Raw genomic sequence first — 72,089 nt, forward strand, 5'->3', positions numbered from 1 at the left:
AAAGCGCTCGCCTAAGTTGCCCTGGAGAAAAGGGGATGCCTGCTATGGGCAAGGGGTATATCAGAACACAGTAGTAGTCAGAGTGTAAGAAAACCTCCAGCTAGAAACTGGAGACCTATGAAATGACATCACAAAGCGCTCGCATACATTGCCACAGAGAGAAGGGGATGCCTTCTATGGGCTAGGGGTATATCAGAACACACTAGAAGTCAGAGTGTAAGAAAATCTCCAGCTAGAAATTGGAAAACTATGAAATGACATCACAAAAGACTCATCTATGTTGCCCCGGAGAGAGGGGCTTGACTGATATTGGCTTGGGGTAAATCAGAACACACTAGTAGTCAGAGCGTAAGAAAATCCCCAGCTATAAACTGGATACCTATGAAATGACATCACAAAGGGCTTGCCTAAGTTGCCCCGGAGAGGAGGGGTATGGGCTAGGGGTATATCAGAACACACTAGTAGTCAGAGTGTAAGAAAATCTCCAGCTAGAAACTGGAAACCTATGAAATGACATCACAAAGCACTCACCTATGTTGCCCCGGAGAGAAGGGGATGCCTGCTATGGGCTAGGGGTATATCAGAAAACACTAGAATTCAGAGTGTAAGAAAACCTCCAGCTAGAAACTGGAAACCTATGAAATGATGTCACAAAGCACGCACCTCATTTGCCCCGAAGAGAAGTGCATGCCTGCTATGGGGTTGGGGTATTGAGAACACACTAGAAGTCAGAGTGTAAGAAAAACTGCAGCTAGAAACTGGAGACCTATGAAATGACATCACAAAGTGCTCGCCTACGTTGCCCCGGAGAGAAGGGGATGCCTGCTATGGGCTTGGGGTATATCAGAACTCACTAGAAGTCAGAGTGTAAGAAAACCTCCAGCTAGAAACTGGAGACCTATGAAATGACATCACAAAGTGCTCGCCTACGTTGCCCCGGAGAGAAGGGGATGCCTGCTATGGGCTTGCGGTATAACAGAACACACTAGTAGTCAGAGTGTAAGAAAACCTCCAGCTAGAAACTGGAAAACTATGAAATGACATCACAAAGCACTCACCTATGTTGCCCCGGAGAGAAGGGGATGCCTGCAATGGGCTTGGGATATTCAGAACACACTAGAAGTCAGAGTGTAAGAAAACCTGCAGCTAGAATCTGGAGACCTATGAAATGACATCACAAAGGACTCATCTATGTTGCCCTGGAGAGAAGGGCTTGACTGATATTGGCTTGGGGTACATCAGAACACACTAGTAGTCATAGTGTAAGAAAATCTCCAGCTAGAAACTGGAAACCTTTGAAATGACATCACAAAAGACTCATCTATGTTGCCCTGGAGAGAAGGGCTTGACTGATATTGGCTTGGGGTATATCAGAACACACTAGAAGTCAGAGTGTAAGAAAACCTCCAGCTAGAAACTGGAGACCTATGAAATGACATCACAAAGCGCTTGCCTACATTGCCCCGGAGAGAAGGGGATGCCTGCTATTGGCTAGGGGTATATCAGAACACAAAGCGCTCGCCTAAGTTGCCCCGGAGAGAAGGGGATGCCTACTATGGGCAAGGGGTATATCAGAACACAATAGAATTCAGAGTGTAAGAAAACCTCCAGCTAGAAACTGGAAACCTATGAAATGACACCACAAAGCACTCACCTATGTTGCCCCGGAGAGAAGGGGATGCCTGCTATGGGCTTGGGGTATATCAGAACTCACTAGAAGTCAGAGTGTAAGAAACCCTCCAGCTAGAAACTGGAGACCTATGAAATTACATCACAAAGCACTCACCTATGTTGCCCCGGAGAGAAGGGGATGCCTGCTATGGGCTTGGGGTATATCAGAACTCACTAGAAGTCAGAGTGTAAGAAAACCTCCAGCTAGAAACTGGAGACCTATGAAATGACATCACAAAGTGCTCGCCTACGTTGCCCCGGAGAGAAGGGGATGCCTGCTATGGGCTTGCGGTATAACAGAACACACTAGTAGTCAGAGTGTAAGAAAACCTCCAGCTAGAAACTGGAAAACTATGAAATGACATCACAAAAGACTCATCTATGTTGCCCCGGAGAGAAGGGGATGACTGCTGTGGGCTTGGGGTACATCAGAACACAGTAGTAGTCAGAGTGTAAGAAATTCTCCAGTTAGAAACTGGAAACCTATGAAATGACATCACAAAGCACTCACCTATGTTGCCCCGGAGAGAAGGGGATGCCTGCTATGGGCTTGGGATATTCAGAACACACTAGAAGTCAAAGTGTAAGAAAACCTGCAGCTAGAATCTGGAGACCTATGAAATGACATCACAAAGGACTCATCTATGTTGCCCTGGAGAGAAGGGCTTGACTGATATTGGCTTGGGGTACATCAGAACACACTAGTAGTCATAGTGTAAGAAAATCTCCAGCTAGAAACTGGAAACCTTTGAAATGACATCACAAAAGACTCATCTATGTTGCCCTGGAGAGAAGGGGATGCCTGCTATGGGCTAGGGGTATATCAGAACACAAAGCGCTCGCCTAAGTTGCCCCGGAGAGAAGGGGATGCCTACTATGGGCAAGGGGTATATCAGAACACAATAGAATTCAGAGTGTAAGAAAACCTCCAGCTAGAAACTGGAAACCTATGAAATGACATCACAAAGCACTCACCTATGTTGCCCCGGAGAGAAGGGGATGCCTGCTATGGGCTTGGGGTATATCAGAACTCACTAGAAGTCAGAGTGTAAGAAACCCTCCAGCTAGAAACTGGAGACCTATGAAATTACATCACAAAGTGCTCGCCTACGTTGCCCCGGAGAGAAGGGGATGCCTGCTATGGGCTTGCGGTATAACAGAACACACTAGTAGTCAGAGTGTAAGAAAACCTCCAGCTAGAAACTGGAAAACTATGAAATGACATCACAAAATACTCTTCTATGTTGCCCCGGAGAGAAGGGGATGACTGCTGTGGGCTTGGGGTACATCAGAACACAGTAGTAGTCAGAGTGTAAGAAATTCTCCAGCTAAAACTGGAAACCTATGAAATGACATCACAAAGCACTCACCTATGTTGCCCCGGAGAGAAGGGGAAGCCTGCTATGGGCTAGTGGTATATCAGAACAGACTAGTAGTCAGAGTGTAAGAAAACCTCCAGCTACAAACTGGAGACCTATGAAATGACATCATAAAGCACTCGCCTACGTTGCCACAGAGAGAAGGGGATGCCTTCTATGGGATTGGGATATTCAGAACACACTAGTAGTCAGAGTGTAAGAAAACCTCCAGCTAGAAACTGGAGACCTATGAAATGACATCACAAAGCGGCCGCCTACGTTGCCACAGAGAGAAGGGGATGCCTTCTATGGGCTAGGAGTATATCAGAACACACTAGTAGTCAGAGTGTAAGAAAACCTGCAGCTAGAATCTGGAGACCTATGAAATGACATCACAAAGGACTCATCTATGTTGCCCTGGAGAGAAGGGCTTGACTGATATTGGCTTGGGGTACATCAGAACACACTAGTAGTCATAGTGTAAGAAAATCTCCAGCTAGAAACTGGAAACCTTTGAAATGACATCAAAAATACTGATCTATATTGCCCCGGAGAGAAGGGGATGCGTGCTATTGGCTAGGGGTATATCAAAAGACACTAGAAGTCAGAGTGTAAGAAAACCTCCAGCTAGAAACTGGAGACCTATGAAATGACATCACAAAGCGCTTGCCTACATTGCCCCGGAGAGAAGGGGATGCCTGCTATGGGCTAGGGGTATATCAGAACACAAAGCGCTCGCCTAAGTTGCCCTGGAGAAAAGGGAATGCCTGCTATGGGCAAGGGGTATATCAGAACACAGTAGTAGTCAGAGTGTAAGAAAACCTCCAGCTAGAAACTGGAGACCTATGAAATGACATCACAAAGCGCTCGCATACATTGCCACAGAGAGAAGGGGATGCCTTCTATGGGCTAGGGGTATATCAGAACACACTAGAAGTCAGAGTGTAAGAAAATCTCCAGCTAGAAACTGGAAAACTATGAAATGACATCACAAAAGACTCATCTATGTTGCCCCGGAGAGAGGGGCTTGACTGATATTGGCTTGGGGTAAATCAGAACACACTAGTAGTCAGAGCGTAAGAAAATCCCCAGCTATAAACTGGATACCTATGAAATGACATCACAAAGGGCTTGCCTAAGTTGCCCCGGAGAGGAGGGGTATGGGCTAGGGGTATATCAGAACACACTAGTAGTCAGAGTGTAAGAAAATCTCCAGCTAGAAACTGGAAACCTATGAAATGACATCACAAAGCACTCACCTATGTAGCCCCGGAGAGAAGGGGATGCCTGCTATGGGCTAGGGGTATATCAGAAAACACTAGAATTCAGAGTGTAAGAAAACCTCCAGCTAGAAACTGGAAACCTATGAAATGATGTCACAAAGCACGCACCTCATTTGCCCCGAAGAGAAGTGCATGCCTGCTATGGGGTTGGGGTATTGAGAACACACTAGAAGTCAGAGTGTAAGAAAAACTGCAGCTTGAAACTGGAGACCTATGAAATGACATCACAAAGTGCTCGCCTACGTTGCCCCGGAGAGAAGGGGATGCCTGCTATGGGCTTGGGGTATATCAGAACTCACTAGAAGTCAGAGTGTAAGAAAACCTCCAGCTAGAAACTGGAGACCTATGAAATGACATCACAAAGTGCTCGCCTACGTTGCCCCGGAGAGAAGGGGATGCCTGCTATGGGCTTGCGGTATAACAGAACACACTAGTAGTCAGAGTGTAAGAAAACCTCCAGCTAGAAACTGGAAAACTATGAAATGACATCACAAAGCACTCACCTATGTTGCCCCGGAGAGAAGGGGATGCCTGCTATGGGCTTGGGGTATATCAGAACTCACTAGAAGTCAGAGTGTAAGAAACCCTCCAGCTAGAAACTGGAGACCTATGAAATTACATCACAAAGTGCTCGCCTACGTTGCCCCGGAGAGAAGGGGATGCCTGCTATGGGCTTGCGGTATAACAGAACACACTAGTAGTCAGAGTGTAAGAAAACCTCCAGCTAGAAACTGAAAAACTATGAAATGACATCACAAAATACTCTTCTATGTTGCCCCGGAGAGAAGGGGATGACTGCTGTGGGCTTGGGGTACATCAGAACACAGTAGTAGTCAGAGTGTAAGAAATTCTCCAGCTAAAACTGGAAACCTATGAAATGACATCACAAAGCACTCACCTATGTTGCCCCGGAGAGAAGGGGAAGCCTGCTATGGGCTAGTGGTATATCAGAACAGACTAGTAGTCAGAGTGTAAGAAAACCTCCAGCTACAAACTGGAGACCTATGAAATGACATCATAAAGCACTCGCCTACGTTGCCACAGAGAGAAGGGGATGCCTTCTATGGGATTGGGATATTCAGAACACACTAGTAGTCAGAGTGTAAGAAAACCTCCAGCTAGAAACTGGAGACCTATGAAATGACATCACAAAGCGGCCGCCTACGTTGCCACAGAGAGAAGGGGATGCCTTCTATGGGCTAGGAGTATATCAGAACACACTAGTAGTCAGAGTGTAAGAAAACCTGCAGCTAGAATCTGGAGACCTATGAAATGACATCACAAAGGACTCATCTATGTTGCCCTGGAGAGAAGGGCTTGACTGATATTGGCTTGGGGTACATCAGAACACACTAGTAGTCATAGTGTAAGAAAATCTCCAGCTAGAAACTGGAAACCTTTGAAATGACATCAAAAATACTGATCTATATTGCCCCGGAGAGAAGGGGATGCGTGCTATTGGCTAGGGGTATATCAAAAGACACTAGAAGTCAGAGTGTAAGAAAACCTCCAGCTAGAAACTGGAGACCTATGAAATGACATCACAAAGCGCTTGCCTACATTGCCCCGGAGAGAAGGGGATGCCTGCTATGGGCTAGGGGTATATCAGAACACAAAGCGCTCGCCTAAGTTGCCCTGGAGAAAAGGGGATGCCTGCTATGGGCAAGGGGTATATCAGAACATAGTAGTAGTCAGAGTGTAAGAAAACCTCCAGCTAGAAACTGGAGACCTATGAAATGACATCACAAAGCGCTCGCATACATTGCCACAGAGAGAAGGGGATGCCTTCTATGGGCTAGGGGTATATCAGAACACACTAGAAGTCAGAGTGTAAGAAAATCTCCAGCTAGAAACTGGAAAACTATGAAATGACATCACAAAAGACTCATCTATGTTGCCCCGGAGAGAGGGGCTTGACTGATATTGGCTTGGGGTAAATCAGAACACACTAGTAGTCAGAGCGTAAGAAAATCCCCAGCTATAAACTGGATACCTATGAAATGACATCACAAAGGGCTTGCCTAAGTTGCCCCGGAGAGGAGGGGTATGGGCTAGGGGTATATCAGAACACACTAGTAGTCAGAGTGTAAGAAAATCTCCAGCTAGAAACTGGAAACCTATGAAATGACATCACAAAGCACTCACCTATGTAGCCCCGGAGAGAAGGGGATGCCTGCTATGGGCTAGGGGTATATCAGAAAACACTAGAATTCAGAGTGTAAGAAAACCTCCAGCTAGAAACTGGAAACCTATGAAATGATGTCACAAAGCACGCACCTCATTTGCCCCGAAGAGAAGTGCATGCCTGCTATGGGGTTGGGGTATTGAGAACACACTAGAAGTCAGAGTGTAAGAAAAACTGCAGCTAGAAACTGGAGACCTATGAAATGACATCACAAAGTGCTCGCCTACGTTGCCCCGGAGAGAAGGGGATGCCTGCTATGGGCTTGGGGTATATCAGAACTCACTAGAAGTCAGAGTGTAAGAAAACCTCCAGCTAGAAACTGGAGACCTATGAAATGACATCACAAAGTGCTCGCCTACGTTGCCCCGGAGAGAAGGGGATGCCTGCTATGGGCTTGCGGTATAACAGAACACACTAGTAGTCAGAGTGTAAGAAAACCTCCAGCTAGAAACTGGAAAACTATGAAATGACATCACAAAAGACTCATCTATGATGCCCCGGAGAGAAGGGGATGACTGCTGTGGGCTTGGGGTACATCAGAACACAGTAGTAGTCAGAGTGTAAGAAAATGTCCAGCTGGAAACTGGAAACCTATGAAATGACATCACAAAGCACTCACCTATGTTGCCCGGAAGAGATGGGGAAGCCTGCTATGGGCTAGTGGTATATCAGAACAGACTAGTAGTCAGAGTGTAAGAAAACCTCCATCTACAAACTGGAGACCTATGAAATGACATCATAAAGCACTCGCCTACGTTGCCACAGAGAGAAGGGGATGCCTTCTATGGGATTGGGATATTCAGAACACACTAGTAGTCAGAGTGTAAGAAAACCTCCAGCTAGAAACTGGAGACCTATGAAATGACATCACAAAGCGGCCGCCTACGTTGCCACAGAGAGAAGGGGATGCCTTCTATGGGCTAGGAGTATATCAGAACACACTAGTAGTCAGAGTGTAAGAAAACCTCCAGCTAGAAACTGGAGACCTATGAAATGACATCACAAAGCGCTTGCCTACATTGCCCCGGAGAGAAGGGGATGCCTGCTATGGGCTAGGGGTATATCAGAACACAAAGCGCTCGCCTAAGTTGCCCCGGAGAGAAGGGGATGCCTGCTATGGGCAAGGGGTATATCAGAACACACTAGAAGTCAGAGTGTAAGAAAATCTCCAGCTAGAAACTGGAAAACTATGAAATGACATCACAAAAGACTCATCTATGTTGCCCCGGAGAGAGGGGCTTGACTGATATTGGCTTGGGGTAAACCAGAACACACTAGTAGTCAGAGCGTAAGAAAATCCCCAGCTAGAAACTGGAGACCTATGAAATGACATCACAAAGGGCTTGCCTAAGTTGCCCCGGAGAGGAGGGGTATGGGCTAGGGGTACATCAGAACACACTAGTAGTCATAGTGTAAGAAAATCTCCAGCTAGAAACTGGAAACCTTTGAAATGACATCACAAAAGACTGATCTATATTGCCCCGGAGAGAAGGGGATGCGTGCTATTGGCTAGGGGTATATCAAAACACACTAGAAGTCAGAGTGTAAGAAAACTTCCAGCTAGAAACTGGAGACCTATGAAATGACATCACAAAGCTCTTGCCTACATTGCCCCGGAGAGAAGGGGATGCCTGCTATGGGCTAGGGGTATATCAGAACACAAAGCGCTCGCCTAAGTTGCCCCGGAGAGAAGGGGATGCCTGCTATGGGCAAGGGGTATATCAGAACACACTAGAAGTCAGAGTGTAAGAAAATCTCCAGCTAGAAACTGGAAAACTATGAAATGACATCACAAAAGACTCATCTATGTTGCCCCGGAGAGAGGGGCTTGACTGATATTGGCTTGGGGTAAATCAGAACACACTAGTAGTCAGAGAGTAAGAAAATCCCCAGCTAGAAACTGGAGACCTATGAAATGACATCACAAAGGGCTTGCCTAAGTTGCCCCGGAGAGGAGGGGTATGGGCTAGGGGTACATCAGAACACACTAGTAGTCATAGTGTAAGAAAATCTCCAGCTAGAAACTGGAAACCTTTGAAATGACATCACAAAAGACTGATCTATATTGCCCCGGAGAGAAGGGGATGCGTGCTATTGGCTAGGGGTATATCAAAACACACTAGAAGTCAGAGTGTAAGAAAACTTCCAGCTAGAAACTGGAGACCTATGAAATGACATCACAAAGCGCTTGCCTACATTGCCCCGGAGAGAAGGGGATGCCTGCTATGGGCTAGGGGTATATCAGAACACAAAGCGCTCGCCTAAGTTGCCCCGGAGAGAAGGGGATGCCTGCTATGGGCAAGGGGTATATCAGAACACACTAGTAGTCAGAGCGTAAGAAAATCCCCAGCTAGAAACTGGAGACCTATGAAATGACATCACAAAGGGCTTGCCTAAGTCGCCCCGGAGAGGAGGGGTATGGGCTAGGGGTATATCAGAACACACTAGTAGTCAGAGTGTAAGAAAATCAGAGTGTAAGAAAATCTCCAGCTAGAAACTGGAAACCTATGAAATGACATCACAAAGTGCTCACCTAAGTTGCCCCGGAGAGAAGGGGATGCCTGCTATGGGCTTGGGGTATATCAGAACACACTAGAAGTCAGAGTGTAAGAAAACCTCCAGCTAGAAACTGGAAACCTATGAAATGACATCACAAAGTGCTCACCTAAGTTGCCCCGGATAGAAGGGGATGCCTGCTATGGGCTTGGGGTATATCAGAACACACTAGAAGTCAGAGTGTAAGAAAACCTCCAGCTAGAAACTGGAAACCAATGAAATGACATCACAAAGCACTCGCCTATGTTGCCCCGGAGTGAAGGGGATGCCTGCTATGGGCTTGGGGTATATCAGAACACACTAGAAGTCAGAGTGTAAGAAAACCTCCAGCTAGAAACTGGAGACCTATGAAACGACATCACAAAGCACTCACCTATGTTGCCCCGGAGAGAAGGGGATGCCTGCTATGGGCTTGGGGTATATCAGAACACACTAGAAGTCAGAGTGTAAGAAAACCTGCAGCTAGAATCTGGAGACCTATGAAATGACATCACAAAGTGCTTGCCTATGTTGCCCCGGAGAGAAGGGGATGCCTGCTATGGGCTTGGGGTATATCAGAACACACTAGAAGTCAGAGTGTAAGAAAACCTCCAGCTAGAATCTGGAGACCTATGAAATGATGTCACAAAGCACGCACCTCATTTGCCCCGAAGAGAAGTGCATGCCTGCTATGGGATTGGGATATTCAGAACACACTAGAAGTCAGAGTGTAAGAAAACCTGCAGCTAGAATCTGGAGACCTATGAAATGACATCACAAAGCACTCACCTATGTTGCCCCAGAGAGAAGTGGATGCCTGCTATGGGCTAGGGGTATATCAGAACACACTAGTAGTCAGAGTGTAAGAAATCCTCCAGCTAGAAACTGGAGACCTATGAAATGACATCACAAAGCACACATCTATGTTGCCCCTGAGAGAAGGGGATGCCTGCTATTGGCTTGGGGTATATCAGAACACACTAGAAATCAGAGTGTAAGAAAATCTCCAGCTAGAAACTGGAAACCTATGAAATGACATCACAAAGTGCTCACCTAAGTTGCCCCGGAGAGAAGGGGATGCCTGCTATGGGCTAGGGGTATATCAGAACACACTAGAAGTCAGAGTGTAAGAAAACCTCCAGCTAGAAACTGGAAACCTATGAAATGACATCACAAAGCACTCACCTATGTTGCCCCGGAGAGAAGGGGATGCCTGTTATGGGCTTGGGGTATATCAGAACACACTAGAAGTCAGAGTGTAAGAAAACCTCCAGCTAGAATCTGGAGACCTATGAAATGATGTCACAAAGCACTCACCTCATTTGCCCCGAAGAGAAGTCCATGCCTGCTATGGGCTTGGGGTATTGAGAACACACTAGAAGTCAGAGTGTAAGAAAACCTGCAGCTAGAATCTGGAGACCTATGAAATGACATCACAAAGTGCATGCCTATGTTGCCCCGGAGAGAAGGGGATGCCTGCTATGGGCTTGGGGTATATCAGAACACACTAGTAGTCAGAGTGTAAGAAAACCTCCAGCTAGAATCTGGAGACCTATGAAATGATGTCACAAAGCACTCACATCATTTGCCCCGAAGAGAAGTGGATGCCTGCTATGGGCTTGGGGTATATCAGAACACACTAGAAGTCAGAGTGTAAGAAAACCTGCAGCTAGAATCTGAAGACCTATGAAATGACATCACAAAGCACTCACCTATGTTGCATCGGAGAAAAGGGGATGCCTGCTATGGGCTTGGGGTATATCAGAACACACTAGAAATCAGAGTGTAAGAAAATCAGAGTGTAAGAAATCAGAGTGTAAGAAAATCTCCAGCTAGAAACTGGAAACCTATGAAATGACATCACAAAGTGCTCACCTAAGTTGCCCCGGAGAGAAGGGGATGCCTGCTATGGGCTAGGGGTATATCAGAACACACTAGAAGTCAGAGTGTAAGAAAACCTCCAGCTAGAAACTGGAAACCTATGAAATGACATCACAAAGCACTCGCCTATGTTGCCCCGGAGAGAAGGGGATGCCTGCTATGGGCTTGGGGTATATCAGAACACACTAGAAGTCAGAGTGTAAGAAAACCTCCAGCTAGAAACTGGAGACCTATGAAATGACATCACAAAGCACTCAACTATGTTGCCCCGGAGAGAAGGGGATGCCTGCTATGGGCTTGGGGTATATCAGAACACACTAGAAGTCAGAGTGTAAGAAAACCTCCAGCTAGAAACTGGAGACCTATGAAATGACATCACAAAGCACTCACCTATGTTGCCCCAGAGAGAAGTGGATGCCTGCTATGGGCTTGGGGTATTGAGAACACACTAGAAGTCAGAGTGTAAGAAAAACTGCAGCTAGAATCTGGAGACCTATGAAATGATGTCACAAAGCACTCACCTCATTTGCCCCGAAGAAAAGTGGATGCCTGCTATGGGCTTGGGGTATTGAGAACACACTAGAAGTCAGAGTGTAAGAAAACCTGCAGCTAGAATCTGGAGACCTATGAAATGACATCACAAAGCATTCACCTATGTTGCCCCAGAGAGAAGTGGATGCCTGCTATGGGCTTGGGGTATATCAGAACACACTAGAAGTCAGAGTGTAAGAAAACCTCCAGCTAGAAACTGGAGACCTATGAAATGACATCACAAAGCACTCACCTATGTTGCCCCGGAGAGAAGGGGATGCCTGCTATGGGCTTGGGGTATATCAAAACACACTAGAGGTCAGAGTGTAAGAAAACCTCCAGCTAGAAACTGGAGACCTATGAAATGACATCACAAAGCACTCACCTATGTTGCCCCAGAGAGAAGTGGATGCCTGCTATGGGCTTGGGGTATTGAGAACACACTAGAAGTCAGAGTGTAAGAAAAACTGCAGCTAGAATCTGGAGACCTATGAAATGATGTCACAAAGCACTCACCTCATTTGCCCCGAAGAAAAGTGGATGCCTGCTATGGGCTTGGGGTATATCAGAACACACTAGAAGTCAGAGTGTAAGAAAACCTCCAGCTAGAAACTGGAAACCTATGAAATGACATCACAAAGCACTCACCTATGTTGCCCCGGAGAGAAGGGGATGCCTGTTATGGGCTTGGGGTATATCAGAACACACTAGAAGTCAGAGTGTAAGAAAACCTCCAGCTAGAATCTGGAGACCTATGAAATGATGTCACAAAGCACTCACCTCATTTGCCCCGAAGAGAAGTCCATGCCTGCTATGGGCTTGGGGTATTGAGAACACACTAGAAGTCAGAGTGTAAGAAAACCTGCAGCTAGAATCTGGAGACCTATGAAATGACATCACAAAGTGCATGCCTATGTTGCCCCGGAGAGAAGGGGATGCCTGCTATGGGCTTGGGGTATATCAGAACACACTAGTAGTCAGAGTGTAAGAAAACCTCCAGCTAGAATCTGGAGACCTATGAAATGATGTCACAAAGCACTCACATCATTTGCCCCGAAGAGAAGTGGATGCCTGCTATGGGCTTGGGGTATATCAGAACACACTAGAAGTCAGAGTGTAAGAAAACCTGCAGCTAGAATCTGAAGACCTATGAAATGACATCACAAAGCACTCACCTATGTTGCATCGGAGAAAAGGGGATGCCTGCTATGGGCTTGGGGTATATCAGAACACACTAGAAATCAGAGTGTAAGAAAATCAGAGTGTAAGAAATCAGAGTGTAAGAAAATCTCCAGCTAGAAACTGGAAACCTATGAAATGACATCACAAAGTGCTCACCTAAGTTGCCCCGGAGAGAAGGGGATGCCTGCTATGGGCTAGGGGTATATCAGAACACACTAGAAGTCAGAGTGTAAGAAAACCTCCAGCTAGAAACTGGAAACCTATGAAATGACATCACAAAGCACTCGCCTATGTTGCCCCGGAGAGAAGGGGATGCCTGCTATGGGCTTGGGGTATATCAGAACACACTAGAAGTCAGAGTGTAAGAAAACCTCCAGCTAGAAACTGGAGACCTATGAAATGACATCACAAAGCACTCACCTATGTTGCCCCGGAGAGAAGGGGATGCCTGCTATGGGCTTGGGGTATATCAGAACACACTAGAAGTCAGAGTGTAAGAAAACCTCCAGCTAGAAACTGGAGACCTATGAAATGACATCACAAAGCACTCACCTATGTTGCCCCAGAGAGAAGTGGATGCCTGCTATGGGCTTGGGGTATTGAGAACACACTAGAAGTCAGAGTGTAAGAAAAACTGCAGCTAGAATCTGGAGACCTATGAAATGATGTCACAAAGCACTCACCTCATTTGCCCCGAAGAAAAGTGGATGCCTGCTATGGGCTTGGGGTATTGAGAACACACTAGAAGTCAGAGTGTAAGAAAACCTGCAGCTAGAATCTGGAGACCTATGAAATGACATCACAAAGCATTCACCTATGTTGCCCCAGAGAGAAGTGGATGCCTGCTATGGGCTTGGGGTATATCAGAACACACTAGAAGTCAGAGTGTAAGAAAACCTCCAGCTAGAAACTGGAGACCTATGAAATGACATCACAAAGCACTCACCTATGTTGCCCCGGAGAGAAGGGGATGCCTGCTATGGGCTTGGGGTATATCAAAACACACTAGAGGTCAGAGTGTAAGAAAACCTCCAGCTAGAAACTGGAGACCTATGAAATGACATCACAAAGCACTCACCTATGTTGCCCCAGAGAGAAGTGGATGCCTGCTATGGGCTTGGGGTATTGAGAACACACTAGAAGTCAGAGTGTAAGAAAAACTGCAGCTAGAATCTGGAGACCTATGAAATGATGTCACAAAGCACTCACCTCATTTGCCCCGAAGAAAAGTGGATGCCTGCTATGGGCTTGGGGTATTGAGAACACACTAGAAGTCAGAGTGTAAGAAAACCTGCAGCTAGATTCTGGAGACCTATGAAATGACATCACAAAGCATTCACCTATGTTGCCCCAGAGAGAAGTGGATGCCTGCTATGGGCTAGGGGTATATCAGAACACACTAGTAGACAGAGTGTAAGAAACCCTCCAGCTAGAAACTGGAAACCTATTAAATGACATCACAAAGCACACATCTATGTTGCCCCGGAGAGAAGGGGATGCCTGCTATGGGCTTGGGGTATTCAGAACACACTAGGGGCCATTTCGCACGGCTTCAAAATAGCACAATTTTTGCTAATTGAAAACGCTACTAATTTGGAATAACCCACGACGTCGTAGACAATCTGCAACACTCCTGAAACTGACCCGCAAAAAGCGCTTCGTTGTAGCGCTTTCAGGGGAATCCCAAAAAGTGGATTCACCCTCCGGAAAGTGATACACTCCTGCAACCAATCTGCAACCATAGCGATAAAGACCTGTGCGTTAACATTGTTGCGGTTTCTTCAAAGTCCCTCCTCCTGAGCCTGTCCTCCAAACTTCCGGCGAATCGATCGCCATTTTTTTTCCCCGAGCGAGTTGAGATCAACGCACCGGCGAGCCTCCGTTTAGCCAGTGAGGCTTCCCAGGCTGCAGTCCCTCCTCAGAGCTGTTTACAGTCACTAAGCACAAGAATCCCGCAGAAGCCCGTTTGCTGATGTATTTTCCCTTTATTTTTCACACTGTTTCGGCTGAAAATCGCGCCCGTGAGGGGGGGGGGAGGGGGGATTTTTTTTTCCACTCGGAGGCAGCGTGGCCACGATCAAATGACAGCTCAAACAGAGGCTTCCCGGCTTCAGTCCCTCCCCTTCAGTCACTAAGCACACACATTTCACACATTCCATTCAGCCGAAAATCGGGCCTGTGAGAGGGGGGGGGATTTTTTTTTTTCACTCTGAGGCAGCGTGTTAACGATCAAACGATCCAACGACAGCTCAAACACCCCAGGCAGCTGGATGGGTCTCTCCGTTGCAACGAATCTACCCAGATTCGTTACAATGGTTCTGTTTTTTTTTTTTAAACCTTCCTTAAAGGGAAAGGGGCTGTTTGGGAGCATGCTAACGGCTGCCCATTGGCTGCTTGACGGCCAGGGGCGGGACGAGCTTGGCAATAGCGCTTCCTTTCTAGCGATTTCTGCCGAGACCGGAAGCCTGTGGGAAACGCTAAAAAACGCAAATGATTCCACTACAAAGGCAGGTATGCATAACGACGAATTCCACTATTTTAAATGGCGATTTTTCATTCAGTGACCAATTTGCAACAAAGATCCCCATGCAAAAAGTCCCTAGAAGTCAGAGTGAAAGAAAACCTGCAGCTAGAATCTGGAAACCTATGAAATGACATCACAAAGTGCTTGCCTATGTTGCCCCGGAGAGAAGGGGATGCCTGCTATGGGCTTGGGGTATATCAGAACACACTAGAAGTCAGAGTGTAAGAAAACCTCCAGCTAGTATCTGGAGACCTATGAAATGATGTCACAAAGCACTCACCTCTTTTGCCCCGAAGAGAAGTGGATGCCTGCTATGGGCTTGGGATATTCAGAACACAATAGAAGTCAGAGTGTAAGAAAACCTGCAGCTAGAATCTGGAGACCTATGAAATGACATCACAAAGTGCTTGCCTATGTTGCCCCGGAGAGAAGGTAATTCCTGCTATGGGCTTGGGGTTTATCAGAAAACACTAGAAGTCAGAGTGTAAGAAAACCTCCTGCTCGAAACTGGAGACCTATGAAATGACATTACAACGCCCTCGCCTACGTTGCCCCGGACAGAAGGGGATGCCTGCTATGGGCTTGGGGTATATCAGAAAACACTAGAAGTCACAGTGTAAGAAAACCTGCAGCTAGAATCTGAAGACCTATGAAATGACATCACAAAGCACTCACCTATGTTGCCCCGGGGAGAAGGGGATGCCTGCTATGGGCTTTGGGTATATCAGAACACACTAGAAGTCAGAGTGTAAGAAAACCTCCAGCTAGAAACTGGAGACCTATGAAATGACATCACAAAGCGCTCACCTATGTTGCCCCAGAGAGAAGTGGATACCTGCTATGGGCTAGGGGTATATCAGAACACACTAGTAGTCAGAGTGTAAGAAAACCTCCAGCTAGAAACTGGAAACCTATGAAATGACATCACAAAGCACACATCTATGTTGCCCCGGAGAGAAGGGAATGCCTGCTATCGGCTTGGGGTATATCAGAACACACTAGAAATCAGAGTGTAAGAAAATCTCCAGCTAGAAACTGGAAACCTATGAAATGACATCACAAAGGGCTCGCCTCAGTTGCCCCGGAGAGAACGGGATGCTTCGTTTTCCAAACCGTTTTTTCCCATAAATCTTGGCCTGACTTTTTCCATACCAGTGTTTTTACAATACATTCTTTTTCCAAACAGTTTTTTCCCATGAATTTTGGCCAGTTATTTTCCTTGGCAGTCTTTTTCCAAATAGTTTTTTCCATGAAATTTCCCTTGTCTTTTTCCTTTTCTCTTTTTTCTTGACATTTGGCCAGTCTTTTTCTTCATACAGTTATCTTGACACTTGACCTCTCTCTTTCCATACCAGACTTTTTCCAAACAGTTTTTTCCATGAAATTTTCCTTGTCAGTTTCCTTTTTTTTTCTTGACACTTGGCCAGTCTTTTTCTTCAGACATTTATCTTGACACTTGACCTCTCTCTTTCCATACAAGACTTTTTCCAGTTTTTTCCCCTGAAACTTGGCCTGAGTTTTCCCTTACCAGTCTTTTTCCATACAGCTTTTCCCATGAAAGTTTCCTTGTATTTTTCATATTTCTTGACAATTGGCCTGTCTTTTTCCTTACCAGTATTTTTCCAAACCGTTTTATCCCATAAATCTTGGCCTGACTTTTTCAATACCAGTCTTATTCCAATATATTCTTTTTCCAAACCGTTTTTTCCCATGAAATTTTTTCCTTTATCTTGACACTTGACCTCTCTTTTTCCATACCAGACTTTTTCCAAATAGTTTTCCCCATGAAATTTTTCATTGTATTTTTCCTTTTCTTTTTTTCTTGACAATTGGGCTGTCTTTTTCCTTACCAGTCTTTTTCCAAACTGTTTTAACCCACAAAATTTTCCTTGTGATTTTCCTTTTGTCTTGACACTTGGCCTGTCTTTTTCCATACCAATATTTTTCCAATCATTTCTTTCCCATGAAATTTGGCCTGTCTTTTTCCTTTTCTCTTTTTTCTTGACACTTGGCCAGTCTTTTTCTTCAGTCATTTATCTTGACACTTGACCTCTCTCTTTCCATACCAGACTTTTTCCAGTTTTTTCCCCTGAATCTGGGCCTGTTTTCCCTTACCAGTCTTTTTCTAAACAGTTTTTCCCATGAAAATTTCCTTGTTTTTTTTCATTTTTTCTTGACAATTGGCCTGTCTTTTTCTTTACCAGTCTTTTTCCAAACCGTTTTTTCCCATAAATCTTGGCCTGACTTTTTCCATACCAGTTTTTTTCCAATATATTCTTTTTCCAAACAGTTTTTCCCCATGAAATTTTTTCCTTGCCATTCTTTTTCCAAACAGTTTTTTTCCCATGAATTTTGGCCTGTCATTTTCCTTGGCAGTCTTTTTCCAAACAGTATTTTCCATGAAATTTTCCTTGTCTTTTTCCTTTTCTCTTTTTTCTTGACATTTGGCCATTCTTTTTCTTCAGACATTTATCTTGGCACTTGACCTCTCTTTTTTCCGTTCCAGACTTTTTCCAAACAGTTTTTTCCCATGAATCTTGGCCTTAATTTTTCCATACAAATCTTTTTCCAAACAGTTTTTTCCATGAAATTTTCCTTGTCAGTTTCCATTTTTATTCTTGACACTTGGCCAGTCTTTTTCTTCAGACATTTATCTTGACACTTGACCTCTCTCTTTCCATACCAGACTTTTTCCAAACAGTTTTTACCCATGAATATTGGCCTGACTTTTTACATACCAATCTTTTTCCAATACATTCTTTTTTCAAACAGTTTTTTCCCATGAATTTTTTTCCTTGGCAGTCTTTTTCCTAACATTTTTTCCATGAAATTTATTTGTCTTTTTCCTTTTCACTTTTTTCTTAACACTTGACCTCTCTTTTTCCATACCAGACTTTTTCCAAACAGTTTTTTCCCAGGAAACCTGGCCTGACCTTTCCCTTACCAGTATTTTTCCAAACAGTTTTCCCCATGAAATTTTCCTTGTATTTTTCCTTTTCAATTTTTCTTGACAATTGGTCTTTCTCTTTCCATACCAGCATTTTCCAAACAATTTCCCATGAAATTTGGCCTGTCTTTTTCCTTTTCTCTTTTTTCTTGACACTTGACCTCTCTCTTTCCATATCAGACTTTTCCCAGTTTTTTCCCCTGAAACTTGGCCTGAGTTTTTCCTTGCCATTCTTTTTCCAAACAGTTTTTTCCCATAAATCTTGGCATGACTTTTTCCATACCAGTCTTTTTCCAATATATTGTTTTTCCAAACAGTTTTTTCCCATGAAATTTTTTCCTTGCCATTCCTTTTCCAAACCGTTTTTTCCCATAAATCTTGGCCTGACTTTTTCCATACCAGTCTTTTTCCAAACAGTTTTTTCCCATGAAATTTTTTCCTTGGCAGTCTTTTTCCAAACAGTTTTTTCCATGAAATTTGGCCTGTCTTTTTCCTTTTCTCTTTTTTCTTGACACTTGGCCAGTCTTTTTCTTCAGACATTTATCTTGACACTTGCTCTCTCTCTTTCCATACCAGACTTTTTCCAGTTTTCCCCCCTGAAACTTGGCCTGAGTTTTCCCTTGCCATTCTTTTTCCAAACTGTTTTTCCCCATAAATCTTGGCCTGACTTTTTCCATACCAGTGTTTTACAATACATTCTTTTTCCAAACAGTTTTTTCCCATGAATTTTGGCCAGTTATTTTCCTTGGCTGTCTTTTTCCAAACAGTTTTTTCCCATGAATTTTGGCCAGTTATTTTCCTTGGCTGTCTTTTACCAAACAGTTTTTTCCCATGAATTTTGGCCAGTTATTTTCCTTGGCAGTCTTTTTCCAAACAGTTTTTTCCATGAAATTTTCCTTGTCTTTTTCCTTTTCTCTTTTTTCTTGACATTTGGCCAGTCTTTTTCTTCAGACATTAATCTTGACACTTGACCTGTTTTTCCGTTCCAGACTTTTTCCAAACAGTTTTTTCCATGAAATTTTCCTTGACTTTTTCCTTTTCTGTTTGTCTTGACATTTGGCCAGTCTTTTTCTTCAGACATTTATCTTGACAATTGACCTCCCTTTTTCCGTTCCAGACTTTTTCCAAACAATTTTTTCCCATGAAATTTGGCCTGTCTGTTTTCCTTTTCTCTTTTTTCTTGACACTTGGCCAGTCTTTTTCTTCAGACATTTATCTTGACACTTGACCTCTCTCTTTCCATACCAGACTTTTTCCAGATTTGCCCCTGAAACTTGGCCTGAGTTTTCCCTTACCAGTCTTTTTCCAAACCGTTTTTTCCCATAAATCTTGGCCTGAGTTTTTCCATATCAGTCTTTTTACAATACATTCTTTTTCCAAACAATTTTTCCCATGAATTTTGGCCCGTCATTTTCCTTGGCAGTCTTTTTCCAAACAGTTTTTTCCATGAAATTTTCCTTGTCTTTTTCCTTTTCTCTTTTTTCTTGACATTTGCCAAGTCTTTTTCTTCAGACATTTATCTTGACACTTGACCACTCTTTTTCCGTTCCAGACTTTTTGAAAACAGTTTTCTCCATGAAACTTTCCTTGTCAGTTTCCTTTTTTTCTTGACACTTGGCCAGTCTTTTTCTTCAGACATTTATCTTGATACTTGACCTCTCTTTTTCCATACCAGACTTTTTCCAAATAGTTTTCTCCATGAAATTTTCCTTTATTTTTCTTTTTCTATTTTTCTTGGCTATTGGGATGTCTTTTTCCTTACCAGTCTTTTTCCAAACTGTTTTTCCCCACAAAATTTTCCTTGTGATTTTCCTTTTGTCTTGACAATTGGCCTGTATATTTCCATACCAATATTTTTCCAATCATTTCTTTCCCATGAAATTTCGCCTGTCTTTTTTCCTTTTCTCCTTTTTCTTGACACTTGGTCTGTCTTTTTCTTCAAACATTTATCTTGACACTTGACCTCTCTCTTTCCATACCAGACTTTTTCCAGTTTTTCCCCATGAATTTTGGCCCATCATTTTCCTTGGCAGTCTTTTTCCAAACAGTTTTTTCCATGAAATTTTCCTTGTCTTTTTCCTTTTCTCTTTTTTCTTGACATTTGGCCAGTATTTTTTTTCAGACATTTATCTTGACACTTGACCACTCTTTTTCCATACCAGACCTTTTCCAAATAGTTTTCCCCATGAAATTTTCCTTGTATTTTTCCTTTTGTCTTTTTCTTGACAATTATCCTGTCTTTTTCCATACCAATATTTTTCCAATTATTTCTTTCCCATTAAATTTGGCCTGTCTTTTTCCTTTTCTCTTTTTTCTTGACACTTGGCCAGTCTTTTTCTTCAGACATTTATCTTGACACTTGACCTCTCTCTTTCCATACCAGACTTTTCCCAGTTTTTTCCCCTAAATCTTGGCCTGAGTTTTCCCTTACCAGTGTTTTTCCATACAGCTTTTCCCATGAAAATTTCCTTGTATTTTTCATTTTTTCTTGACAATCGGCCTGTCTTTTTCCTTACCAGTATTTTTCCAAACCGTTTTTTCCATAAATCTTGGCCTGACTTTTTGCATACCAGTCTTTTTCCAATACATTCTTTTTCCAAATAGTTTTTCCCATGAATTTTGGCCTGTCATTTTCCTTGGCAGTCTTTTTCCAAACAGTTTTTTCCATGAAATTTTCCTTGTCTTTTTCCTTTTCTGTTTTTTCTTGACACTTGGCCAGTCGTTTTCTTCAGACATTTATCTTGACACTTGACCTCTCTTTTTCCATACCAGACTTTTTCCAAACAGTTTTTACCCATGAATATTGGCCTGACTTTTTCCATACCTATCTTTTTACAATACATTCTTTTTTCAAACAGTTTTTTTCCCATGACTTTTTTTTCCTTGGCAGTCTTTTTCCAAACAGTTTTTACCATGAAATTTATTTGTCTTTTTCATTTTCTCTTTTTTCTTGACACTTGGCCAGTCTTTTTCTTCAGACATTTATCTTGACACTTGACCTCTCTTTTTCTATACCAGATTTTTTCCAAATAGTTTTCTCCATGAAATTTGGCCTGTCTTTTTCCTTTTCTCTTTTTCTTGACAATTGGGCTGTCTTTTTCCTTACCAGTCTTTTTCCAAACTGTTTTTCCCCACAAAATTTTCCTTGTGATTCTCCTTTTGTCTTCAGAATTGACCTGTGTTTTTCCATACCAATATTTTTCCAATCATTTATTTCCCATGAAATTTGGCCTGTCTTTTTCCTTTTCTCTTTTTTCTTGACACTTGGCCAGTCTTTTTCTTAAGACATTTATCTTGACACTTGACCTCTCTCTTTCCATACCAGACTTTTTCCAGTTTTTTCCCCTGAAACTTGGCCTGAGTTTTCCCTTACCAGTCTTTTTCCATACAGTTTTTCCCATGAAAACTTCCCTGTATTTTTCATTTTTTCGTGACAATTGTCCTGTCTTTTTCCTTACTAGTATTTTTCCAAACTGTTTTTTCCCATAAATCTTGGCCTGAATTTTCCATACCATTCTTTTTCCAATATATTCTTTTTCCAAACAATTTTTTCCCATGAATTTTGGCCCATTATTTTCCTTGGCAGTCTTTTCCAAACAGTTTTTCCATGAAATTTTCCTTGTCTTTTTCCTTTTCTCTTTTTTCTTGACATTTGGCCAGTCTTTTTGTTCAGACATTTATCTTGACACATGACCTCTCTTTTTCCGTTGCAGACATTTACCAAACATTTTTTTCCATGAAACCTGGCCTGACTTTTCCCTTACCAGACTTTTTCCAAACAGTTTTTTCCCATGAAATTTTTTCCTTGCCATTCTTTTTCCAAACCATTTTTTCCCATAAATCTTGGCCTGAGTTTTCCCTTACCAGTCTTTTTCCATACAGATTTTCCCATGAAAATTTCCTTCTATTTTTCATTTTTTCTTGACAATCGGCTTGTCTTTTTCCTTACCAGTATTTTTCCAAACCGTTTTTTCCATAAATCTTGGCCTGACTTTTTGCATACCAGTCTTTTTCCAATATATTCTTTTTCCAAACTGTTTTTTCCCATGAAATCTTTTCCTTGCCATTCTTTTTCCAAACCGTTTTTTCCCATAAATCTTGCCCTGACTTTTTCCATACCAGTCTTTTTACAATACATTCTTTTTCCAAATAGTTTTTTCCCATGAATTTTGGCCTGTCATTTTCCTTGGCAGTCTTTTTCCAAACAGTTTTTTCCATGAAATTTTCCTTGTCAGTTTCCTTTTTTTTTTCTTGACACTTGGCCAGTCTTTTTTTTCAGACATTTATCATCTACAAAATTTCTGCCTTAGGAAGGGAAGGAGTCAGGTACAAAATGTGTGCCAATTGTAGGGGAGGAGTCAGCTACAAAATGGCTGCCTAGGGAAGGGGAATAGTCAGCTACAAAATGGCTGCTGTAGAAAGGGGAGGAGGCTGCTACAAAATGGCTGCCATGAGAAGGGGAGGAATCAGCTACAAAATGGCTACCTAGGGAAGGGGAGGCGTCTCATATAAAATGGCTGCTATACAAACGGGAGTTGTATATATATGGCTGCCATATAAAGGAGAGGAGTCAGCTACAAAATGGCTGCTATAAGAAGGGGAATTGTCAGCTACAAAATGGCTGCCATACAAAGGAGAGGAGTCAGCTACAAAGTGGCTGCCATACAAAGGAGAGGAGTCAGCTACAAAATGGCTGCTATAAGAAGGGGTGTAGTTAGCTACAAAATGGCTTCCATTTGAAGGAGTGATGTACAAAACGTCTGCCATAGTAAGGGTAGGAGTCAGCTACAAAAGGGCTGCGTTGGGAAGGGGAGGAGTCAGCTACAAAATGGCTGCCATGCAAAGGGGAGGAGTCAGCTACAAAATGGCTGCCTAGGGAAGGGGAGTAGTCAGCTACAAAAAGGCTGCTATAAAAAGGGGAGGAGTCTGCTAAAATGGCTGCCTAGGGACGGGGAGGAGTCAGCTACAAAATGGCTGCTATTCAAAGGGGAGGAGTCTGCTACAAAACGGCTGCCATGAGAAGGGGAGGAGTCAGCTACATAATGGCTGCATAGGGAAGGGGAGGATTCTCATATAAAATGGCTGGCATAGGAAGTGGAGGAGTCAGCTACAAAATGGCTGCCATAGAAAGGGGAGGAGTCAGCTACAAAATGGCTGCCTAGGGATGAGGAGGAGTAAGCTACAAAATGGCTGCCTACGGAAGGGGAGGAGTCAGCTACAAAATGGCTGCTATCAGAAGGGGTGGAGTTAGCTACAAAATGGCATCCATTTGAAGGGGTGGAGTCATGTACAAAATGTCTGCCATAGTAAGGGTAGGAGTCAGCTACAAAAGGGCTGCCTAGGGAAGGGGAGGAGTCAGCTACAAACTGCTAGCCTAGGGCAGGGGAGGAGTCAGCTACAAAATGGCTGCTATCAGAAGGAAAGGAGTTAGCTACAGAAAGGAGTGGAGTCATCTGAAGGAGTGGAGTCATCTACAAAATTTCGGCCATAGGAAAGGGAGGAGACAGGTACAAAAGGTATGCTAATTGTAGGGGAGGAGTCAGCTACAAAATGGCTGCCTAGGGAGGGGGAGCAGTCAGCTACAAAATGGCTGCTATACAAAGGGGAGGAGGCTGCTACAAAACGGCTGCCATGAGAAGGGGAGGAATCAGCTAAAAAATGGCCGCCTAGGGAAGGGAGGAGTGTCATACAAAATGTCTGGAATAGGAAGGGGAGGAGTCCGCTACAAAATGCCTACCTAGGGAAGGGGAGGATTCAGGTACAAAATGCCTGCCATAAAAAGGGGAGTTGTCTGCTTAAAATGGCTGCCTAGTGAAGGGGAGGAGTCAGCTTCAAAATGGCTGCCTAGCGAAGGGGAGGAGTCAGCTACAAAATGGCTGCTATACAAAGGGGAGGAGTCAGCTACAAAAAGGCTGCCTAGGGATGAGGAGGAATAAGCTACAAAATGGCTGTCTATGGAAGGGGAGGAGTCAGCTACAAAATGGCTGCCATACAAAGGGGAGGAGTCAGCTACAATATGGCTGCTATCAGAAGGTTAGGATTCCATTTGAAGGGTTGGAGTCATCTATAAAATGACTGCAATAGGAAGGGGAGGAATCAGGTACAAAATGTATGCCAATTGGAGGGGAGGAGTCTGCTACAAAATGGCTGCCATGAGAAGGAGAGAAGTCAGCTACAAAATGGCTTCCTAAGGAAGGGGAGGTGTCTCATATAGAATGGCTGCCATAGGAAGGGGAGGAGTCAGCTACAAAATGGCTTCCATTTGAAGTGGTTTAGTCATCTACAAAATGTCTGCCATAGGAAGGGGTACAGGAAGGGGTATAGTAAGGTACAAAATGTACAGTACAGTAAGGGGTTTAGTAATGTAAAAGATGTATGCCAATTGTAGGGGAGGAGTCAGCTACAAAATGACTGACTAGGGAAGGGGAGCATTTAGCTACAAAATGGCTCGTATATGAAGGGTAGGAGTCTGCTACAAAATGGCTGCCATGAGAAGGGGAGGAGTCAGCTACAAAATGGCTGCCTAGGGAAGTGTAGGAGTCTCATTTATAATGGCTAGCATAGGAAGTGGAGGAGTCAGGTACAAAATGGCTGCCATACAAAGGGGAGTTGGCAGCTACAAAATTGCTGCCAAACAAAGGGGAGGAGTCAGCTACAAAATGGATACCTAGGGAAAAGGAGGAGTCAGCTACAAAATGGCTGCCATACAAAGGGGAGGAGTCAGCTACAAAAAGGCTGCCTATGGAAGAGGATGATTCAGCTACAAAATTGCTGCCGTACAAACGCAAGGAGTCAGCAACAAAATGCTAGCCATACAAAGGGGAGTTGTTAGCTACAAAATTGCTGCCATAAAAAGGGGAGGAGTCAGCTACAAAATGGCTACCTAGGGAAGGGGAGGAGTCTCATATAAAATGATTGGCATAGGAAGAGGAGTAGTCAGCTACAAAATGGCTGCCATACAAAGGGGAGGAGTCAGCTACAAAATGGCTATCTAGGAATGAGGAGGAGTAAGCTACAAAATGGCTGCCATACAAACGGGAGGAGTCAGCTACAAAATGGCTGCCATACAAAAAGGAGGATGCTGCTACAAAATGGCTGCCATGAGAAGGGGAACAGTCAGCTACAAAATGTCTGACATAGAAAGGGGAGGAGTCAGCTACAAAATGGCTGACTAGGGAAGGGGAGGAGTTAGCTACAAAATGTCTACCATGAGAAGGGGAGGAGTCAGCTACAAAATGGCTGCCATAAAAAGGGGAGGAGTCTGCTAAAAATGGCTGCCATGAGAAGGGGAAGAGTCAGCTACAAAATGTCTCACATAGAAAGGGGAGGAGTCAGCTACAAAATGGCTGCCTAGGGAAGGGGAGGAGTTAGCTACAAAATGTCTACCATGAGAAGGGGAGGAGTCAGTTACAAAATGGCTGCCTAGGCAAAAGGAGGATTCAGCTACAAAATGGCTGCCTAAATAAGGGGAGCAGGCAGCTACAAAATGGCTGCTATACAAAGGGGAGGAGGCTGCTTCAAAACGGTTGCCATGAGAAGGGGAGGAGTCAGCTACAAAATGGCTGCCTAGGGAAGAGGAGGAGTCTCATATACAATGGCTGGCATAGGTAGGGGAGGAGTCAGCTACAAAATGTCTGCCATAGAAAGGGGAGAAGTCAGCTACAAAATGGCTGCCTAGGGAAGGGGAGCAGTCAGCTACAAAATGGCTGCTATACAAAGGGGAGGAGTCTGCTACAAAATGGCAGCTATGTGAAGTGGAGGAGTCAGCTACAAAATGGCTGCCTAGGGATGAGGAGGAGTAAGCTACAAAATGGCTCTCTAGGGAAGGGGAGGAGTCAAGTACAAAATGGCTGCCTAGAGAAGGGGAGGAATCCACTAAAAATGGCTACCATACAAAGTGGAGGATCAGCTACAAAATGGCTGCTATCAGAAGGTCAGGACCTAGCTACATAATGGCTTCTATTTGAAGGGGTGGAGTCATCTACAAAATGTCTGCCATAGGAAGGGGAGGAGTCAGGTACAAAATGTATGCAAATGTAGTGGAGGAGTCTGCTACAAAATGGCTGCCATGAGAAGTGGAGGAGTCAGTTACAAAATGGCTACGTAGGGAAGGGGAGGAGTAAGCTACAAAATGGCTGCCATACAAACGGGAGGAGTCAGCTACAAAATGGCTGCCATACAAAAAGGAGGAGTCTGCTACAAAATGGCTGCCATGAGAAGGGGAAGAGTCAGCTACAAAATGTCTGACGTAGAAAGGGGAGGAGTCAGCTACAAAATGGCTGCCTAGGGAAGGGGAGGAGTTAACTACAAAATGTCTACCATGAGAAGGGGAGGAGTCAGCTACAAGATGGCTGCCTAAATAAGTGGAGCAGGCAGCTACAAAATGGCTGCTATACAAAGGGGAGGAGTCTGCTTCAAAACGGCTGCCATGAAAAGGTGAGGAGTCAGCTACAAAATGGCATCCTAGGGAAGAGGAGGAGTCTCATATACAATGGCTGGGATAGGTAGGGGAGGAGTCAGCTACAAAATTACTGCCATAGAAAAGGGAGGAGTCAGCTACAAAATGGCTGCCTAGGGAAAGGTAGGAGTCAGCTACAAAATGGCTGCCTAGGGAAGGGGAGGAGTCAGCTACGAAATGGCTGCTATAAAAAGGGGAGGAGTCTGCTACAAAACGGCTGCCATGAGAAGGGGAGGAGTCAGCTACATAATGGCTGCCTAGGGAAGGGGAGGAGTCTCATATAAAATGGCTGGCATAGGAAGGGGAGGAGTCAGCTACAAAATGGCCGCCATAGAATGTGGAGGAGTCAGCTACAAAATTGCTGCCATACAAAGGGGAGGAGTGAGCTACAAAATGGCTACCTAGGGAAGGGGAGGAGTCTCATATAAAATGACTGGCATAGGAAAGGGAGGAGTCAGCTACAAAATGGCTGCCATACAAAGGGGAGGAGTCAGCTACAAAATGGCTACCTAGGAATGAGAAGGAGTAAGCTACAAAATGGCTGCCATACAAACGGGAGGAGTCAGCTACAAAATGGCTGCCATACAAAAAGGAGGAGTCTGCTACAAAATAGCTGCCATGAGAAGGGGAAGAGTCAGCTACAAAATGTCTGACATAGAAATGGGAGGAGTCAGCTACAAAATGGCTGCCTAGGGAAGGGGAGGAGTTAACTACAAAATGTCTACCATGAGAAGGGGAGGAGTCAGCTACAAGATGGCTGCCTAAATAAGTGGAGCAGGCAGCTACAAAATGGCTGCTATACAAAGGGGAGGAGTCTGCTTCAAAACGGCTGCCATGAGAAGGGGAGGAGTCAGCTACAAAATGGCATCCTAGGGAAGAGGAGGAGTCTCATATACAATGGCTGGGATAGGTAGGGGAGGAGTTAGCTACAAAATTACTGCCATAGAAAAGGGAGGAGTCAGCTACAAAATGGCTGCCTAGGGAAAGGTAGGAGTCAGCTACAAAATGGCTGCCTAGGGAAGGGGAGCAGTCAGCTACAAAATGGCTGCTATACAAAGGGGAGGAGTCTGCTACAAAATGGCTGCTATGAGAAGGGAAGGAGTAAGCTACATAATGGCTGCCTAGGGAAGGGGAGGAGTCTCATATAAAATGGCTGGCATAGGAAGGGGAGGAGTCAGTTACAAAATGGCTACCTAGGGATGAGGAGGAGTAAGCAACAAAATGGCTGCCTAGGGATGGGGAGGAGTCAGCTACAAAATGGCTGCCTACAGAAGGGGAGGAGTCAAGTACAAAATGGCTGCCTAGAGAAGGGGAGGAATCCACTAAAAATGGCTACCATACAAAGGGGAGGAGTCAGCTACAAAATGGCTGCCATAGAAAGGGGAGGAGTCAGCTACAAAATGCTTACCTAGGGAAGGGGGGGGATTCAGCTACAAAATGGCTGCCATACAAAGGGGAGGAGTCTGCTACAAAATGGCTGCCATGAGAAGGGGAGGAGTCAGCTACAAAATGGATGCCTAGGGAAGGGTAGGAGTCTCATTTATAATGGCTAGCATAGGAAGGGGAGGAGTCAGCTACAAAACGACTGCCATAGAAAGGGGAGGAGTCAGCTACAAAATGGCTGCCTAGGTATGAGGAGGAGTAAGCTATAAAATGTCTGCCTACGGAAGGGGAGGAGTCAGCTACAAAATGTATGCAAATGTAGGGGAGGAGTCTGCTACAAAATGGCTGCTATGAGAAGGGGAGGAGTCAGTTACAAAATGGCAATGTAGGGAAGGGGAGGAGTCTCATATAAAATGGCTGGCATAGGAAGGGGAGGAGTCAACTACAAAATGGTTGCCATAGAAAGGGGAGGAGTCAGGTACAAAATGGCTGCCTAGGGATGAGGAGGAGTAAGCAACAATATCACTGCCTAGGGATGGGGAGGAGTCAGCTACAAGGCAGCCATTTTGTAGCCGACTCCTCCCCTTTCTATGCCAGCTATTTTATAGGAGACTCCGCCTCTTCCCTAGGCAGCCATTTTGTAGCTTACTCCTCCACTTTGTATGGCAGCCATTTTGTAGCTGACTCCTCCCCTTCCCTAGGCAGCCAATTTGTAGCTGAATCCTCCCCTTCACTATGCAGCCATTTTGTAGCTGACTCCTCCCCTTCTCATGGCAACCATTTTGAAGCAGACTCCTCCCCTTTGTATGGCAGCCATTTTGTAGACGAATACTCCCCTTCCCTAGGCAGCCATTCTGTAACTGACTCCTCCCCTTCCCTAGGCAGCCATTTTGTAGGTGACTCATCCCCTTCCCTAGGCAGCCATTTTGTAGCTGACACCTCCCCTTTGTATTGCAGCCATTTTGTAACTGAATCCTCCCCTTCCTTAGGCAGCCATTTTGTAGCTGACTCCTCCCCTTCCAATGGCAGACATTTTGTTGATGAATCCACCCCTTCAAATGCAAGCCATTTTGTAGCTGACTCCTTCCCTTCTGATAGCAGCCATTTTGTAGCTGACTCCTCCCCTTCTCATGGCATATATTGTTAGCAGACTCCTCCCCTTTGTATGGTAGCCATTTTGTAGTTGACTCCTGCCCTTCTCTAGGCAGCCATTTTGTAGCTGACTCCTCCCCTTCCCTAGGCAGCCATTTTGTAGGTGACTCCTCCCCTTTCCATGGCAGATATTTTGTAGCTGACTCCTCCCCTTCTCATGGCAGCCATTTTGTAGCAGACTCCTCCCCTTAGTATGGCAGCCATTTTGCAGCTGAATTCTCCCCTTTCCTAGACCGCCATTTTGTAGCTGACTGCTCCCCTTTGTAACGCAGCCATTTTGTAGCTGACTCCTCCCCTTTCTATGGCAGCCATTTTGTAGCTGACTCCTCCGCTTGGTATGGCAGCCATTTTGTAGTTGACTCCTCCCCTTTGTATGGCAGCCATTTTGTAGCTGACAACTCCCCTTTGTATGGCAGCCATTTTGTAGCTGAAAACTCCCCTTTGTATGGCTAGCAATTTGTAGCTGAATCCTCCCGTTTGTATGGTAGCAATTTTGTAGCTGACTCCTCCCCTTCCTATGCTAGCCATTATATATGAGATTCCTCCCCTTCACTAGGCAGCCATTTTGTAGCTGACTCCTCCCCTTCTCATGGCAGCCATTTTGTAGCAGACTCCTCCCCTTCATATACGAGCCATTTTGTAGCTGACTGCTCCCCTTCCCTAGGCAGCCATTTTGTAGCTGACTCCTCCCCTTCCCTAGGCAGCCATTTGTAGCTGACTCCACCCCTTCCCTAGGCAGCCACTTTGTAGCTGACTCCTCCCCTTTCTATGGCAGACATTTTGTAGATGACTCCTCCCCTTCTCATGGCAGTCATTTTGTAGCTGACTCCTCCCCTTTGTATGGTAGACATTTATAGCTGATTCCTCCCCTTCTCTAGGCAGCCATTTTGTAGCTGACTCCTCCCCTTTCTATGGCAGCCATTTTGTAGCTGACTCCTCCCCTTCCTGTGCCAGCCATTTTAAATGAGAATCCTCCCCTTCCCTAGGTAGCCATTTTGTAGCAGACTCCTCCCCGTTTCATGGCAGCCATTTTGTAGCAGACTCTTCCCCTGCAATTGGCATACATATTGTACCTGACTCCTCCCGTTCCTATGGCAGACATTTTGTATATGAATCCACCCGTTCAAATGGAAGCCATTTTGTAGGTAAGTCCTGACCTTCTGATAGCAGCCATTTTGTAGCTCTCCTCCCCTTTGTATGGCAGCCATTTTGTAGCTGACTCCTCCACTTCCTATGGCAGAAATTTTGTAGAAGACTCCATTCCTTCAAAAGGAAGCCATTTTGTAGCTAACTTATTCCCTTCCTGTGCCAGCCATTTTAAATGAGTCTCCTCCCCTTCCCTAGGTAGCCATTTTGTAGCAGACTCCTCCCCTTCTCATGACAGCCATTTTGTAGCAGACTCTTCCCCTGCAATTGGCAAACATATTGTACCTGACTCCTCCCGTTCCTATGGCAGACATTTTGTTGATGAATCCACCCCTTCAAATGGAAGCCATTTTGTAGCTGACTCCTTCCCTTCTGATAGCAGCCATTTTGTAGCTGACTCCTCCCCTTCTCATGGCAGATATTTTTAGCAGACTCCTCCCCTTTGTATGGTAGCCATTTTGTAGTTGACTCCTGCCCTTCTCTAGGCAGCCATTTTGTAGCTGACTCCTCCCCTTCCCTAGGCAGCCATTTTGTAGGTGACTCCTCCCCTTTCCATGGCTGATATTTTGTAGCTGACTCCTCCCCTTCTCATGGCAGCCATTTTGTAGCAGATTCCTCCCCTTAGTATGGCAGCCATTTAGCAGCTGAATTCTCCCCTTTCCCAGGCCGCCATTTTGTAGCTGACTGCTCCCTTCTGTAACGCAGCCATTTTGTAGCTGACTTCTCCCCTTCCCTAGGCAGCCATTTTGTAGCTGACTCCTCCCCTTTCTATGGCAGCCATTTTGTAGCTGACTCCTCCGCTTGGTATGGCAGCCATTTTGTAGTTGACTCCTCCCCTTTGTTTGGCAGCCATTTTGTAGCTGAAAACTCCCCTTTGTATGGCTAGCAATTTGTAGCTGAATCCTCCCGTTTGTATGGTAGCAAATTTGTAACTGACTCCTCCCCTTCCTATGCTAGCCATTATATATGAGATTCCTCCCCTTCACTAGGCAGCCATTTTGTAGCTGACTCCTCCCCTTCTCATGGCAGCCATTTTGTAGCAGACTCCTCCCCTTCATATACGAGCCATTTTGTAGCTGACTCCTCCCCTTCCCTAGGCAGCCATTTGTAGCTGACTCCACCCCTTCCCTAGGCAGCCACTTTGTAGCTGACTCCTCCCCTTTCTATGGCAGACATTTTGTAGATGACTCCTCCCCTTCTCATGGCAGTCATTTTGTAGCTGACTCCTCCCCTTTGTATGGTAGACATTTATAGCTGATTCCTCCCCTTCTCTAGGCAGCCATTTTGTAGCTGACTCCTCCCCTTTCTATGGCAGCCATTTTGTAGCTGACTCCTCCCCTTCCTGTGCCAGCCATTTTAAATGAGACTCCTCCCCTTCCCTAGGTAGCCATTTTGTAGCAGACTCCTCCCCTTCTCATGGCAGCCATTTTGTAGCAGACTCTTCCCCTGCAATTGGCATACAAATTGTACCTGACTCCTCCCGTTCCTATGGCAGACATTTTGTATATGAATCCACCCGTTCAAATGGAAGCCATTTTGTAGGTAAGTCCTGACCTTCTGATAGCAGCGATTTTGTAGCTCTCCTCCCCTTTGTATGGCAGCCATTTTGTAGCTGACTATGCTAGCTATTATATATGAGACTCCTCCCCTTCCCTAGGCAGCCATTTTGTAGCTGATTCTTTCTCTTGTCATGGCAGCCATTTTGTAGCAGACTCCTCCCCTTTATATAGCAGCCATTTTGTAGCTGACTGCTCCCCTTACCTAGGCAGCCATTTTGTAGTTGACTCCTCCCCTCCAATTGGCATACATTTTGTACCTGACTCCTCCCCTTCCTATGGCAGAAATTTTGTAGAAGACTCCATTACTTCAAATGGAAGCCATTTTGTAGCTAACTTATTCCCTTCTGATAGCAGCCATTTTGTAACTGAATCCTCCCCTTTGTATGGGAGCCATTTGTAGCTGATTCCACCCCCTCCCTAGTCAAGCATTTTGTAGCTGACTCCCTCTCATCCCTAGGCAGCCATTTTGTAGCTGAACCCTCCCCCTAGTATGGGAGCCATTTTTTAGCTGACTCCTCTCCTTCCTATGCCAGCCCTTTTATAAGAGACTCCTCCCCTTCCCTAGGTAGCCATTTTGTAGCTGACTCCTCCCCTGCTCATGGAAGCCATTTTGTAGCAGACTCCTCCCCTACAATTGGCATACATTTTGTACCTGACTCCTCGCCTTCCTATGGGAGAGATTTTGTAGATGACTCCACCCCTTCAAATGGAAGCCACTTTGTAACTGACTCCTTCCCTTCTGATAGCAGCCATTTTGTAGCTGACTCCTCCCCTTTGTATGGCAGCCATGTTGTAGCAGACTGCCCCCTTTATATAGCAGCCATTTTGTAGCTGACTGATCCCCTTCCCTAGGCAGCCATTTTGTAGTTGACTCCTCCCCTCCAATTGGCATACATTTTGTACCTGACTCCTCCACTTCCTATGGCAGAAATTTTGTAGATGACTCCACTCATTCAAATGGAAGCCATTTTGTAACTAACTCTTTCCCTTCTGATAGCAGCCATTTTGTAGCGGGCTCCTCCCCTTTGTATTGGAGCCATTTTTTAGCTGACTCTTCCCCTTCCCTAGGCAGCCATTTTGTAGCCGACTCCTCCCCTTCCTATGCCAGCCATTTTATATGAGACTCCTCCCCTTCCCTAGGTTGCCGTTTTGTAGCTGATTCCTCCCCTTCTCATGGCAGCCGTTTTGTAGCAGCCTCCTCCCCTTTGTATGGGAGCCATTTTGTAGCTGACTCCTCCCCCTCCCTAGGCTAGCATTTTGTTGCTGACTCCTCCCCTTCCCTAGGCAGTCCTTTTGTAGCTGACTCCTACTCTTACTATGGCAGACATTTTGTACATGACTCCACCCCTTCAAATGGACACCATTTTGTAGCTGACTCCTCCACTTCTGATAGCAGCCATTTTGTAGCTGACTCCTCCCCTTCCGTAGGCAGCCATTTTGGAGCTTACTCCTCCTCATCCCTAGGCAGCCATTTTGTAGCTGTCTCCTCCCCTTTCTATGGCAGCCATTTTGTAGCTGACTCCTCCCCCTCCCTAGGCTAGCATTTTGTAGCTGACTCCTCCCCTTCCCTAGGCATCCCTTTTGTAGCTGACTCCTACTCTTACTATGGCAGACATTTTGTACATGACTCCACCCCTTCAAATGGACACCATTTTGTAGCTGACTCCTCCACTTCTGATAGCAGCCATTTTGTAGCTTACTCCTCCTCATCCCTAGGCAGCCATTTTGTAGCTGTCTCCTCCCCTTTCTATGGCAGCCATTTTGTAGCTGACTCCTCCACTTCCTATGCCAGCCTTTTTATATGAGACTCCTCCCCTTCCCTAGGCAGCCATTATCTAGCTGACTCCTCCCCTTCCCTAGGCAGCCATTTTGTAGCTGACTCCTCCCCTTCACTAGGCAGCCAATTTTAGGAGACTCCTCCCCTTTGTATGGCAGGCATTTTGTACCTGACTCCTCCCCTTCCCTAGGCAGCCATTTTGTAGCTGACTCCTCCCCTTCCTATGCCAGCCATTTTATATGAGACTCCTCCCTTACTCTAGGTAGTCATTTTGTAGCTGATTCCTCCCCTTCTCATGGCAGCCGTTTTGTAGCAGCCTCCTCCCCTTTGTATAGCAGCCATTTTGTAGCTGACTATTCCCCTTCCCTAGGCAGCCATTTTGTAGCTGACTCCTCCCCTACAATTGGCATACATTTTGTACCTGACTCCTCCCCTTCCTATGGCAGAAATTTTGTAGATGACTCCACTCCTTCAAATGGAAGCATTTTTGTAGCTAACTCCTTCCCTTCTGATAGCAGCCATTTTGTAGCTGACTCCTCCCCTTTGTATGGGAGCCTAGGCTAGCATTTTGTAGCTGACTCCTCCTCTTCCCTAGGCAGCCATTTTGTAGCTGACTCCTCCCCTTCGTATGGCAACCATTTTGTAGCTGACTCCTCCTTTTCCCTAGGTATCCATTTTGTATCTGACTCCTCCCCTTTGTATGGCAGCAATTTTGTAGCTGACTCCTCCCGTTTGTATGGCAGCCATTTTGTACCTGTCTCCTCCACTTCCTATGCTAGCCATTATAAATGAGACTCCTCCCCTTCCCTAGGCAGCCATTTTGTAGCTGACTCCTCCCCTCCTCATGGCAGCCATTTTGTAGCAGACTCCTCCCCTTCATATATGAGCCATTTTGTAGCTGACTGCTCCCCTTCCCTAGTCAGCCATTTTGTAGCTGACTCCTCCCCTACAATTGGCATAAATTTTGTACCTTACTATACCCCTTACTGTACTGTACCTTTTGTACCTTACTGTACCCCTTACTGTACCCCTTCCTATGGCAGACTATTTGTAGATGATTCCACCCCTTCAAATGGATGCCATTTTGTAGCTGACTCCTCCCCTTTCTATGGTAGACATTTTTAGCTGACTCCTCCCCTTCTCTTGTCAACCATTTTGTCGCTGAATATTTGCCTTCTCATGACATCCATTTTGTACCTGACTCTTACCCCTTCTATTGGCAGACATTTTGTAGCTGAATCCACAACTTCTTATGGCAGCCATTTTATACCTCGCTCGTCCCCTTATATTGGCAGCTATTTTGTAGATGACTATTCTCCATCTGTAGGCAGTCATTTTGTAGCTGACTCCTCCCCTAGCAGACATTTTGGAGGTCACTCCTCCCCTTCTCATGGCAGCCATTTTGCACCTGGCTCCTCCCCGTCTGATGGCAGCCATTCTGCACCTGGCTCCTCCCCTTCTCATGGTAGCCATTTTGTAGCTGAATACTTGCCTTCTCATGGCAGCTATTTTGTACCTGACTCCTCCCCTTCTATTGGCAGCTATTTAGTACTTGATACCTCATTTTGTCATGTCAGCCATTTTGTAGCTGACTGCTGCCCTTCCCTAGGTAGCCATTTTGTACCTGTCTCCTATCTATCCATAGGGAGCCATCTTGTTGCTGACACCTCCCCTAGCAGACATTTTGGAGATCACTCCTCCCCTTATCATGACATCCATTTTATACCTAGCTCCTTCCCTTCTAATGGCAGACATTTTGTAGCTGACTGCTCTCCTCATGGCAGCCATTTTATAACTTATTCATGGCAGCCATTTTGTAGCTGATTCCTCCTCTTCATATCCCAGTCATTTTGGAGCTCACTTTTCCCCTGTGGAGACATTCTGTAGCTGACTGCTCCCCTTCCCTAGGCAGCCATTTTGTAGCTGACTGCTCCCCTTCCCTAAGCACCCATTTTGTAGCTGACTGCTCCACTTCCCTAGGCAGCCATTTTGTAGCTGACTCCTCCCCTTCCTTAGGCAGCCATTTTGTAGATGACTCCTCCCCTTCTCATGGTAGCCATTTTGCCGCTAACTCCTCCCCTTCCCTAGGCAGCCTCTTTGTAGCTGACTCCTCCCCTTTCTCATGGCAGCCATTTTGTAGCAGACTCCTCCCCTTTGTATGGCAGCCATTTTGTAGCTGACTCCTCCCATTTGTATGGCAGTCATTTTGTGGCTGACTCCTCCTCTTCCCTAGGCAGCCATTTTGGAGCTGACTTGTCCCCTATGCAGACATTTTGGAGCTAACACCTCCCCTAACATTGGCAGCCATTTTGTAGCTGACCCCTCTCCATCCATAGGAAGCCATTTTGTAGCTGACTCCTTCACTAAGCAGATATTTTGGAGGTCACTCCTCCCCTTTTCATGGCAGCCATTTTGTAGCTGAATCCTTACTTTCCCATTGCAGCCATTTTGTACCTGATTCTTACCCCTTCTTTTGGCACCTATTCAATAATTTTCCTCCCCTTTTTTGTACCTGGCTCCTCTACTTCTGTTGGCTGACATTTTGTAACTGTCTACTCTCCTCATCGCAGCCATTTTATGATTTACTAATGCCAGCCATTTTGTAGCTGACTCCTCCTCTTCCCTAGGGAACCATTTTGTAGCTGACATGTCCCCTTCCCTAGGCAACCATTTTGTAACTGACACCTACACTCCTAATGGCAGAAATAATGTCGTTCACTACTCTCCTCATGGCAGCCATTTTATAACTGACTAATGGCAGCCATTTTGAAACTGACTCCTCTCCATCCATAGGCAGCCATTTTGTAGCTGATTCCTCCCCTTTCCTTGGTAGCCATTTTGGATCTGACTTGTCCCCTATGGAGACATTTTGGAGCTGACACCTCCCCTCACATTGGCAGACAGTTTGTAGCTGACTCCACCCCTTCCCTAGGAAGCCATTTTATTGCTGACTCCTCCGCTAGGCTGTTATTTTGGAGGTCACTCCTCCCCTTCTCATGGCAGCCATTTTGAACCTCGCTCCTCCCCTTCTATTGGCAGACATTTTGTAGCTGATTACTCTCCTCATGGCAGCCTTTTTATAACTGACTAATGATACAATACGATACGATAACATTTATTGTATGTAGCCAAAGGCCATTACAAAACACAATTAAAACAATATGGCACAAATATAAATAAATAAAACAATATTTCTCCAATATTGTGTACCTAAAAATGTAAACATGGACAACTAAGTTACAATAAAATGGATAAAATGGTGTATCAAGGTGGAGGCTCCTGTAAAAATGCATTAGCTCGAATCTTCCTGGCAGCCAGAGCAAAAAGTGCCACCCTATAAGAGATATAGGGGTCGACATCTGATAACAGATAGGTGACTTTGTTAAAATCAGAAATAGGGTGAGAGTTTGGTAATAACTTGGCAAGGAATTTGCCCCTGGGTTCGGAGTACAGGGGACAAGCCAAAACATAGTGGGGCAGGTCCTCCACAGATGGATTTCCACATATGCACAGGCGTTGTGCTGTGGGTATTCGGAGATATCGCCCAGAGAGCATGGCTGATGGCATCATTTCAAACCGCAAAGATGTTAGGGCCATTCTAAGATTACGTGTTGTTATATTTACTAAATATGTTGCTCTAGAATGGTCTTTTTTAATTGTTTTAATTGTGATAGCTGTTCAGCTGTTTAGAAGCCGGGGGAGAATGTCCCTCTGCCTCCCTTCTGCGTTTAGTAGATCCCATATCAGAAGAGATAACTGACAAGTTAAACCAACAAAGAAGGTCTTAACTAAATTTATCTTTACTGAAATCTGGAACCCTTGCAGCCTGCAGCCTTCAGCTATTCAGTGATTCAAAGTCAAAATAAGCTTCATACGGAGCAAAACGCCAGCTCGTAGCTCCTCCGCTGCTCCTCCCACCAAGAATACATTCATTCTGTCAATTTGATCGTGTTCCCCAACTCAGTGACTACCAATGCCCAGCATTTCACCATGAAGTTCGTTGATGAACCACAGACGAACACAGACTAAGGCAATATGTAGAACAGGAAAATTGACTGTGATACTGCTTGTAGATCTGACCCAGGTTTTATAGGCACAGGAGTAGAACCTCCCCCCCCTCCCCGGGAGAGCCGGAAACCTTTCCTAAGGGGAGATGTTTGAACCTAGGAAGGTGCTCATTGCTGGAGCCAGGCAGGCTGGACTATCTGCTCATGTTTTTAACACTTCAAACCAGAACACTGAATCCCACCGCTCAGAGAGGAAGAAAAGGGGGGAAGAAGGAAAAGAGGAAGCAGCAATCAGGGCAACTCATGTTTTTAACAACTCTAAGTGGAGCCCACCCAGAGAGAGGGAGAAAAAAGGGACGGGAAGAGAAACAGGAAGCAGCAGTCAGGGTGACCTGGGTGTAAACTGCACGGGGCTTTTATTCCAACCCCAGATCAATTCAGTCCCTGCCCTCTACACAGAATGCGATTTCTGTTTGGATTTTGGGCAATTTAAATTTTCCTTCTGCAGCAAGAAGGATTGAAGGAGTGACCCTACCTTTATTGTGCGATATCTTGGAGTGCTTTTAATGCTCAATATATTTTAAAATCTGGATTGGGAAACCAATCTCCATGGTAGAGAACCTCTGATAGGTCACACCTGGTCATGTGACAAGTGTGACTTAAAGGAGAAGCCCCTAATTTCTCTCAACTTCTGTCGGTCCTGGAGTTTTCCTCCCTCCTCTGCCTTTTTCGATCTTCTCCCCCCCCTCCAAGAAAAGAAAGAGGCTCCCTGCCTGGCTCCTCTCCCCCACCCCTTCAAGAAAATAAAGAGGCTTGCCCCCCCTTCTGAACTACCCTAACCACGTGCAGAAGACTTTCCTGTTTCAATGGGGAGGGGGGGAGAGGAAGACCCGAGTTCAAAGTGATCTGAATTCTACAGGATTGATAATAGAATAAAGATAAAAATAAAGTGCAGTCTCTGCCCTTGAGAGATCAGAGAGGGGATTTGAAAAGGCACTTGGGTGAAACCGAAGACGCATCAGATACAATGTCCAGCAGGATGGCATAACCAGAGATGGGGAAGTGGTCAGGGAGATTCTTTCCCAGTGAGCCCCCATGTTTATGACTAATGGGGTCATGGCTTCGATGATTTCCTTTCCCCCCACTGAAGCTCCATCCACTTGGAGCACGATCATGGGTTTATTTATAGGAACCGTTCTCTCTCCCAGCCCCCTCACCAGGAAAATGTCATGGAAAAACTGTTTGGAAAAAGATTGGTAAGGAAAAAAACAGGCCAAGTTTCAAAAAAAAAAAAAAAGAAAAGAAAAAAGGGAAAAAACAAAGATTTATGGGAAATGTTTCACTTGGAACAAGACTGGTAAGGTATAAGACAGGCTAAGTGTCAAGAAAAATCAATAAAAGAAAAAGACATGCCTATTTTAAGCAAAGGACTAAAGGAAAATGACACGACAAGCACGTGGGGGAAAGACTGTATTGGAAAAAGACTGGTAAGGCAAAAGACAGGCCAAGTGTCAAGAAAAAAGAGTAGAAAAAGACAAGGATAATTTCATAGGAAAAAATTGTTTGGAAAAAGACTGGTAAGGAAAAAGACTGGCCATATTTCATGGGAAAAGACTGGGAAAAGACTGGTAAGGAACAAGACAGGCCAAGTGTCAAGAAAAAAGACTGAAGGAAAAAGACTGGCCAAGTGTAAAGAAAAAAGAGAAAAAGAAAGCAAGGAAACTTTCATGGGAAACCACTGTTTGGAAAAATACTGGTAAGGTAAAAGACAGGCCAAGTTTAAAAAAAAGAAGAAGAATGGGAAAATGTAATGGAAAATGTTTCACTTGGAACAAGACTGGAAAGGTATAAGACACGGCAAGTGTCAAGAAAAATGACAAAAGGAAAAAGACACGCCAAGTGTCAAGAAAAAAGAGAAAAGGAAAAAGACAAATAAATTTCATGGAAAAATGTTAGGAAAAAGACTGGCAAGGAATAAATTCATGGGAAAAAACTGTTTGAAAAAATAATGTATTGGAAAAAGATTGGTATGGAAAAAGTCAGAACAATATTCATGGGGAAAAACTGTTTGGAAAAAGTCTGGTATGGAAAAAGAGAGGTCAAGTGTCAAGATAAATGTCTGAAGAAAAAGACTGGTCAAATGTCAAGAAAAAAGAGAAAAGGAAAAAGACAAGGACAAAACTGTTTGGAATAAGACTGCCAAGGAAAATGACAGGCCAAAATTCATGGGAAAAAAACTGTTTGGAAAAAGAATGTATTGTAAAAAGTCTGGTATGGAAAAAGTCAGGCCAAGAATTATGGGATAAAATTGTTTGGAAAAAGACTGGTATGGAAAAAGACAGGCCAATTGTCAAAAAAAAAAGACTGAAGGAAAAAACTGGCCGTGTGAAGAAAAAAGAGAAAAAGAAAATGACGAGGAAAATTTCATGGAAAAAAACTGTTTGGAGAAAGACTGGCAAGGAAAAAGACAGGCCAAAGTTCATGGGAAAAAACGGTTTGAAAAAAGAGTGGTAAGGAAAAAGACGGGCCAATTTTCAAAACCAAAGTCAGAAGCAAAAATACAGGTCAAATATATGGAGAAAAGAATATATTGGAAAAAGACTGGTAAGAAAAAGGCAGGACAAGTTTTAAAAAAAAGTCTCAAGGAAAAAGACAGGTCAAATATATGGGGAAAAGAATGTATAGGAAGAAGACTGGTAAGGAAAAAAGACGGGCCAATTGTAAAGAAAAAAGAGAAAAAGAAAAATACAAGGAAAATGTCATGGGAAAAAACTGTTTGGAAAAGGACTGGTAAAGAAAAAGACAGGCCAATTTTTTAAAAAATGTCTGAAGTAAAAGGACAGGTCAAATATATGGGGGAAAGAATGTATAGGGAAAAGACTGGCAAGAAAAAAGACAGGCAAATTTTCAATACCAAAGTTTGAAGCAAAAAGACAGGTCAAATATATGGAGAAAAGTATGTATTGGATAAAGTCTAGTAAGGAAAAAGTCAGGCTGTTTCATGGGAAAAATCTGTTTGGTAAAAGACTGGTAAGGAAAAAGACAGGCCAAATGTCAAAAAAAAGACTGAAGAAAAAGAGGCCAATTGTAAAGAGAAAGAGAAAAATACAAGGAAAATGTCTTGGGGAGAAACTGTTTGGAAAAGGACTGGTAAGGAAAAAGACAGGCCAAGTTTTTTAAAAAGTCTGAAGGAAAAAGACAGGTCAAATATATGGGGAAAAAATGTATAGGGAAAAGACTGGCAAGGAAAAAAACAGGCCAGTTGTCAAGAACAAGAGAAAAGGAAAGATACAAGGAAAATTTCATGGGGCAAAAACTGTTTGGAAAAAGTCTGGTACGGAAAAAGACAGGTCAAGTGTCAAGATAAAAGTCTGAAGAAAAAGACTGGCCAAGTGTCAAGAAAAAAGAGAAAAGGAAAAAGACAGGCCAAATTTCATGGGAAAGAAATGTTTGGAAAAATATTGGTAAGGAAAAAGACAGGTAAATTGTCAAGATAAAAGGAAAATGATAAGGAAAATTTCATGGGAATAAACAGTTTGTAAAAAGACTGGTAAGGAAAAAGACAGGCCAATTGTAAAAAAAAAAGACTAAAGGAAAAAGACAGGTCAAATATATGGGGATAAGAATGTATTAGAAAAAGTCTGGTAAGGAGAAAGACAGGACAAGTGTCAAGAAAAAAGACTGAAGGAAAAAACTGGCTGTGTGAAGAAAAAAGAGAAAAAGAAAATGACAAGGAAAATGTCATGGAAAAAACTGTTTGGAAAAAGAATGGCAAGGAAAAAATTTCATGGGAAAAAACTGTTTGGAAAAAGAATGTATTGGAAAAAGACTGGTAAGGAAAAAGACATGCAAATTTTCAATACCAAAGTCTGAAGCAAAAAGACATGTCAAATATATGGAGAAAAGTATGTATTGGAAAAAGTCTGGTAAGGAAAAAGACAGGCCAATTGTCAAGAAAAATGAAAAATACAAGGAAATTTCCATGGGAAAAACTGTTTTGAAGAATACTGGTGAGGGAAAAGTCAGGCCAAGTTTCAATGGAATAAACTGTTTGGAAAAAGACTGGTAAATAAAAAGCCAAGCCAATTGTCAAGAAAAAAGTCTGAAGAAAAAGACTGCCCAAGTGTCAAGAAAAAAGCAAAAAGGAAAAAGACAAGGAAAATTGCATCAGAAAAAACGTTTTGGAAAAAGTCTGGTAAGGAACAAGACAGGCCAATTAAAAAAAAAATGTCTGAAGGAAAAATACAGGTCAAATATATGGGGAAAAGAATGTATTGGGAAAAGACTGGAATGGAAAAAGACAGGCCAATTTTCAAGAAAAAGAGAAAAGGAAAAATACAAGGAAATTTCATGGGAAAAACTATTTGGAAAAAGTCTGGTAAAGGAAAAGTCAGGCCAAGTTTCATGGGAAAAAACTGTTTGTAAAAAGTCAGGTACAGAAAAAGAGAGGTCAAGTGTCACGATAAATGTCTGAAGAAAAAGACTGGCCAAATGTCAAGAAAGAAGAGAAAAGGAAAAAGACAACGAAAATTTCATAGAAAAACTGGGAAAAGACTGGTAAGGGAAAGGTCTGGCCAAATTTCATGGGAAAGAAATGTTTGGTAAAATATTGGTAAAGGAAAAGACAGGCCAATTGTCAAGAAAAAAGACTATAGGAAAAAGACTCGCCAAGTGTAAGGAAAAAAGAGAAAAGGAAAATGACAAGGAAAATTTCATGTAAAACAACTGTTTGGAAAAAGACCGAGAAGAAAAAAGATGGGCCAACTTTCAAAACCAAAGTCTGAAGAAAAAGTCAGGTCAAATATATGGAGAAAAGAATGTATTGGAAAAAGACTTGTAAGGAAATGGCAGGACAAGTTTCTTAAAAAGTCTCAAGGAAAAAGACAGGTCAAATATATGGGGAAAGAATGTATAGGAAAAAGACTGGTGAGGAAAAAGCCAGGCCAATTGTAAAGAAAAAAGAGAAAAAGAAAACACAAGAAAAATGTCATGGGAAAAAACTGTTTGGAAAAAGACAGGTAAGGAAAAAGACAGGCCAATTGTCAAGAAAATGAGAAAAGGAAAAATAGAAGGAAAATGTCATGGGAAAAACTGTTTGGAAAAAGTCTGGTACGGAAAAAGAGAGGTCAAGTGTCAAGATAAATGTCTGAAGAAAAAGACTTGCTTAGTGTCAAGGAAAAAGATAAAAGGAAAATGACAATGAAAATTTCATGGTAAAAACTGTTTGGAAAAAGACAGGTAAGGAAGAAGACAGGCCAAATTTCATGGGAAATAAAAGATGGGAAATATATTGGTAAAAGACAGGCCAATTGTCAAGAAAAAAGACTAAAGGAAAAAGACTGGCCAAGTGTCAAGACAAAAGGAAAATGACAAGGAAAATTTTATGGGAAAAAAGTTTTGGAAAAAGACTGGTAAGGAAAAAGACAGGCCAAGTTTTAAAAAAAAGACTGAAGGAAAAAGAGAGGTCAGATATATGGGGAAAATAATGTACTTGAAAAAGATTGCTAAGGAAAAAGGAAAGGAAATTTTCATGGGAAAAACTGTATGGAAAAAGACTGGTAAGGGAAAACTCAGGCCAAGTTTCAGGGGGGAAAACTGGAAAAAGTCTGGTATGGAAAGAGAGAGGTCAAGTGTCAAGAAAAAAAACTGAAGGAAAAAGACTGGCCAAGTTTCAAGAAAAAAGAAAAGGAAAATGACAAGGAAAATTTCATGGAAAAAAACTGTTTCGAAAAAAACTGGCAAGGAAAAAGAGAGGCCAAATTTCATGGGGAAAAACTGTTTGGAAAAAGAATGTATTGTAAAAAGACTGGTAAGGAAAAAGACAGGCCAATTAAGAAAAAAGAGAAAAGTAAAAATACAAGCATAATTTCATGGGAAAAACTGTTTGGAAAAACACTGGTAAGGGAAAACTCAGGCCAAGTTTCAGGGGAAAAAACTGGAAAAAGTCTGGTATGGAAAGAGAGAGGTCAAGTGTCAAGATAAATGTCTGAAGAAAAAGACTAGCCAAGTGTCAAGAAAAAGGAGAAAAGGAAAAAGAGGTGAAATTTCATGGGAAAGAAATGATTGGAAAAATATTGGTATGGAAAAAGACAGGCCAATTGTCAAGAAAAAAGGAAAATCAAAAGGAAAATTTTGTGGGGAAAAACAGTTTGGAAAAAGACGGGTAAGGAAAAAGACATCCCAATAGCCAAGAAAAATAGAAAAAGAAAAATAAAGGAAAATTTCATGGAGAAAACTATTTGGAAAAAGTCTGGTATGGAAAAAGAGAGGTCAAGTATCAAGATAAATGTCTGAAGAAAAAGACTGGCCAAGTGTCAAGAAAAAAAGGAAACTGACAAGGAAAGTTTCATGGAGAAAACTGTATGGAAAAAGACTGCCAAGGAAAATGACAGGCAAAAATTCATGGGGAAAAACTGTTTGGAAAAAGAATATATTGGAAAAAGACTTGTATGGATAAAGTCAGGCCAAGATTTATGGGAAAAAACGGTTTGGAAAAAGTCTGGTAAGGAAAAAGACAGACCAATTGTCAATAAAAAAATGAAAAATAAAGGAAATGTTCATGGGAAAAACTGTTTGGAAAAAGACTGGTAAGGGAAAACTCAGGCCAAGTTTCAGGGGGAAAAACTGGAAAAAGTTTGGTATGGAAAGAGAGAGGTCAAGTGTCAAGATAAATGTCTGAAGAAAAAGACTGGCCAAATGTCAAGAAAAATGGAAAAGGAAAAAGACAAGGAAACTTTCATGGAAAAAACTGTTTGGAAAAAGACTGCAAAGGAAAATGATGGGCCAAAATTCATGGGAAAAAATTGTTTGGAAAAAGAATGTATTGTAAAAAGACTGGTATGGAAAAAGTCAGGCCAAGATTTATGGGAAAAAACGGTTTGGAAAAAGAATGGCAAGGAAAAATTTCATGGGAAAAAACTGTTTTGAAAAAGAATATAATGGGAAAAGACTGGTATGGAAAAAGTCAGGCCAAGATTTATGGAAAAAACGGTTTGGAAAAATACTGGTAAGGAAAAAGACAGGCCAATTGTCAAGAAAAAATGAAAAATACAAGGAAATTTTCATGGGAAAAGCTGTATGGAAAAAGACTGGTAAGGGAAAACTCAGGCCAAGTTTCGGGGAAAAAACTTGAAAAAATCTGGTATGGAAAGAGAGAGGTCAAGTGTCAAGATAAATGTCTGAAGAAAAAGACTGGCCAAGTGTCAAGAAAAAAGAGAAAAGGAAAAAGACAGGCCAAATTTCATGGGAACGAAATGATTGGAAAAATATTGGTATGGAAAAAGACAGGCCAGTTGTCAAGACAAAAGGAAAATCACAAGGAAAATTTTGTGGGGAAAAACAGTTTGGAAAAAGACGGGTAAGGAAAAAGACAGACCATTTGTCAAGAAAAAGAGAAAAGGAAAAAGACAACGAAAATTTCATGGAAAAAACTGTATGGAAAAAGACTGCTAAGGAAAATGACAGGCAAAAATTCATGGGAAAAAACTGTTTGGAAAAAGAATATATTGGAAAAAGACTGGTATGGATAAAGTCAGGCCAAGATTTAGGGGAAAAACTGTTTGGAAAAAGACAGGTAAGGGAAAACTCAGGCCAAGTTTCAGGGGGGAAAACTGGAAAAAGTCTGGTATGGAAAGAGAGAGGTCAAGTGTCAAGATAAATGTCTGAAGAAAAAGACTGGCCAAGTGTCAAGAAATAAATAGGAAACTGAGAAGGAAAATTTCATGGAAAAAACTGTTTGGAAAAAGTCTGGAACGGAAAAAGAGGTCAAGTGTCAAGATAAATGTCTGAAGAAAAAGACTGGCCAAATGTCAAGAAAAATAGAAAAGGAAAAAGACAAGGAAAAAATCATGGAAAAAACTGTTTGGAAAAAGAATGGCAAGGAAAAAATTTCATGGGGGGAAACTGTTTGGAAAAAGCATATATTGGAAAAAGACTGGTATGGAAAAAGTCAGGCCAAGATTTATGGGAAAAAACGGTTTGGAAAAAGACTGGTAAGGGAAAACTCAGGCCAAGTTTCAGGGGGAAAAACTGGAAAAGTCTGGTATGGAAAGAGAGAGGTCAAGTGTCAATATAAATGTCTGAAGAAAAAGACTGACCAAGTGTCAAGAAAAAAGAGAAAAGGAAAAAGACAGGCCAAATTTCATGGGAAAGAAATGATTGGAAAAATATTGGTATGGAAAAAGACAGGCCAATTGTCAAGACAAAAGGAAAATCACAAGGAAAATTTTGTGGGGAAAAACAGTTTGGAAAAAGACGGGTAAGGAAAAAGACAGACCAATTGTCAAGAAAAAGAGAAAAGGAAAAAGACAACGAAAATTTCATGGAAAAAACTGTATGGAAAAAGACTGCCAAGGAAAATGACAGGCAAAAATTCATGGGGAAAAACTGTTTGGAAAAAGAATATATTGGAAAAAGACTGGTATGGAAAAAGTCAGGCCAAGATTTATGGGAAAAACTGTTTGGAAAAAGACAGGTAAGGGAAAACTCAGGCCAAGTTTCAGGGGGGAAAACTGGAAAAAGTCTGGTATGGAAAGAGAGAGGTCAAGTGTCAAGATAAATGTCTGAAGAAAAAGACTGGCCAAGTGTCAAGAAATAAATAGGAAACTGAGAAGGAAAATTTCATGGAAAAAACTGTTTGGAAAAAGTCTGGAACGGAAAAAGAGGTCAAGTGTCAAGATAAATGTCTGAAGAAAAAGACTGGCCAAATGTCAAGAAAAATAGAAAAGGAAAAAGACAAGGAAAAAATCATGGAAAAAACTGTTTGGAAAAAGAATGGCAAGGAAAAAATTTCATGGGGGGAAACTGTTTGGAAAAAGCATATATTGGAAAAAGACTGGTATGGAAAAAGTCAGGCCAAGATTTATGGGAAAAAACGGTTTGGAAAAAGACTGGTAAGGGAAAACTCAGGCCAAGTTTCAGGGGAAAAAACTGGAAAAGTCTGGTATGGAAAGAGAGAGGTCAAGTGTCAATATAAATGTCTGAAGAAAAAGACTGACCAAGTGTCAAGAAAAAAGAGAAAAGGAAAAAGACAGGCCAAATTTCATGGGAAAGAAATGATTGGAAAAATATTGGTATGGAAAAAGACAGGCCAATTGTCAAGACAAAAGGAAAATCACAAGGAAAATTTTGTGGGGAAAAACAGTTTGGAAAAAGACGGGTAAGGAAAAAGACAGACCAATTGTCAAGAAAAAGAGAAAAGGAAAAAGACAACGAAAATTTCATGGAAAAAACTGTATGGAAAAAGACTGCCAAGGAAAATGACAGGCAAAAATTCATGGGGAAAAACTGTTTGGAAAAAGAATATATTGGAAAAAGACTGGTATGGAAAAAGTCAGGCCAAGATTTATGGGAAAAACTGTTTGGAAAAAGACTGGTAAGGGAAAACTCAGGCCAAGTTTCAGGGGCAAAAACTGGAAAAAGTCTGGTATGGAAAGAGAGAGGTCAAGTGTCAAGATAAATGTCTGAAGAAAAAGACTGGCCAAGTGTCAAGAAATAAATAGGAAACTGAGAAGGAAAATTTAATGGAAAAAACTGTTTGGAAAAAGTCTGGAATGGAAAAAGAGGTCAAGTGTCAAGATAAATGTCTGAAGAAAAAGACTGGCCAAATGTCAAGAAAAATAGAAAAGGAAAAAGACAAGGAAAAAATCATGGAAAAAACTGTTTGGAAAAAGAATGGCAAGGAAAAAATTTCATGGGGGGAAACTGTTTGGAAAAAGCATATATTGGAAAAAGACTGGTATGGAAAAAGTCAGGCCAAGATTTATGGGAAAAAACGGTTTGGAAAAAGACTGGTAAGGGAAAACTCAGGCCAAGTTTCAGGGGAAAAAACTGGGAAAATCTGGTATGGAAAGAGAGAGGTCAAGTATCAAGATAAATGTCTGAAGAAAAAGACTGGCCAAGAGTCAAGAAAAAAATAGGAAACTGACAAGGAAAATTATATGGAAAAAACTGTTTGGAAAAAGTCTGATACGGAAAAAGATGTCAAGTGTCAAGATAAATGTCTGAAGAAAAAGACTGGCCAAATGTCAAGAAAAATACAAAAGGAAAAAGACAAAGAAAATTTGATGGAAAAAACTGTTTGGAAAAAGCATATATTGGAAAAAGACTGGTATGGAAAAAGTCAGGCCAAGATTTATGGGAAAAAACGGTTTGGAAAAAGACTGGTAAGGGAAAACACAGGCCAAGTTTCAGGGGAAAAAACTGGAAAAGTCTGGTATGGAAAAAGAGAGTTCAAGTGTAAATATAAATGTCTGAAGAAAAAGACTGGCCAATTGTCAAGAAAAAAGAGAAAAGGAAAAAGACCGAACAAATTTTAATGGGAAAAAATTGTTTGGAAAAAGTCTGGTATGGAAAGAGAAAGGTCAAGTGTCAAGATAAACGTCTGAAGAAAAAGACTGGCCAAGTTTCAAGAAAAAAAAAGGAAACTGACAAGGATAATTTCATGGAAAAAACTGTTTGGAAAAAGTCTGGAACGGAAATAGGGAGGTCAAGTGTCAAGATAAATGTCTGAAGAAAAAGACTGGCCAAATGTCAAGAAAAACGGAAAAGGAAAAAGACAAGGAAAATTTCATGGAAAAAACTCTTTGGAAAAAGACTGCCAAGGAAAATGACGGACCAAAATTCATGGGAAAAAGTGTTTGGAAAAAGAATGTATTGTAAAAAGACTGATATGGAAAAAGTCAGGCCAAGATTTATGGGAAAAAATGGTTTGGAAAAAGAATGGCAAGGAAAAAATTTCATGGGAAAAAACTGTTTGGAAAAAGAATATATTGGAAAAAGACTGGTATGGAAAAAATCAGGCCAAGATTTATGGGAAAAAACAGTTTGGAAAAATACTGGTAAGGAAAAAGACAGGCCAATTGTCAAAAAAAAATTAAAAATACAAGGAAATTTTCATGGGCAAAACTGTATGGAAAAAGACTGGTAAGGGAAAACTCAGGCCTAGTTTCAGGGGAAAAAACTGGAAAAAATCTGGTATGGAAAGAGAGAGGTCAAGTGTCAAGATAAATTTCTGAAGAAAAAGACTAGCCAAGTGTCAAGAAAAAAAAGAAAAAGACAAAGACAGGCCAAATTTCATGGGAAAGAAATGATTGGAAAAATATCGGTATGGAAAAAGACAGGCCAATTGTGAAGACAAAAGGAAAAATACAAGGAAAATTTCATGGGGAAAACTATTTGGAAAAAATCTGGTATGGAAAAAGAGAGGTCAAGTGTCAAGATAAATTTCTGAAGAAAAAGACTGGCCAAATGTCAAGAAAAATAGAAAAGGAAAAAGACAAGGAAAAAATCATGGAAAAAACTGTTTGGAAAAAGAATGGCAAGGAAAAAATTTCATGGGGGGAAACTGTTTGGAAAAAGCATATATTGGAAAAAGACTGGTATGGAAAAAGTCAGGCCAAGATTTATGGGAAAAAACGGTTTGGAAAAAGACTGGTAAGGTAAAACTCAGGCCAAGTTTCAGGGGAAAAAACTGGAAAAGTCTGGTATGGAAAGAGAGAGGTCAAGTGTCAATATAAATGTCTGAAGAAAAAGACTGACCAAGTGTCAAGAAAAAAGAGAAAAGGAAAAAGACAGGCCAAATTTCATGGGAAAGAAATGATTGGAAAAATATTGGTATGGAAAAAGACAGGCCAATTGTCAAGACAAAAGGAAAATCACAAGGAAAATTTTGTGGGGAAAAACAGTTTGGAAAAAGACGGGTAAGGAAAAAGACAGACCAATTGTCAAGAAAAAGAGAAAAGGAAAAAGACAACGAAAATTTCATGGAAAAAACTGTATGGAAAAAGACTGCCAAGGAAAATGACAGGCAAAAATTCATGGGGAAAAACTGTTTGGAAAAAGAATATATTGGAAAAAGACTGGTATGGAAAAAGTCAGGCCAAGATTTATGGGAAAAACTGTTTGGAAAAAGACTGGTAAGGGAAAACTCAGGCCAAGTTTCAGGGGGAAAAACTGGAAAAAGTCTGGTATGGAAAGAGAGAGGTCAAGTGTCAAGATAAATGTCTGAAGAAAAAGACTGGCCAAGTGTCAAGAAATAAATAGGAAACTGAGAAGGAAAATTTAATGGAAAAAACTGTTTGGAAAAAGTCTGGAATGGAAAAAGAGGTCAAGTGTCAAGATAAATGTCTGAAGAAAAAGACTGGCCAAATGTCAAGAAAAATAGAAAAGGAAAAAGACAAGGAAAAAATCATGGAAAAAACTGTTTGGAAAAAGAATGGCAAGGAAAAAATTTCATGGGGGGAAACTGTTTGGAAAAAGCATATATTGGAAAAAGACTGGTATGGAAAAAGTCAGGCCAAGATTTATGGGAAAAAACGGTTTGGAAAAAGACTGGTAAGGGAAAACTCAGGCCAAGTTTCAGGGGAAAAAACTGGGAAAAGTCTGGTATGGAAAGAGAGAGGTCAAGTATCAAGATAAATGTCTGAAGAAAAAGACTGGCCAAGAGTCAAGAAAAAAATAGGAAACTGACAAGGAAAATTATATGGAAAAAACTGTTTGGAAAAAGTCTGATACGGAAAAAGATGTCAAGTGTCAAGATAAATGTCTGAAGAAAAAGACTGGCCAAATGTCAAGAAAAATACAAAAGGAAAAAGACAAAGAAAATTTGATGGAAAAAACTGTTTGGAAAAAGCATATATTGGAAAAAGACTGGTATGGAAAAAGTCAGGCCAAGATTTATGGGAAAAAACGGTTTGGAAAAAGACTGGTAAGGGAAAACACAGGCCAAGTTTCAGGGGAAAAAACTGGAAAAGTCTGATATGGAAAAAGAGAGTTCAAGTGTAAATATAAATGTCTGAAGAAAAAGACTGGCCAATTGTCAAGAAAAAAGAGAAAAGGAAAAAGACCGGACAAATTTTAATGGGAAAAAATTGTTTGGAAAAAGTCTGGTATGGAAAGAAAAAGGTCAAGTGTCAAGATAAACGTCTGAAGAAAAAGACTGGCCAAGTTTCAAGAAAAAAAAAGGAAACTGACAAGGATAATTTCATGGAAAAAACTGTTTGGAAAAAGTCTGGAACGGAAATAGGGAGGTCAAGTGTCAAGATAAATGTCTGAAGAAAAAGACTGGCCAAATGTCAAGAAAAACGGAAAAGGAAAAAGACAAGGAAAATTTCATGGAAAAAACTGTTTGGAAAAAGACTGCCAAGGAAAATGACGGACCAAAATTCATGGGAAAAAATTGTTTGGAAAAAGAATGTATTGTAAAAAGACTGATATGGAAAAAGTCAGGCCAAGATTTATGGGAAAAAATGGTTTGGAAAAAGAATGGCAAGGAAAAAATTTCATGGGAAAAAACTGTTTGGAAAAAGAATATATTGGAAAAAGACTGGTATGGAAAAAATCAGGCCAAGATTTATGGGAAAAAACAGTTTGGAAAAATACTGGTAAGGAAAAAGACAGGCCAATTGTCAAAAAAAAATTAAAAATACAAGGAAATTTTCATGGGCAAAACTGTATGGAAAAAGACTGGTAAGGGAAAACTCAGGCCTAGTTTCAGGGGAAAAAACTGGAAAAAATCTGGTATGGAAAGAGAGAGGTCAAGTGTCAAGATAAATTTCTGAAGAAAAAGACTAGCCAAGTGTCAAGAAAAAAAAGAAAAAGACAAAGACAGGCCAAATTTCATGGGAAAGAAATGATTGGAAAAATATTGGTATGGAAAAAGACAGGCCAATTGTGAAGACAAAAGGAAAAATACAAGGAAAATTTCATGGGGAAAACTATTTGGAAAAAATCTGGTATGGAAAAAGAGAGGTCAAGTGTCAAGATAAATTTCTGAAGAAAAAGACTGGCCAAGTGTCAAGAAAAAAAAGGAAACTGACAAGGAAAATTTCATGGAAAGAACTGTTTTGAAAAAGTCTGGATCGGAAAAAGAGTGGTCAAGTGTCAAGATAAATGTCTGAAGAAGAAGACTGGCCAAATGTCAAGAAAAAACAGAAAAGGAAAAAGACAAGGTAAATTTCATGGAAAAAACTGTTTGGAAAAAGACTGCCAAGGAAAATGACGGGGCAAAATTAATGGGAAAAAACAGTTTGGAAAAAGAATGTATTGTAAATAGACTGGTATGGAAAAAGTCAGGCCAAGATTTATGAAAAAACGGTTTGGAAAAAGAATGGGAAGGAAAAAATTTCATGGGAAAAAAATGTTTGGAAAAAGAATATAATGGGAAAAAACTGGTATGGAAAGAGAGAGGTCAAGTATCAAGATAAATGTCTGAAGAAAAAGACTGGCCAAGTGTCAAGAAAAAAATAGGAAACTGACAAGGAAAATTTCATGGAAAAAACTGTTTGGAAAAAGTCTGGTACGGAAAAAGAGGTCAAGTGTCAAGATAAATGTCTGAAGAAAATAGAAAAGGAAAAAGACAAGGAAAATTTCATGGAAAAAACTGTTTGGAAAAAGAATGGCAAGGAAAAAATTCATGGGGAAAAACTGTTTGGAAAAAGCATATATTGGAAAAAGACTGGTATGGAAAATGTCAGGCCAAGATTTATGGGAAAAAACCATTTGGAAAAAGACTGCCAAGGAAAATGACGGGGCAAAATTAATGGAAAATACTGTTTGGAAAAAGAATGTATTGTAAAAAGACTGGTATGGAAAAAGTCAGGCCAAGATTTAAGAAAAAACGGTTTGGAAAAGAATGGCAAGGGAAAAATTTCATGGGAAAAACATGTTTGGAAAAAGAATATATTGGAAAAAGACTGGTATGGAAAAAGTCAGGCCAAGATTTATGGAAAAAACGGTTTGGAAAAATACTGGTAAGGAAAAAGACAGGCCAATTGTCAAGAAAAAATGAAAAATACAAGGAAAAAGTCAGGCCAAGATTCATGGGAAAAAACAGTTTGGAAAAAATGGCAAGGAAAAAATTTCATGGGAAAAAACTGTTTAGAAAAAGAATATATTGGAAAAAGACTGGTATGGAAAAAGTCAGGCCAAGATTTATGGGAAAAAATGGTTTGGAAAAAGTCTGGTATGGAAAGAGAGAGGTCAAGTGACAAGATAAATGTCTGAAGAAAAAGACTGGCCAAGTGTCAAGAAAAAAATAGGAAACTGACAAGGAAAATTTCATGGAAAAAACTGTTTGGAAATAGTCTGGAAGGGAAAAAGAGTTCAAGTGTCAAGATAAATGTCTGAAGAAAAAGACTGGCCAAATGTCAAGAAAAATAGAAAAGGAAAAAGACAAGGAAAATTTCATGGGAAAACTGTTTGGAAAAAGAATGGCAAGGAAAAAATTTCATGGGGAAAAACTGTTTGGGAAAAGCATATATTGGAAAAAGACTGGTATGGAAAAAGTCAGGCCAAGATTTATGGGATAAAACGGTTTGGAAAAATATTGGTATGGAAAAAGTCAGGCCAATAATCATGGGAAAAACTGGAAAAAGTCTGGTATCGAAAGAGAGAGGTCAAGTATCAAGATAAATGTCTGAAGAAAAAGACTGCCCAAGTGTCAAGAAAAAAGAGAAAAGGAAAAGTACAGGACAAATTTCATGGGAAAAAATTGTTTGGTAAAATGTCTGTTACGGAAAATAGAGGTCAATTGTTAAGATAAAAGTCTGAAGAAAAAGACAGGCCAAGTGTCAAGAAAAAAGAGAAAAGGAAAAAGACAAATAAATTTCATGGAAAAAATGTTAGGAAAAAGACTGGCAAGGAAAAAAAATCACGGGAAAAAACTGTTTGAAAAAATAATGTATTGGAAAAAGATTGGTATGGAAAAAGTCAGGCCAATATTCATGAGTAAAAACTGTTTGGAAAAAGTCTGGTATGGAAAAAGAGAGGTCAAGGGTCAAGATAAATGTCTGAAGAAAAAGACTGGCCAAATGTCAAGAAAAAAGAGAAAAGGAAAAAGAAGGAAAATTTCATGGAAAAAATTGTTTGGAAAAAGATTGCCAAGGAAAATGACATCCCAAAATTCATGGGAAAAAACTGTTTGGAAAAAGAATATATTGGAAAAAGACTGGTATGGAAAAAGTCAGGCCAAGATTTATGGGAAAAAATGGTTTGGAAACAGTCTGGTATGGAAAGAGAGGGGTCAAGTGTCAAGATAAATGTCTGAAGAAAAAGACTGGCCAAATGTCAAGAAAAAAAGAGAAAAGGAAAAAGACAAGGAAAATTTCATGGAAAAAAACTGTTTGGAAAAAGACTGCCAAGGAAAATGACGGGCCAATATTCATGGGAAAAAACTGTTTGGAAAAAGAATATATTGTAAAAAGACTGGTATGGAAAAAGTCAGGCCAAGATTTATGGGGAAAAACAGTTTGGAAAAAGGATGGCAAGGAAAAAATTTCATGGGAAAAAACGGTTTGGAAAAAGAATATATTGGAATAAGACTAGTATGGAAAAAGTCAGGCCAAGATTTATAGGGAAAAAACTGTTTGGAAAAATACTGGTAAGGAAAAAGACAGGCCAATTCTCAAGAAAAAATGAAAAATACAACGAAATTTTCATGGGAAAGCTGTATGGAAAAAGACTGGTAAGGGAAAACTCAGGCCAAGTTTCAGGGGAAAAAGTGTTTGGAAAAAGTCTGGAAAAGAAAAAGAGAGGTCGTGTCAAGATAAAAGTCTGAAGAAAAAGACTGGCCAAATGTCAAGAAAAAAGAGAAAAGGAAAAAGACAAGGAAAATTTCATGGAAAAAACTGTTTGTAAAAAGACTGCCAAGGAAAATGACAGGCCAAAATTCATGGGAAAAAAACTGTTTGGAATAAGAATGTATTGTAATAACACTGGTATGGAAAAAGTCAGGCCAAGATTTATGGGAAAAACCGGTTTGGAAAAAGAATGGAAAGGGAAAACTCAGGCCAAGTTTCAGGGGAAAAAACTGGAAAAAGTCTGGTATGGAAAGAGAGAGGTCAAGTATCAAGATAAATGACTGAAGAAAAAGGCTGGCCAAATGTCAAGAAAAAAAGAGAAAAGAAAAAAGACAAGGAAAATTTCATGGAAAAAAACAGTTTGGAGAAGACTGCCAAGAAAAATGACGGGCCAAAATTCATGGGAAAAAACGGTTTGGAAAAAGAATATATTTGAAAAAGACTGGTATGGAAAAATTCAGGCCAAGATTTATGGGGAAAAACAGGTTGGGTAAAGAATGGCAAGGAAAAAATTTCATGGGAAAAACCGGTTTGGAAAAAGAATATATTGGAATAAGACTAGTATGGAAAAAGTCAGCCCAAGATTTATGGGGAAAAACAGTTTGGAAAAAGAATGGCAAGGAAAAAATTTCATGGGAAAAACCGGTTTGGAAAAAGAATATATTGGAATAAGACTTGTATTCAGTTTCAGGCGAAAAAACTGGAAAAAGTCTGGTATGGAAAGAGAGAGGTCAAGTGTCAAGATAAATGTCTGAAGAAAAAGACTGGCCAAGTGTCAAGTAAAAGAGAAAAGGAAAAATACAAGGAAAATTTCATGGGGGAAACTATTCGGAAAAAGTCTGGTATGGAAAAAGAGAGGTCAAGTGTCAAGATAAATGTCTGAAGAAAAAGACTGGCCAAGTGTCAAGAAAAAAAAGGAAACTGACAAGGAAAATTTCATGGAAAAAACTGTTAGGAAAAAGACTTGTATGGAAAAAGTCAGGACAAGATTCATGGGAAAAAAATGTTTGGAAAAAGTCTGGTATGGAAAAAGAGAGGTCAAGTGTCAAGATAAATGTCTGAAGAAAAAGACTGGACAAGTGTCAAAAATAAAAAAGGAAACTGACAAGGAAAATTTCATGGAAAAAACTGTTTGGAAAAAGACTGCCAAGGAAAATGACAGGCCAAAATTCATGGGAAAAAACTGTTTGGAAAAAGAATGTATTATAAAAAGACTGGTATGGAAAAAGTAAGGCCAAGATTTATGGGAAAAAACAGTTTCGAAAAAGAATGGTATGGAAAGAGAGAGTTTTAGTGTCAAGATAAATGTCTGAAGAAAAAGACTGGCCAAGTGTCAAGAAAAAAAAGGAAACTGACAAGGAAAATTTCATGGAAAAAACTGTTATGAAAAAGACTGCCAAGGAAAATGACGGGCCAAAATTCATGGGAAAAAACTGTTTGGAAAAAGAATGGCAAGGAAAAAATTTCATGGGAAAAAACTGTTTGGAAAAAGCATATATTGGAAAAAGACTGGTATGGAAAATGTCAGGCCAAGATTTATGGGAAAAAACCATTTGGAAAAAGACTGCCAAGGAAAATGACGGGGCAAAATTAATGGAAAATACTGTTTGGAAAAAGAATGTATTGTAAAAAGACTGGTATGGAAAAAGTCAGGCCAAGATTTAAGAAAAAACGGTTTGGAAAAGAATGGCAAGGGAAAAATTTCATGGGAAAAACATGTTTGGAAAAAGAATATATTGGAAAAAGACTGGTATGGAAAAAGTCAGGCCAAGATTTATGGAAAAAACGGTTTGGAAAAATACTGGTAAGGAAAAAGACAGGCCAATTGTCAAGAAAAAATGAAAAATACAAGGAAAAAGTCAGGCCAAGATTCATGGGAAAAAACAGTTTGGAAAAAATGGCAAGGAAAAAATTTCATGGGAAAAAACTGTTTAGAAAAAGAATATATTGGAAAAAGACTGGTATGGAAAAAGTCAGGCCAAGATTTATGGGAAAAAATGGTTTGGAAAAAGTCTGGTATGGAAAGAGAGAGGTCAAGTGACAAGATAAATGTCTGAAGAAAAAGACTGGCCAAGTGTCAAGAAAAAAATAGGAAACTGACAAGGAAAATTTCATGGAAAAAACTGTTTGGAAATAGTCTGGAAGGGAAAAAGAGTTCAAGTGTCAAGATAAATGTCTGAAGAAAAAGACTGGCCAAATGTCAAGAAAAATAGAAAAGGAAAAAGACAAGGAAAATTTCATGGGAAAACTGTTTGGAAAAAGAATGGCAAGGAAAAAATTTCATGGGGAAAAACTGTTTGGGAAAAGCATATATTGGAAAAAGACTGGTATGGAAAAAGTCAGGCCAAGATTTATGGGATAAAACGGTTTGGAAAAATATTGGTATGGAAAAAGTCAGGCCAATAATCATGGGAAAAACTGGAAAAAGTCTGGTATCGAAAGAGAGAGGTCAAGTATCAAGATAAATGTCTGAAGAAAAAGACTGCCCAAGTGTCAAGAAAAAAGAGAAAAGGAAAAGTACAGGACAAATTTCATGGGAAAAAATTGTTTGGTAAAATGTCTGTTACGGAAAATAGAGGTCAATTGTTAAGATAAAAGTCTGAAGAAAAAGACAGGCCAAGTGTCAAGAAAAAAGAGAAAAGGAAAAAGACAAATAAATTTCATGGAAAAAATGTTAGGAAAAAGACTGGCAAGGAAAAAAAATCACGGGAAAAAACTGTTTGAAAAAATAATGTATTGGAAAAAGATTGGTATGGAAAAAGTCAGGCCAATATTCATGAGTAAAAACTGTTTGGAAAAAGTCTGGTATGGAAAAAGAGAGGTCAAGGGTCAAGATAAATGTCTGAAGAAAAAGACTGGCCAAATGTCAAGAAAAAAGAGAAAAGGAAAAAGAAGGAAAATTTCATGGAAAAAATTGTTTGGAAAAAGATTGCCAAGGAAAATGACATCCCAAAATTCATGGGAAAAAACTGTTTGGAAAAAGAATATATTGGAAAAAGACTGGTATGGAAAAAGTCAGGCCAAGATTTATGGGAAAAAATGGTTTGGAAACAGTCTGGTATGGAAAGAGAGGGGTCAAGTGTCAAGATAAATGTCTGAAGAAAAAGACTGGCCAAATGTCAAGAAAAAAAGAGAAAAGGAAAAAGACAAGGAAAATTTCATGGAAAAAAACTGTTTGGAAAAAGACTGCCAAGGAAAATGACGGGCCAATATTCATGGGAAAAAACTGTTTGGAAAAAGAATATATTGTAAAAAGACTGGTATGGAAAAAGTCAGGCCAAGATTTATGGGGAAAAACAGTTTGGAAAAAGGATGGCAAGGAAAAAATTTCATGGGAAAAAACGGTTTGGAAAAAGAATATATTGGAATAAGACTAGTATGGAAAAAGTCAGGCCAAGATTTATAGGGAAAAAACTGTTTGGAAAAATACTGGTAAGGAAAAAGACAGGCCAATTCTCAAGAAAAAATGAAAAATACAACGAAATTTTCATGGGAAAGCTGTATGGAAAAAGACTGGTAAGGGAAAACTCAGGCCAAGTTTCAGGGGAAAAAGTGTTTGGAAAAAGTCTGGAAAAGAAAAAGAGAGGTCGTGTCAAGATAAAAGTCTGAAGAAAAAGACTGGCCAAATGTCAAGAAAAAAGAGAAAAGGAAAAAGACAAGGAAAATTTCATGGAAAAAACTGTTTGTAAAAAGACTGCCAAGGAAAATGACAGGCCAAAATTCATGGGAAAAAAACTGTTTGGAATAAGAATGTATTGTAATAACACTGGTATGGAAAAAGTCAGGCCAAGATTTATGGGAAAAACCGGTTTGGAAAAAGAATGGAAAGGGAAAACTCAGGCCAAGTTTCAGGGGAAAAAACTGGAAAAAGTCTGGTATGGAAAGAGAGAGGTCAAGTATCAAGATAAATGACTGAAGAAAAAGGCTGGCCAAATGTCAAGAAAAAAAGAGAAAAGAAAAAAGACAAGGAAAATTTCATGGAAAAAAACAGTTTGGAGAAGACTGCCAAGAAAAATGACGGGCCAAAATTCATGGGAAAAAACGGTTTGGAAAAAGAATATATTTGAAAAAGACTGGTATGGAAAAATTCAGGCCAAGATTTATGGGGGTAAAGAATGGCAAGGAAAAAATTTCATGGGAAAAACCGGTTTGGAAAAAGAATATATTGGAATAAGACTAGTATGGAAAAAGTCAGCCCAAGATTTATGGGGAAAAACAGTTTGGAAAAAGAATGGCAAGGAAAAAATTTCATGGGAAAAACCGGTTTGGAAAAAGAATATATTGGAATAAGACTTGTATTCAGTTTCAGGCGAAAAAACTGGAAAAAGTCTGGTATGGAAAGAGAGAGGTCAAGTGTCAAGATAAATGTCTGAAGAAAAAGACTGGCCAAGTGTCAAGTAAAAGAGAAAAGGAAAAATACAAGGAAAATTTCATGGGGGAAACTATTCGGAAAAAGTCTGGTATGGAAAAAGAGAGGTCAAGTGTCAAGATAAATGTCTGAAGAAAAAGACTGGCCAAGTGTCAAGAAAAAAAAGGAAACTGACAAGGAAAATTTCATGGAAAAAACTGTTAGGAAAAAGACTTGTATGGAAAAAGTCAGGACAAGATTCATGGGAAAAAAATGTTTGGAAAAAGTCTGGTATGGAAAAAGAGAGGTCAAGTGTCAAGATAAATGTCTGAAGAAAAAGACTGGACAAGTGTCAAAAATAAAAAAGGAAACTGACAAGGAAAATTTCATGGAAAAAACTGTTTGGAAAAAGACTGCCAAGGAAAATGACAGGCCAAAATTCATGGGAAAAAACTGTTTGGAAAAAGAATGTATTATAAAAAGACTGGTATGGAAAAAGTAAGGCCAAGATTTATGGGAAAAAACAGTTTCGAAAAAGAATGGTATGGAAAGAGAGAGTTTTAGTGTCAAGATAAATGTCTGAAGAAAAAGACTGGCCAAGTGTCAAGAAAAAAAAGGAAACTGACAAGGAAAATTTCATGGAAAAAACTGTTATGAAAAAGACTTGTATGGAAAAAGTCAGGACAAGATTCATGGGAAAAAAGTGTTTGGAAAAAGTCTGGAACGGAATAAGAGAGGTCAAGTGTCAAGATAAATGTCTGAAGAAAAAGACTGGCAAAATGTGAAGAAGAAAGAGAAAAGGAAAAAGACATGGAAAATTTCATGGAAAAAACTGTTTGGAAAAAGACTGCCAAGGAAAATGACAGGCCAAAATTCATGTGAAAAACTGTTTGGAAAAAGACTGGTAAGGGAAAACAGGCCAAGTTTCAGGGGAAAAAACTGGGAAAAGTCTGGTATGGAAAGAGAGAGGTCAAGTGTCAAGATAAAAGTCTGAAGAAAAAGACTGGCCAAGTGTCAAGAAAAAAGAGAAAAGGAAAAAGACAGGCCAAATTTCACGGGAAAGAAATGATTGGAAAAATTTTGGTATGGAAAAAGACAGGCCAATTGTCAAGACTAAAGGAAAATCACTAGGAAAATTTTGTGGGGAAAAACAGCTTGAAAAAAGACTGTTAAGGAAAAAGACAGCCCAAGTGTCAAGAAAAAGAGAAGGAAAAATACAAGGAAAATTTCATGGGGAAATCTGTTTGGAAAAAGTCTGGTATGGAAAAAGAGAGGTCAAGTGTCAAGATAAACATCTGAAGAAAAAGACTGGCCAAGTGTCAGGGGAAAAAAAGGAAACTGACAAGGAAATTTCATGGGAAAAACTGTTTGGAAAAAGTCTGGAACGGAAAAAGGGAGGTCAAGTGTCAAGAAAAATGTCTGAAGAAAAAGACTGGCCAAATGTCAAGAAAAACAGAAAAGGAAAAAGACAAGGAAAATGTAATGGAAAAAACTGTTTGGAAAAAGACTGCCAAGGAAAATGACGGGCCAAAATTCATGGGAAAAAACTGTTTGGAAAAAGAATGTATTATAAAAAGACTGGTATGGAAAAAGTCAGGCCAAGATTTATGGGAAAAAACGGTTTGGAAAAAGAATGGCAAGGAAGAAATTTCATGGGAAAAAACTGTTTGGAAAAAGAATATATTGGAAAAAGACTGGTATGGAAAAAGTCAGGCCAAGATTTTTTGAAAAAAAAAGGTTTGGAAATATACTGGTAAGGAAAAAGACAGGCCAATTGTCAAGAAAAAATTAAAAATACAAGGAAATTTTCATGGGAAATACTGTTTGGAAAAAGACTGCCAAGGAAAATGACAGGCCAAAATTCATGGGGAAAAACTGTTTGGAAAAAGAATGTATTGTAAAAAGACTGGTATGGAAAAAGTCAGGCCAAGATGTATGGGAAAAAACTGTTTGGAAAAAGACTGCCAAGGAAAATGACAGGCCAAAATTCATGGGGAAAAAACTGTTTGGAAAAAGAATGGCAAGGAAGAAATTTCATGGGAAAAAACTGTTTGGAAAAAAAATATATTGGAAAAAGACTGGTATGGAAAAAGTCAGGCCAAGATTTATGGGAAATAATGATTTGGAAAAAGTCTGGTATGGAAAGAGAGAGGTCAAGTGTCAAGATAAATGTCTGAAGAAAAGGACTGGCCAAGTGTCAAGAAAAAAAAGGAAACTGACAAGGAAAATTTAATGGAAAAAACTGTTTGGAAAAAGACTTCTATGGAAAAAGGAAAGTTAAGTGTCAAGATAAATGTCTGAAGAAAAAGACTGGCCAAGTGTCAAGAAAAAAGAAAAAAGGAAAAAGACAGGCCAAATTTCATGGGAAAAAAATATTTGTAAAAAGTTGGTATGGAAAAAGAGAGGTCAAGTGTTAAGATAAAAGTCTGAAGAAAAAGACAGGCCAAGTGTCAAGAAAAAAGAGAAACGGAAAAAGACAACTAAATTTCATGGAAAAATGTTAGGAAAAAGACAGGCAAGGAAAAAAGTTCATGGGAAAAAACTGTTTGAAAAAAGAACGTATTGGGAAAAGATTGGTATGGAAAAAGTCAGGCCAATAATCATGGGAAAAACTGGAAAAAGTCTGGTATGGAAAAAGAGAGGTTCACGGGAAATAAATGATTGGAAAAATTTTGGTATGGAAAAAGAAAGGCCAATTGTCAAGACTAAAGGAAAATCACTAGGAAAATTTTGTGGGGAAAAACAGTTTGAAAAAAGACTGTTAAGGAAAAAGACAGCCCAATTGTCAAGAAAAAAAAAGGAAACTGACAAGGAAAATTTCATCGAAAAAACTGTTTGGAAAAAGTCTGGAACGGAAAAAGGAAGGTCAAGTGTCAAGATAAATGTCTGAAGAAAAAGACTGGACCAGTGTGAAGAAAAAAGAGAAAACGAAAAAGACAGGCCAAATTTCATGGGAAAGAAATGTTTGGAAAAAGACTGCCAAGGAAAATGACAGGCCAAAATTCATGGGAAAAAACTGTTTGGAAAAAGAATGTATTATAAAAAGACTGGTATGGAAAAAGTCAGGCCAAGATTTATGGGAAAAAACGGTCTATATGGAAAGAAAAAAAAGTCTATATGGAAAGAGAGAGGTCAAGATAAAAGTCTGAAGAAAAAGACTGGCCAAGTGTCAAGAAAAAAGAGAAAAGGAAAAAGACAGGCCAAATTTCATGGGAAAGAAATGATTGGAAATATATTGGTATGGAAAAAGACAAGCCAATTGTCAAGACAAAAGGAAAATCACTAGGAAAATTTCATGGGGAAAAACAGTTTGGTAAAAGACTGGTAAGGAAAAAAACAGCCCAATTGTCAAGAAAAAGAGAAAAGGAAAATACAAGGAAAATTTCATGGGGAAATCTGTTTAGAAAAAGTCTGGTATGGAAAAAGAGAGGTCAAGGGTCAAGATAAACGTCTGAAGAAAAAGACTGGCCAAGTGTCAGAGAAAAAAGGAAACTGATAAGGGAAATGTCATGGAAAAAACTGTTTGGAAAAAGTCTGGATTGGAAAAAGGGAGGTCAAGTCTCAAGAAAAATGTCTGAAGAAAAAGACTGGCCAAAAGTCAAGAGAAACAGAAAAGGAAAAATACAAGGAAAATTTCATGGGGATATCTGTTTGGAAAAAGTCTGGTATGGAAAGAGAGAGGTCAAGTGTCAAGATAAATGTCTTAAGAAAAAGACTGGCCAAGTGTCAAGAAAAAGAGAAAAGGAAAAATACAAGGAAAAAGTGAGGACAAGATTCATGGGAAAAAAGTGTTTGGAAAAAGTCTGGAATGGAAAAAGAGAGGTCAAGTGTCAAGATAAAAGTCTGAAGAAAAAGACTGGCCAAATGTCAAGAAGAAAGAGAAAAGGAAAAAGACATGGAAAACTTCATGGAAAAAACTGTTTGGAAAAAGACTGCCAAGGAAAATGACAGGCCAAAATTCATGGGAAAAAACTGTTTGGAAAAAGAATGGCAAGGAAAAAATTTCATGGGGAAAAACTGTTTGGAAAAAGACTGGTTAGGGAAAACAGGTCAGGTTTCAGGGGAAAAGCTAGGAAAAGTCTGGTATGGAAAAATAGAGGTCAAGTGTCAAGATAAATGTCTGAAGAAAAAGACTGGCCAAGTGTCAAGAAAAACGAGAAAAGGAAAAATACAAGGAAAATTTCATGGGGAAAACTATTTGGAAAAAGACTGCCAAAGAAAATGACGGGCCAAAATTCATGGGAAAAAACTGTTTGGAAAAAGAATATATTGTAAAAAGACTGGTATGGAAAAAGTCAGGCCAAGATTTATGGGGAAAAACAATTTGGAAAAAGAATGGTAAGGAAAAAATTTCATGGGAAAAACCGGTTTGGAAAAAGAATATATTGGAATAAGACTAGTATGGAAAAAGTCAGGCCAAGATTTATGGGAAAAAACGGTTTGGAAAAATACTGGTAAGGAAAAAGACAGGCCAATTGTCAAGAAAAAATGAAAAATACAAGGAAATTTTCATGGGAAAAGCTGTATGGAAAAAGACTGGTAAGGGAAAACTCAGGCCAAGTTTCAGGGGAAAAAACTGGAAAAAGTCTGGTATGGAAAGAGAAAGGTCAAGTGTCAAAATAAATGTCTGAAGAAAAAGACTGGCCAAGTGTCAAGAAAAAAAAAGGAAACTGACAAGGAAAATTTCATGGAAAAAATTGTTTCGAAAATGTCTGGAACGGAAAAAGAGGTCAAGTGTCAAGATTAATGTCTGAAGAAAAATACTGGCCAAATGTCAAGAAAAGACTGCCAAGGAAAATGACAGGCCAAAATTCATGGGAAATAACTGTTTGGAATAAGAATGTATTGTAAAAACACTGGTATGGAAAAAGTCAGGCCAATATTAATGGGAAAAACCGGTTTGGAAAAAGAATGGCAAGGGAAAACTCAGGCCAGGTTTCAGGGGAAAAAACTGGAAAAAGTCTGGTATGGAAAGAGAGAAGTCAAGTGTCAAGATAAATGTCTGAAGAAAAAGACTGGCCAAGTATCAAGAAAAAAAAAGGAAACTGACATGGAAAATTTCATGGAAAAAACTCTTTTGAAAAAGTCTGAAACGGAAAAAGAGTGGTCAAGTGTCAAGACAAATGTCTGAAGAAAAAGACTGGCCAAATGTCAAGAAAAAAGAGAAAAGGAAAAAGACAAGGAAAATTTCATGGAAAAAACTGTTTGGAAAAAGACTGCCAAGGAAAATGACGGGCCAAAATTCATGGGAAAAAATTGTTTGGAAAAAGACTGGTATGGAAAAAGTCAGGCCAAGACTTATGGGAAAAAACGGTTTGGAAAAAGAATGGCAAGGAAAAAATTTCATGGGAAAAAATTGTTTGGAAAAAGAATATATTGGAAAAAGACTGGTATGGAAAAAGTCAGGCCAAGATTTATGGGAAAAAATGGTTTGGAAAAAGTCTGGTATGGAAAGAGAGAGGTCAAGTGTCAAGATAAATGTCTGAAGAAAAAGACTGGCCAAGTGTCAAGAAAAAAAAGGAAACTGACAAGGAAAATTTCAGGGAAAAAACTGTTTGGAAAAAGACTTGTATGGAAAAAGTCATGCCAAGATTCATGGGAAAAAACTGTTTGGAAAAAGTCTGGAACGGAAAAAGAGAAGTCAAGTGTCAAGATAAATGTCTGAAGAAAAATACTGGCCAAATGTCAAGAAAAAAGAGAAAAGGAAAAAAGACAAGGCAAATCTCATGGAAAAAAACTGTTTGGAAAAAGAATGGCAAGGAAAAAATTTCATGGGAAAAAACTGTTTGGAAAAAGAATGTATTGTAAAAAGACTGGTATGGAAAAAGTCAGGCCAAGATTTATGGGAAAAAACGATTTGGAAAAAGACTGGTAAGGGAAAACTCAGGCCAAGTTTCAGGGGAAAAAACTGGAAAAAGTCTGGTATGGAAAGAGAGATGTCAAGTGTCAAGATAAAAGTCTGAAGAAAAAGACTGGCCAAGTGTCAAGAAAAAAAAAAGGAAACTGACAAGGAAAATTTCATGGAAAAAACTGTTTGGAAAAAGTCTGGAACGGAAAAAGAGGTCAAGTGTCAAGAAAAAAGAGAAAAGGAAAAGGACAAGGAAAATTTCATGGAAAAACTGTTTGGAAAAACATTGCCAAGGAAAATAACTGGCCAAAATTCATGGGAAAAAACTGTTTGGAAAAAATATGTATTGTAAAAACACTGGTATGGAAAAAGTCAGGCCAAGATTTAGGGGAAAAAACGGTTTGGAAAAAGAATGGCAAGTGAAAACTCAGGCCAAGTTTCAGGGGAAAAAACTGGAAAAAGTCTGGTATGGAAAGAGAGAGGTCTAATGTCAAGATAAACGTCTGAAGAAATAGACTGGCCAAGAATGGCAAGGGAAAAGAATGGCAAGGGAAAACTCAGGGGAAAACTCAGGGGAAAAAACTGGAAAAAGTCTGGTATGGAAAGAGAGAGGTCAGGTGTCAAGATAAAAGTCTGAAGAAAAAGACTGGCCAAGTGTCAAGAAAAAAGAGAAAAGGAAAAGGACAAGGAAAATTTCATGGAAAAACTGTTTGGAAAAAGATTGCCAAGGAAAATAACTGGCCAAAATTCATGGGAAAAAACTGTTTGGAAAAAAAATGTATTGTAAAAACACTGGTATGGAAAAAGTCAGGCCAAGATTTATGGGAAAAAACGGTTTGGAAAAAGAATGGCAAGGGAATACTCAGGCCACGTTTCAGGGGAAAAAACTGGAAAAAGTCTGGTATGGAAAGAGAGAGGTCAAGTGTCAAGATAAACGTCTGAAGAAATAGACTGGCCAAGTGTCAAGAAATAAGAGAAAAGGAAATAGACAACTAAATTTCATGGAAAAAATGTTAGGAAAAAGACTGGCATGGAAAAAAATTCATCGGAAAAAACTGTTTGAAAAAAGAATGTATTGGAAAAAGATTGGTATGGCAAAAGTCAGGCCAATTGTCAAGACAAAAGGAAATCACTAGGAAAATTTTGTGGGGAAAAACATTTTGGAAATAGACTGGTAAGGAAAAAGACAGCCCAATTGTCAAGAAAAAGAGAAAAGGAAAAATACAAGGAAAATTTCATTGGGAAATCTGTTTAGAAAAAGTCTGGTATGGAAAAAGAGAGGTCAAGTGTCAAGATAAACGTCTGAAGAAAAAGACTGGCCAAGTGTCAAGAAAAAAAAAGGAAATTGAGAAGGAAAATTTCATGGAAGAAACTGTTTGGAAAAAGTCTGGAACGGAAAAAGGGAGGTCAAGTGTCAAGATAAATGTCTGAAGAAAAAGATTGGCCAAATGTCAAGAAAAACAGAAAAGGACAAAGACAAGGAAAATTTTTCCCATGAAAAAAAATGTTTCATGGGAAAAGCTGTATGGAAAAAGACTGGTAAGGGAAAACTCAGACCAAGTTTCAGGGGGAAAAACTGGAAAAAGTCTGGTATGGAAAGAGAGAGGTCAAGTGTCAAGATAAATGTCTGAAGAAAAAGACTGGACAAGTGTCAAGAAAAAAAAGGAAAAATACAAGGAAAATTTCATGGGGAAAACTGTTTAGAAAAATACTTGTAAGGGAAAGGTCAGGCCAGGTTTCCTGGGAAAAAACTGTTTGGAAAAAGTCTGGTAAGGAAAAAGAGAGGTCAAGTGTTAAGAAAAAAGAGAAAAGGAAAAAGACAAATAAATTTCATGGAAAAAATGTTAAGAAAAATACTGGCAAGGGAAAAAATTCATGGGAAAAATCTGTTTGAAAAAAGAATGTATTGGAAAAAGATTGGTATGGAAAAAGTCAGGCCAATATTCAAGGGGGAAAACTGTTTGGAAAAAGTCTGGAACGGAAAAAGAGTGGTCAAGTGTCAAGACAAATGTCTGAAGAAAAAGCCTGGCTAAATGTCAAGAAAAAAGAGAAAAGGAAATAGATAAGGAGAATTTCATGGAAAAAACTGTTTGGAAAAAGACTGCCAAGGAAAATGATGGGCCAAAATTCATGGGAAAAAACTGTTTGGAAAAAGACTGGTATGGAAAAAGTCAGGCCAAGATTTATGGGAAAAAACGGTTTGGAAAAAAAATGGCAAGGAAAAAATTTCATGGGAAAACTGTTTGGAAAAAGAATATATTGGAAAAAGAGTGGTATGGAAAAAGTCAGGGCAAGATTTATGGGAAAAAATGGTATGGAAAAAGTCTGGTATGGAAAGAGAATTCAAGTGTCAAGATAAATGTCTGAAGAAAAAGACTGTCCAAGTGTCAAGAAAAAAAAGGAAACTGACAAGGAAAATTTCAGGGAAAATCTGTTTGGAAAAAGACTTGTATGGAAAAAGTCAGGCCAATATTCATGGGAAAAAACTGTTTGGAAAAAGTCTGGAACGGAAAAAGAGAGGTCAAGTGTCAAGATAAATGTCTGAAGAAAAAGACTGGCCAAGTGTCAAGAAAAAAGAGAAAAGGATAAAGACAGGCCAAATTTCATGGGAAAGAAATGATTGGAAAAATATTGGTATGGAAAAAGACAAGCCAATTGTCAAGACAAAAGAAAAATCACAAGGAAAATTTTGTGGGGAAAAACAGTTTGGAAAAAGACTGGTAAGGAAAGGGAGAGGTCAAGTGTCAAGATAAAAGTCTGAAGAAAAAGACAGCCCAATTGTCAAGAAAAAGAGGAAAGGAAAAATACAAGGAAAATTTAATGGGGAAAACTATTTGGAAAAAGTCTGGTATGGAAAGAGAGAGGTCAAGTGTCAAGATAAATGTCTGAAGAAAAAGACTGGCCAAATGTCAAGAAAAATAGAAAAAGAAAAAGACAAGGAAAATTTCATGGAGAAAACTGTTTGGAAAAAGACTGCCAAGGAAAATGACAGGCCAAAATTCATGGGAAAAAACTGTTTGAAAAAAGAATGTATTGGGAAAAGATTGGTATGGAAAAAGTCTGGCCAATAGCCAAGACAAAAGGGAAATCACTAGGAAAATTTTGTGGGGAAAAACATTTTGGAAATAGACTGGTAAGGAAAAAGACAGACCAATTGTCAAGAAAAGAGAAAAGGAAAAATACAAGGAAAATTTCATGGGGAAAACTGTTTGGAAAAATACTGGTAAGGGAAAGGTCAGGCCAGGTTTCTTTGGAAAAAACTGTTTGGAAAAAGTCTAGAACGGAAAAAGAGAGGTCAAGTGTCAAGATAAATGTCTGAAGAAAAAGACTGGCCAAGTATCAAGAAAAAAAAAAGGAAACTCACAAGGATAATTTCATGGAAATAACTCTTTTGAAAAAGTCTGAAACGGAAAAAGAGTGGTCAAGTGTCAAGACAAATGTCTGAAGAAAAAGACTGGCCAAATGTCAAGAAAAAAGAGAAAAGGAAAAAGAAAAGTAAAAGTTCATGGAAAAAACTGTTTGGAAAAAGACTGCCAAGGAAATTGACGGACCAAAATTCATGGGAAAAAACTGTTTGGAAAAAGACTGGTATGGAAAAAGTCAGGCCAAGATTTATGGGAATAAACGGTTTGGAAAAAGAATGGCAAGGAAAAAATTTCATGGGAAAACAGTTTGGAAAAAGAATATATTGGAAAAAGACTGGTATGGAAAGAGAGAGGTCAAGTGTCAAGATAAATGTCTGAAGAAAAAGACTGGCCAAGTGTCAAGAAAAAAAAAAGGAAAAATACAAGGAAAATTTATGGGGAAAACTGTTTGGAAAAATACTGGTAAGGGAAAGGTCAGGCCAGGTTTCCTGGGAAAAAACTGTTTGGAAAAAGTCTGGTACGGAAAAAGAGAGGTCAAGTGTTAAGATAAAAGTCTGAAGAAAAAGACAAATAAATTTCATGGAAAAAATGTTAGGAAAAAGACTGGCAAGGAAAAAAATTCATGGGAAAAAACTGTTTGAAAAAAGAATGTATTGGAAAAAGATTGGTATGGAAAAAGTCAGGCCAATATTCATGGGGAAAAACTGTTTGGAAAAAGTCTGGAACGGAAAAAGAGAGGTCAAGTTTCAAGATAAATGTCTGACGAAAAAGACTGGCCAAAGTCTGGAAACTGACAAGGAAAATTTCATGGAAAAAACTGTTCGGAAAAAGTCTGGAACGGAAAAAGGGAGGTCAAGTTTCAAGATAAATGTCTGAACAAAAAGATTGGCCAAATGTCAAGAAAAACAGAAAAGGACAAAGACAAGGAAAATTTCATGGAAAAAAACTGTTTGGAAAAAGACTGCCAAGGAAAATGACGAGCCAAAATTCATGGGAAAAAATTGTTTGGAAAAAGAATGTATCGTAAAAAGACTGATTTGGAAAAAGTCAGGCCAAGATTTATGGGAAAAAACGGTTTGGAAAAAGAATGGCAAGGAAAAAGACAGGCCAATTGTCAAGAAATATGAAAAATACAAGGAAATTTTCATGGGAAAAGCTGTATGGAAAAAGACTGGTAAGGGAAAACTCAGGCCAAGTTTCAGGGGAAAAAACTGGAAAAAGTCTGGTATGGAAAGAGAGAGGTCAAGTGTCAAGATAAATGTCTGAAGAAAAAGACTGGCCAAGTGTCAAGAAAAAAAAAGGAAAAATACAAGGAAAATTTAATCGGGAAAACTGTTTAGAAAAATACTTGTAAGAGAAAGGTCAGGCCAGGTTTCCTGGGAAAAAACTGTTTGGAAAAAGTCTGGTATGGAAAAAGAGAGGTCAAGTGTTAAGAAAAAAGAGAAAAGGAAAAAGACAAATAAATTTCATGGAAAAAATGTTAAGAAAAATACTGGCAAGGGAAAAAATTCATGGGAAAAATCTGTTTGAAAAAAGAATGTATTGGAAAAAGATGGGTATGGAAAAAGGCAGGGGAAAAACTGTTTGGAAAAAGTCTGGTATGGAAAAAGAGAGGTCAAGTGTCAAGACAAATGTCTGAAGAAAAAGACTGGCCAAGTATCAAGAAAAAAAAGGAAACTGACAAGGAAAATTTCATGGAAAAAACTGTTTTGAAAAAGTCTGGAGCGGAAAAAGAGAGGTCAAGTTGAAAGATAAATGTCTGAAGAAAAAGACTGGCCAAATGTCAAGAAAAAATAGAAAAGGAAAAAGACAAGAAAATTTCATGGAGAAAACTGTTTGGAAAAAGACTGCCAAGGAGAATGAGAGGCCAAAATTCATGGAAAAAAACTTTTTGGAAAAAGAATGTATTGTAAAAAGACCGGTATGGAAAAAGTCAGGCCAAGATTTATGGGTAAAAACGGTTTGGAAAAAGAATGGCAAGGAAAAAATTTCATGGGAAAACACTGTTTGGAAAAAGAATATATTGGAAAAAGACTGGTATGGAAAAAGTCAGGCCAAGATTTATGGGAAAAAATGGTTTGGAAAAAGTCTGGTATGGAAAGAGAGAGGTCAAGTGTCAAGATAAATGTCTGAAGAAAAAGACTGGCCAAATATCAAGAAAAAAGAGAAAAGGAAAAAGACAAGGCAAATTTCATGGAAAAAAACTGTTTGGAAAAAGACTGCCAAGGAAAATGACAGGCCAAAATTCATGGGAAAAAACTGTTTGGAAAAAGAATGTATTGTAAAAAGACTGGTATGGAAAAAGTCAGGCCAAGATTTATGGGTAAAAACGGTTTGGAAAAAGAATGGCAAGGAAAAAATTTCATGGGAAAACACTGTTTGGAAAAAGAATATATTGGAAAAAGACTGGTATGGAAAAAGTCAGGCCAAGATTTATGGGAAAAAAGAGTTTGGAAAAAGACTGGTAAGGAAAAAGACAGAACAATTGTCAAGAAAAAGAGAAAAGGAAAAATACAAGATAAATTTCAAGGGGAAAACTGTTTGGAAAAATACTGGTAAGGGAAAGGTCAGGCCAAGTTTCCTGGGAAAAAAACTGTTTGGAAAAAGTCTGGTATGGAAAAAGAGAGGTCAAGTGTTAAGAAAATAGAGAAAAGGAAAAAGACAAATAAATTTCATGGAAAAAATGTTAAGAAAAATACTGGCAAGGGAAAAAAATTCATGGGAAAAACTTTTTGAAAAAAGAATGTATTGGAAAAAGATTGGTATGGAAAAAGTCAGGCCAATATTCATGGGGAAAAACTGTTTGGAAAAAGTCTGGAACGGAAAAAGAGTGGTCAAGTGTCAAGACAAATGTCTGAAGAAAAAGACTGGCTAAATGTCAAGAAAAAAGAGAAAGGGAAAAAGACAAGGAGAATTTCATGGAAAAAACTGTTTGGAAAAAGACTGCCAAGGAAAATGACGGGCCAAAATTCATGGGAAAAAACTGTTTGGAAAAAGACTGGTATGGAAAAAGTCAGGCCAAGATTTATGGGAAAAAACGGTTTGGAAAAAGAATGGCAAGGAAAAAATTTCATGGGAAAAAACTGTTTGGAAAAAGAATATATTGGAAAAAGACTGGTATGGAAAAAGTCAGGGCAAGATTTATGGGAAAAAATGGTTTGGAAAAAGTCTGGTATGGAAAGAGAGAGGTCAAGTGTCAAGATAAATGTCTGAAGAAAAAGACTGGCCAAGTGACAAGAAAAAAAAAAGGAAACTGACAAGGAAAATTTCAGGGAAAATCTGTTTGGAAAAAGACTTGTATGGAAAAAGTCAGGCCAAGATTCATGGGAAAAAACTGTTTGGAAAAAGTCTGGAACGGAAAAAGAGAGGTCAAGTGTCAAGATAAATGTCTGAAGAAAAAGACTGGCCAAGTGTCAAGAAAAAAGAGAAAAGGAAAAAAGACAGGCCAAATTTCATGGGAAAGAAATGATTGGAGAATATTGGTATGGAGAAAGACAAGCCAATTGTCAAGACAAAAGGAAAACCACAAGGAAAATTTTGTGGGGAAAAACAGTTTGGGAAAAGACTGGTAAGGAAAAAGACAGCCCAATTGTCAAGAAAAAGAGAAAAGGAAAAATACAAGGAAAATTACATGGGGAAATCTATTTGGAAAAAGTCTGGTACGGAAAAAGAGAGGTCAAGTGTCAAGATAAACGTCTGAAGAAAAAGACTGGCCAAATGTCAAGAAAAAAGAGAAAAGGAAAAAGACAAGGAAAATTTCATGGAAAAAACTATTTGGAAAAAGACTGCAAAGGAAAATAACTGGCCAAAATTCATGGGAAAAAACTGTTTGGAAAAAGAATGTATTGTAAAAACACTGGTATGGAAAAAGTCAGGCCATGATTTATGGGAAAAAACGGTTTGGAAAAAGAAGCATCCCGTTCTCTCCGGGGCAACTTAGGCGAGCCCTTTGTGATGTCATTTCATAGGTTTCCAGTTTCTAGCTGGAGATTTTCTTACACTCTGATTTCTAGTGTGTTCTGATATACCCCAAGCCCATAGCAGGCATTCCCTTCTCTCCGGGGCAACATAGATGTGTGCTTTGTGATGTCATTTCATAGGTTTCCAGTTTCTAGCTGGAGGTTTTCTTACACTCTGACTTCTAGTGTGTTCTGATATACCCCAAGCCCATAGCAGGCATCCCCTTCTCTCCGGGGCAACATAGGCAAGCACTTTGTGATGTCATTTCATAGGTCTCCAGATTCTAGCTGCAGGTTTTCTTACACTCTGACTTCTAGGGCCATTTCGCACAGAGCTCAAAGTGGCTATTTGGTTGCGGTTTGCGAAATCGCTACTTTGACTAGCGAAATGTAACACGCTGTGCCCGTAACGC

This window comes from Paroedura picta, chromosome 8 (assembly GCF_049243985.1).
Source record: "Paroedura picta isolate Pp20150507F chromosome 8, Ppicta_v3.0, whole genome shotgun sequence".
In the NCBI taxonomy this organism is placed as follows: Eukaryota; Metazoa; Chordata; class Lepidosauria; order Squamata; family Gekkonidae; genus Paroedura; species Paroedura picta.